At 59.3% G+C, this 60,948-nt stretch overlaps 3 protein-coding genes across 3 annotated transcripts; 2 read left to right on the forward strand and 1 right to left on the reverse strand.

Annotated features, from left to right (window-relative positions):
* The first annotated feature begins 24,243 nt into the window (after positions 1 to 24,243).
* RBBP8NL (RBBP8 N-terminal like) lies at positions 24,244 to 30,685 on the forward strand. The gene is made up of 12 exons (XM_075527677.1): positions 24,244 to 24,304; positions 25,137 to 25,179; positions 25,667 to 25,762; positions 25,934 to 26,046; positions 26,458 to 26,530; positions 26,942 to 27,090; positions 27,176 to 27,258; positions 27,412 to 27,575; positions 28,069 to 28,768; positions 29,506 to 29,601; positions 29,690 to 29,819; positions 30,594 to 30,685. Exons 1-12 carry the CDS (start codon positions 24,244 to 24,246, stop codon positions 30,683 to 30,685), a joined length of 1,800 nt encoding a protein of 599 aa, XP_075383792.1.
* A 2,137-nt stretch (positions 30,686 to 32,822) lies between these two features.
* Positions 32,823 to 41,171, forward strand: CABLES2 (Cdk5 and Abl enzyme substrate 2). The gene is made up of 10 exons (XM_075528344.1): positions 32,823 to 33,268; positions 36,669 to 36,740; positions 36,816 to 36,908; positions 37,661 to 37,738; positions 38,126 to 38,234; positions 38,390 to 38,555; positions 38,784 to 38,887; positions 39,030 to 39,136; positions 39,204 to 39,408; positions 39,489 to 41,171. The coding sequence occupies exons 1-10, from the start codon at positions 32,823 to 32,825 to the stop codon at positions 39,627 to 39,629; spliced, it is 1,521 nt and encodes a 506-aa protein (XP_075384459.1). The 3' UTR covers positions 39,630 to 41,171.
* On the reverse strand, positions 41,172 to 42,113 carry RPS21 (ribosomal protein S21). Its single transcript, XM_075528345.1, has 6 exons — positions 42,009 to 42,113; positions 41,804 to 41,866; positions 41,661 to 41,724; positions 41,501 to 41,572; positions 41,356 to 41,411; positions 41,172 to 41,270 (listed from the first exon to the last, which is right to left on the reverse strand). Exons 2-6 carry the CDS (start codon positions 41,851 to 41,853, stop codon positions 41,261 to 41,263), a joined length of 252 nt encoding a protein of 83 aa, XP_075384460.1. The 5' UTR covers positions 41,854 to 41,866; positions 42,009 to 42,113; the 3' UTR covers positions 41,172 to 41,260.
* Between the last annotated feature and the right edge of the window lie 18,835 nt (positions 42,114 to 60,948).

Below are 60,948 nucleotides of genomic sequence, written 5' to 3' on the forward strand. Positions count from 1 at the left end.
GCAAGAGCTCCAGAAGTGGAGCCAGTCATAAACCAAGGGCAGGGGTACTGGAGGTCCAGGGGAGTGGCTCTTCAGGGGGCTTGATGAAGATGGGTGGGGGGAACTCTCTGGCAGAGAGTGGGGCTCCTAGGAGAGACTGGGGCTCCCAGGAAAGACGGGCTCTCTGGCAGAGACTGGGGCTCCCAGGAAAGACTGGGGGCTCTCTGACAGAGACTGGGGTTCCTGGGAGAGACTGGGGGCTCCTGGCAGAGACTGAGACTCCCAGGAAAGACTGGGTGCTCTCTGGCAGAGACTGGGGCTCCCAGGAAAGACGGGCTCTCTGGCAGAGACTGGAGTTCCTGGGAGAGACTGTGGGCTCTCTGACAGAGACTGGGGTTCCTGGGAGAGACTGGGGGCTATCTGACAGAGACTGGGGTTCCTGGGAGAGACTGGGGGCTCCTGGCAGAGACTGAGACTCCCAGGAAAGATTGGGTGCTCTCTGGCAGAGACTGGGGCTCCCAGGAAAGACGGGCTCTCTGGCAGAGACTGGGGTTCCTGAGAGAGACTGTGGGCTCTCTGACAGAGACTGGGGTTCCTGGGAGAGACTGGGGGCTCCTGGCAGAGACTGAGACTCCCAGGAAAGACTGGGTGCTCTCTGGCAGAGACTGGGGCTCCCAGGAAAGACTGGGTGCTCTCTGGCAGAGACTGGGGCTCCCGGGAAAGACGGGCTCTCTGGCAGAGACTGGGGTTCCTGGGAGAGACTGGGGGCTCTCTGGCAGAGACTGGGGTTCCCGGGAGAGGCTGGGGGCTCTCTGGCAGAGACTGGGGTTCCTGGGAGAGACTGTGGGCTCTCTGGCAGAGACTGGGGTTCCCGGGAGAGGCTGGGGGCTCTCTGGCAGAGACTGGGGTTCCTGGGAGAGGCTGGGGGCTCTCTGGCAGAGGCTGTGGACAGCACATCCGGGTAGAGGCCCTTGCTCTCTCCAGGGGCTCAGAAAGAGGTAGACAGGCCAGCGGGTGGTGGACACGCAGGCCTGTCTGGGGGTCTCCGTGCCCCTTAGGCCAGAGGTATGTAGCCAGCATGGTGCTGAGTCTACGGGAGCCTGGATTCGGGGCCCTTGTGGTCGGGGGAGGTGCTGGCCTGTTTCTGCTTCCGGGAGATCTGTGGGTTCAGGGGAAGGGAGGTCATGGGCGTGGAGGTGGGTGGCAGCGTAGCCCACAGCCCACTCAGCCCCTCAAGTACGGAGCTAAAACTAGGTCACCAGGGTCACTCTCCCCCAGGGCTCTGGGAGGGGGGTCCTTCCAGTGCTTCCATGTCTGCGGCCCCTGGTGTCCCTGGGCTCAGGTCCCTCCTCCTGCCCAGCCTCATGTCACAGGACCTCCTGTGTCCCTGCTCCTGGTCAGTAGTTAGGACTGCCCTCTCCCTGAGGACCTGCTGTCTCACCTACCTACCCCCCAAACCCAGGATTCCCTGAGGTGAAGGGTGGTCTCAGCACTGCCGGGTTGGACAGGACTCCTAACCGAGTTGGACTGGAGGCCGCAGGGAGGCTAGGTGTGACTGGTAGCAGCTTGCTGCGACCGAGGTGCTGTGGGGTGGGGGGTGGAAGTGAGTAGCACAGGGAAAAGGAGACGCCCCACCTACCCCCAACCGTGTCCCCTCTGAAAAGCGCAACAGGGACAGTGGTCAGCCAGACCCGAGATTTGGGGCCACATTTTGGGGGACAAGGCTCCCTGAGCCAGAGCAGCAGGCCAGGACACCCCGCTGCAGTGGCAGTGGGCCAGTTTTTCCATGAGGCCACCCAACCTCTGGGTAGCACCAGCCATGCCAGCCTCAGCTGCCAGGAGAGCCGAGGTGTCCGCTGAAGCCTGGGCAGGAAGAGGCTGGGAGGAGCCAGCGGCTCCCCTCCCACAGCTCAACCCACATTTCCCACTGGGAGCAAGGCCATAGGCCCCCACCTCACAGTGCATGTGCACAGTCAACAGGGCCAGCCGGCCCGGTGCAGGTGCCCACGCCACACTGTGGCAAAGGGCGGGAGTGCAGTGCTGGCCAGCCCGTCCACGGAAAAAGCGGGACCTCTGCCAGAAAGAGTGGTGGGCCCGCAGGGGGTCCAGCGAAGCTGCTGAGTCCTGAGTCCAGTGACCAAGAGTCAGCGGAGGGATGGCTGTACCTAAGGGTGGGACTGTCCACCAGCATCGGCAGCCGGTCCCTGGCACCCACAGCCTGGGTGGGAGAGCCAGTTCCGTCCCTCCTCACAGGCTGAGGGCCCGCTGAGTGGCACTGACACGTGTCCACGTTGTACTGAGCATCCTACATCAGCCGGTGGCACAGCAGGTTACAGGCTGGGCTGCCGACCACCCAGTCCACAGTACAAACCCATCAGCTGCCGTCTGCTCCTGAGAACTTCGCAGCCTCGGAAACCCACAGACACAGTAGTACCTTCTCCCGGGGCCCGCAGGGGGGACAGTCCTTGCTCGCTGGCAGAAGGACGGGTGGCTTCTCTGGCCAGAAGAAAATCCTGGGGAAGCGTCCCTGGTCTTTTTCTCCTCGATGCAGTTTCCTGTCCTTAAAACTCCTCCCTAAGAAACAAATCTAGTTCTTGGCTTCCCAAGAAATCGTGGCCGTAACCTTCTGAGCTGACCTTTCTGTCCTGAATTTCTCTGCCCCAGCAGACTCCACGCCCCCAGCCCCCAGCCCCTGCCCCGACCCAAGAAACCATCTCTCTGAAGGCCCTTGTTTGAAGGCCTTCTATCGGTGCTTGCCCGTGAATTACGCGGCCAGACCACCCCGCAGCCCTTCGTCTCTCTGTGGTCCTGAGAGAGGGAGATGGGGTCCTGTGACCCCAGGACACACACACCCTAGAAGACCTGGTGCTGAATGAGCGCTGCCGGCCTGGCCCACGGGAACCTGCCCACACAGGCAGGTGAGCTGTCCTACAGGGCTGAAGGGGTGGGGCGGAACGGCTCGCGGGCACTGGTTTCATTCTGGGGTGCTGGAACGCTTGGGGCCAGGATCACAGTGCCCCTCCCTGGGCCCTGGGCTGAGCTCTGAGGGTCACCGCCCTGAGACAGTGGACCAGAGCGGGTCACCTCGCGTCGTCCCGGTCTCTGCAGAGCCTGCAGTGCCCGCCCGTCTTTGATCTCCCCAGAGCGTGGCTCTGCAGCCCGTCGGCCACAGCGCTGACATGTGTTTATGTGTTCTGAAAAAGCTGGAATGCATGTCAAGCACGCCACACGCTGCAGCAATGTTTATGAAGTGTTATCGGCGCTGATAGAACGCTACATGTTGGGAAAGCTTCGTGCGAGGGGACGGACCACACAGGCCTTGGCCAGAGCCCAGCGCCCCATTGCCCAGCCAGGAAGAGAGGCCAGGGCACATGGGGGCCCTGCTCCCAGGCGCCACCCCTGAGGCCTTCAGTGGCCCCCAGAGCCCAGGTGTCCACCACTTCCCAGTGCAGAAGACCCTTTCCCCCACAGGGGCCTCTCCACTGGTTGTCCAGTCTCGGGTGGGACTGGCCCTCTTCCGGGGGTAGGGGGGTGAGCAGAAGCCCTGGCCTCTTCCTGCCCTCCAGGGTGCAAGGAGAGAGACCTCCAGTCACCCTGGAGTAGCTGAGACCGGGAAGTCTGAAAGTCTTGTTCATTCACATCCAGGCTGCCTGCATGGCCGCTGGGCCGGCCAAACACAGGCGGGGCTGGGGGTGGACAGGCTGGAATCCACCCTCAAGTCAGCAACGTGTCTGCAGTCAGCACTGTCATTTCAGAATAACTATTCACACCCGAGCAGAACAGGGTTGGGGCCTGGAGACAACGCCCTAAGGAGGAAAGGAAGAGCTGGTCAGGTTCGTGCAAAGGCCCTGGGGCAGGCCAGCTCTAGCCTGGAGGCAGAGCTAGTCAGCGTGAGAGTCTAGACTTGGAGAACCAGCTGCAGCTGAGGGTGGGGTGAGCCAGGGCCCCAGAAGCCTTTGTGGTTGGCAGGCAGATGGCTGAGGAGCGGGAGGAGAGGGTCGGTCGAGGAGTGACAGCGTTGGGCATGGAGGCTTACTCTAGGGGGATTGGAATGTTCTGGAAGCAGACACACGGGTGTTGTGAGCAGCCTCAAGGCCACCGCTCAACACTGTCTGCTGTGTGGATTTCATCCGACGTAAGAGCCAAACTGAGCCATTTCTGGAAACCCCTGTCCACACAGGGGGGAGGGGGGTTCCTGTCCTCAGCCCGAGGGAGCTCCAAGCACAAGAGAGCAGGTCCAGCCAGAAGGCCACCCCCAGGGAGAGCACCCCCACCCCCAGACAGCGGTGCAGTTCCCGGGGAGCGTGGGGGCTCCAATCCTGGGTCAGCTGGCTGCTCTGCCCACACCACTGGTGTCCCAAAGGCGCACTTAGTTTACTCTGGGTGGGAGTCCACCAGGCTGACCCCAAGACTAAGGAAGCTGTGTCCCGGGGGTGCAAACCCACCCCAGGGCCCACCGGGGTTGGAGGTTCGAGTCCATGGGACACAGAGCGACAAGAGAGGCAAGGAGAACCCCTCTCTGGGACCACTGCTAGTCTAGCGCACGGGGCTCCGGAGCCAGGATGGGTAGGGCTGTGCCCTGAAGAGGCAGCGCCTGGCTGTCTTCCTGAAGGAACTAACGAGCCAGCACCCCCTCCTTCAAGACTAGGCCGGTCTCCCGGGCCAGGCCCACAGCCTCTCAACACACACCCCACCCCAAGCCCCGGGAATCTCACAACACAAATGCCCTTTCGGCTGCTCAGAATCCCCCTGCCCCCCGGGGTTCACCACAGGCTGCAGGTTGGCCAGTTCACGCAGGACGGTGTACCCTCCTCGCCTGCTCCTGGGCCAGGGACCGGCCGGGACCGGCCTCCCTGCTTCCTCGTGGATTGTCCAGCACTCTTTCCAGCCCATGAAACCCTGACTTTCGATACTGTCGACTCTCGCTTCTCATGAAGCAACAATATTAGTATTTCCTTAGAGTGGTGTGTGCCGTTAGCATATCTTTACGACGTGTGGCGGACAAGGCCTGCCTGAGTCCTGGTACGACGCGGCCCTGTGGCCGGCAGGCTGCCTATCCTCATCACATCAGACGCTGTCTCTGCGGCGGCTTTGGGAAGACGAGACTTATTCTCTGCCAGGAGCCTGCAGACAGCCCGGCCGAGTGCGGGGTCACCCCTGTCACTGACACCTCCCTCGGCCCCTCCCTGCTGAGCTATCCCAGGGGGCTGGCAGAGTCCGTGGCAGCAGTGTGGGAGTCCAGCCACCAGGCACGCCCACACGCTTCCACATGGCACTGCTCGGGTTCAGGGCCTGGCAGGCCAGGAAACTAGGCCCTGCAGCCCCGAGCGCGGCCAGGAGAATAAGGGCGCCCGTTTCCGTCTGCAGCCCCTGCCCAGGACCCTGAGAGGTCTGTCCCTCCTTGAACACTGAGCCTCCCACCGCGCCATCGGGAAAGTCTGGAGAGGCGGCGCTGCGCTCTGCGAGCTCACGTGGGCCTCCACAGCAGGCGCCCCAGACAGCGCAGGGCAGGGCCAGTACCCGGACAGGACACGCAGGCAGTGGGGGTGGGGAAGCAAGGGCAGCCCCGGTGGTTGCACCCAGACCCCTCTGTCCACACCTCCACTCTCCTGCAGCCCGCCTGGGCAGCCGGCTCGGACGCCTCCCTCAGGAGGAGCCCCCAGCCCCCCACCCTGGGGGCTCCCCACCCCTGGTCTCACACACAGGGTTTAGCCACACCCGCCTCCCAAGCTGTGCTTTATGTTACGGAAGTCTGTGCGCAGGGGGCAAAGAGCCCACAGCAGGAAGGAGGGAACAAGGCGGAAACACGACTCCAGGAGATACACTCCAGCAGGCAGCAACCTGGACGTGACCACACACCCAGGACCGTGGAAGGCGGCGGGTAGACCAGCCCACGGGGGGAGGGGTCCGTACTTGTTCCCCCCCTCCCCCGAAAGGTGATCCCGAGTTACCCAGCAGGTACCTGGCAGGACCGCTTGGCAAAAGACGCCTCAGCTCAGGCTGCAGCCGTGGCACAGACGGGCTCTCTACCCTCTTCAAGAGTGGGAGTCTCGGAAACTAGGGGGCCCTGCAGGGCCGCGGTGTGTCGCCATCGACTGGGTGGCAGTGGGTTTGGCTGCGGCCCAACACCAACCTGTGTCATAGTCGGATTGTGCGTTCCCGGCATCTGCGGTGGCGTGGCTGGGCCACCATTCCCAGGGGTGCTTTGGCAGTACGTTTTGATCTCCCGTGATGTCAGACTCCACCGGGCTGTAAGGGGATCAGGGTGGGATGCATCCCCCTTAATCAGGTCACCTCCCTGATCCCGTAGAAGAGCGAAGCAAGCACAGAGAGGGTGAGCTCAGCGTGCCAAGAAAGGGCGCCAGGAAATGAGGAGCTGGTGCCAAGGGCTCAAGTAAAAAGCAAATGTTTGAGCATGATGAGGGCAACAAATGTACACGTGTGCTCGACACATGGATGGATGGATATATAGGTTGTGGTAAGAGTTGTACGAGCCCCCAATAAAATGATTGGGAAAAAAATAAGAAAGAAAGAGGCATCAGGAACAACGTGCCCTTTGGAGTCCGGGGCCCCTGAGCTGTGAACTGCTGGGGCTCTTGGGAAGGCTGATCCAGTGTGCAGAGTCCGGCCCAGACACTGAAAGGGACCCCAGACCTTCGCCACGCTGACCGAGGGGATGCCTGCCCCCGCGGGGGCCATGCTCAGAACGGTGACTGAAAAGTGCGTGCGGGGAAATCCACCCCTTGTGGTATTTGGTACCAGAGAGAGCCTGGCACTCCCAGAGGTTCAGGAAGATTCGGAAGAGGACATGGAGCCGAGGACATCATGCTGAGGTCAGACGGAGCTGGGCTGAAGACACGGAGAACCAGGAAGAGGTGGCCTGTGTGCATGGACCATGTGAACGGCATCAGGCTGTGTGACAAGCTGTGCAGACCATGGGAACTGGGGACCGGGGAACTCCAGCGCACTTCACCGGACTCCTGAGGATCCTGGACACAGGCCACGAGGGGCTGTTCAAAGGAGCGAGGAGGGTACCCCATGGTTTAAACCGGGAAAGGGGAGCACCACGGTGAATGGAGGCAGCACATTGGCAGGGAGCTGACAGAGGTTAGGGCCAGATTCAGAGAAGGGCGTCGAACAGCGCACGTCTCCGCTGCTGTCAGATGGGTCTTGGCTGAAGCAGACAATACCCGAAAGACATTGACTTGTGTTCTACGGACTCTGCCGCGGGGCTCGAGCCGGAAGAAGAAAACGTGCCTGTGAACCCTGACCAGAAGGTCCCAAGGGAATGGAAGGCGGCACGCGGCCTGGTTCAAAACCAGGAGAGGTGTGTGCATCCGGGCTGGGTCCTGTCACCATCCTGGTTCCATCTGCAGGCTGCACACATCGCCAGAGAAAGCAGATCCTGTGAAGAAGAACGTGACACCAGGGTTGGAGGAAGGTTTCCCGACCTCTGCAGGTGACACAGCCCTGCTTGCTGAAAGGGAGGGGGCCTGGAGAACCTGCTGTTGGAGGTCCAGGACCTGAGCCTTCAGTGTGGATTTCGACTCAGTGTGAGGGATGCACTGAAGAGGAAGACTGGAGGAGAGCGGTGTACTGGAAGGGCAGTGCTGGAGAAGATACCTGATGCTCGTACATCCAGCTGCTACAGAACAAGCCTATCCTGGAAGGAGTGAGGCCAGAGTCTCCGCAGAGGCCCAGATGGCGAGATTTTGTTTTCTGGACTTTGGACACGTTGTCAGGAGAGACCAGTCCCTGGGAAAGGACATCATGCTCCGTACAGGAGATGGACGGCCGCCGTGGCTTGTGAGGAGGGCCCAGGCAACACCATGGAGTGTTTTGTCCTGCTGTGCACGGGGTCTCTGTAGCTCAGAGCTGTGGCTCCATGACACCTGATCCCCTCCACACCCTCCCTCTCCTCTACCACCTTCATCTCCACCACCTTCATCTCCACCACCTCCCTCTCCTCCACCCCCAGCTCCTCCACAACCACCAACACCACCTTCATCTCCATCTCCACACCCTCCTTCTCCTCCACCCCCAAACCCTCCACCCCCTCCACCACCTTCATCTCCACCTCCACCCCCTCCACCACCTCCAACCCCTCCACCTCCTCCACCTCCACCACCTCCTTCTCCTCTACCACCTTCATCTCCACCACCTCCACCACCTTCATCACCACCTACACCCCCTCCTTCTCCTCCACCCCCAGCCCCTCCACCGCCTCCACCACCTTCATCTCCACCTCCAACTCCTCCACCACCACCACCTCCACCTCCACGACCTCCACTTCCGCCTCCTCCACCACCACCTTTACCTCCACCTCCACCACCACCACCTCCATCTCCACCACCTCCTTCTCCTCTACCCCCAGCCTCTCCACCCCCTCCACCACCTTCATCTCCACCTCCAACCCCTCCATCCCCTCAACCACCTCCACCTCCTTCTCCTCTACCCCCAGCCCCTCCACCCACTCCACCACCTTCATCTCCACCCCCAGCCCCTCCACCCCCTCCACCTCCTCCACTTCTGCCTCCTCCACCACCACCCCCACCTCCACCTCCACCACCACCACCTCCACCTCCACCATAAACCCCTCCTAGCAAGAGCTCCAAAGGACGTGAAGAAATGAAGTCTCACCATCCTTGGTTTAAAGGCACGCCTTGACGGTACTTCTTCCAGGACTGAGTCCTTTGTTCTTCTGACCGTCCACAATACTCCCAATAGTTCAATCAGCACCGTCATCCTCAAGCAGCCTTCCTCTTCAAGGCCCACCTTCCACAGACACATGTGGCGATTGAAAAGAATGAGCCTTGGGTGGGGCACACCCTCGTCTTCAAAGCGACATCCTTGATCTTCAACAGAGAATAGACTGACCTTGTCAAGGACGTCATGCTACTTAGATCCACCATCAACGCTCATGGAAAGAGCGGTCAAAAACTAAACAATGTATTATCTCGGGCAGACACCACGCACGTCTCGGGCAGACACCACAAGGCCAAGTTTTGAGGATGTGTCTCCTTGAGAGATGTAAATCCTCCTTCTCCTGCCTGACACTTGACAAGTTTCTCTCTTAAATTAGCCACTGAAGCCTTCCCGTCTTGTCTCATAAGAAGACACACTTCTGTCGCCCCTGGGGTCTGAGAAGCTTCTGAGCAGGGACCTCAGTGACAACGACTGATTGCTCCTCAACTGGGCGAAAAGGACAAAGGAGAAAAACAAGCCCTCGAGAAGAAACAGGCTCCAGCCGGATCAGCCTGCACCCACAGTGGCCTTTCTGAGCAGAGGCCCATGGACGGAGCCTGGCGGGAGAGGAGGAAATGCAAAGCGGAACTCAAATCCTGAAGAAGTTCGGGCTCCTGCTGCATTTGAGAGCCAAGGGCCCCCTGAGGCACTCTGGGACCCCAGAACTGGAGCGACCTTCGGAGGCCACCTTACGGGAAACGAGAGGCACACAAAATTGAGGTGGTGCTCTACTCGGAAAGAATCTGCGCGAGGCCAGTGTTCCAATGACCCTAGATGAACACTCACGGCCAGGCCTTTTCCTCGAGGGTCATCTGGCTATTGATAGCATCTTCCCCAGGCCAAAAAGCGAGTCTGTCCTATTTAGTCAGCCATGTCATGACCGCCCCCCTAACGGGAGGGCCGTGACTGCTTCTCTTGGTGAGGTGTGTGATATTAGCTGGTGTTGACATTCCGAGGGCTGTGTAGCCCAGGGTCAGATGTTCCCCACCACAGCTGTGGCGGTTACAGAGTCTCCTGTCAACTTGCGAAGGGTGGAGTCTAGCCTGCCAATGGGGCCACAGCGTGATGACCTCATTTGGAGGCGTGAAGGAGATCAATAGCTCACTGGGGACCAGATGCACTCTCTGTTTTGCCTTCCTCCCTGGAGGCAGGACATACGCTCTCTTCCTGCGAGACATTCCTGTTGACAAGCCACATGGAGCCACGCTGAGACAGCCAGAGCCCTGGAACTGGAGGAACCACGTGGAGAGTCACACCCCTGGATCCACAAGACTTTCCACCCACTGGCCTGTGATCTTCCTGCATTTGGCATCATTGCATGTGTCATGTGAGTCTGAAGAGGAAATTAGAGACTGGTATAGGACTTATGGGCTAATATCAGACTTATGAACTAGATCTGCACTGGGCTGGGCTGTCCCAAGGGAGGAGGAGAACAGCATCTTGGAAGAGGCGGACATCGGGGAAGTCTTCCAACTCTCACCCCGTGGACTGGACTGGTTTCCGTGTAGCAGGAGCACCTCAGTGCTGACCCTAAAGACCGGTCTTGAGGCTGGAGATGCGGGGGCTGCCACGCCTCCACGGGTGCAGCAAGTCTGGTTTCCAAAGCAATTTAAAGTGTTGTTCCACGAGGCTCCTGCTTCTGATCAGTCCATCTGCTGGGCCCTTGATCAAAATGTTCATTAAAACGTGATCGGTGGCGTGCTGTGAGCTCGTCGGCACTGTCAGGGCGGGGTTGCTGGGGACTATGAATAATATGCTCAAAGATCCCAGATGGTTTGGGACAAATCCCTAAAAGTACAGGAGTTCTCTCTCTCTCTCTCTCTCTCTCTCTCTCTCTCTCTCTCTCTCTCTCTCTCTCTCTCTCTCTCTCTCTCTCTCTCTTTCTCAACACCATCGAGCAGATGCCGGCTCACTGCAACCCTGTCCTGCAGGGTAGAACAGGAGAACCTCCCGGTGAGCTGCTGGAACAGTAACTGCCCACGGCTGAAGGAAGAAAGTCCCGTCTTTGTCCCACAGAACGCACAGAGAAGAGGTTGCCAATGAGAAGCCGGATGGGGATAAGGCGGAGACTGGTGTTAGGGATGTGAGGACTGGCTTCGGGGGACACTGACTGAGCATGAGGTTCTGCAGGCTGGCAGGAACCGAGTCTGGCGGGAGACGGGACCCAGTGGGAACTGGAGCGCCTTTAGGGCAGCGGTTCTCAACCTGTGGGGGTCGAACGACCCTTTCACGGGGGTCGCCTAAGACCACTGGAAAACACATTACGGTTTACATGACTAGTCATCACAGCAGCAAAATGACAGCGACGAAGCAGCAACGACAATAGTGGAACGGTTGGGGTCACCACCACATGAGGAGCTGTCTCTCGGGTTCACGGCCTGGGGAAGGTCGAGCACCGCTGGTCCGGGTGCAGAGCCCCTGCCCACCCGCGGAAACGGCCAGTATGACCCTCCTGATGTCACTGTGCTGGGTCCATGGGGACAGGATGCCGGTAAAGAGTCCGATGTATGATTGAGATATACATTATTGATTAACGTATGTTATTGACGATCTCATTACAAGCTAAACATGCACTGCCTTACGACCCAGCAACTGTGCTCTGAGCATTGACACCCGGAAACGAGCCTTGTGTTCACACGTGGCCTGGTCCCCACGTGGGTCTCAGCTTCTTGGTCACAGTCCAGACCAGCACTCTTAGCAGAATTTAAAAACAACAGACAGAAACTAGCCAGTGCGGAGAGGCAGTGGAGAGACCGGAAAGCCCACCCACTGCTGGGGCTGCAGAGTTACACAGCCTCCCTTCCTTCAGCGAATCAGACACAGGCACCTCACGCCCCTGCCCTCCACCCGGCACCCCACCGAAGGAAACAAGCAGCAAAAGGCCCCTGGTGTTGGCGGCAGCCACTCCGAGCTCGCAGGGCGATGGCGAGGTCAAAGAGGCCGTCTGCAGAAGAGCAGGCAGACACACGCCGGCACCTTCCTGCGGGGGAGTCTCCCTCCGCCTCCAGGGCCCTGAGGAGTCTGCAGGCAGTCAGGACACGGGCCGACGGGAGGCTATGGTGCTCAGCAAAGGCAGTCGATGGTGGGTACGACGCCGCTGGTACCAAGGGAAAAACAAAGATGGTTTCATACGGAAGGATAAGACTTTCAAGACTATGAGGCCGGGATTGGGGAGGGAAGGGGGAAGGGAGGGTGGACAAAGAAAAGAGCAGAGGGGCACACACACACACACACACACACACACACGTGACTGGACCCTGTCCCTGTCTTGAGGAGACAGGCCAGGCAAGCACATTAACTATGTTGGGTCTTCTCTGCATGTGTTAAACGCCCAGGCGAAAGTGGGAGCACAAATAGAGTAAGAGAAAACACAATGAGTGTTCAGGAAAAATAACACTTCCATGAACCCAGAAACTGCAAGGAACAAGGAAAAGTTCCAGAATTGACTGTTGACCCTCTTCTTGATGCAACTGAGCTGGGGGCTTGCACGGATGTGGATGACAAGCCAATAACACTCAAAACAAAAATGAGTCTGAAGCCAAGGACTCAAGTAGGGATGTTCTGGAAATGACGCTGGCAACATGTGTACAAATGAGCTTGATGCGGTGGGTGTGTGCAATGTCAGAAGAGCCCCCAATAAAATGACTTTAAAAATAAAGTTCAATATTTTTTGAAAGAGAGCAAAGAGTCACAGCCTCAGAAACTCTCCAGACCCCATGCCCACCAGACCCAGAGCCCGGGTAAAGCGGACTAACTCCGACAGGCCTCCGCGGAGGAGCACCAGGTGGAGACCCGGCCCCCCACCGTCGCCGCAGGCTGCCAGGGCAGCCGGTGGGGGTCCACTCCTTTCCACTGGCCTCCAGCCCTTCTCGGGGACTGGCCCCTCTAGGTCGCAGGGCTCCAGAGCGTGCGGCGACGTGTCACGGTGCTGGTTTCCAAGCGTCCTGCCTGGGCCCCTTCGGGACAGATTCGTCTGTCCTCCACATTCGTTGCACACCGTCGTTCAAAGGCAGCAATCTGCTCCGGCTCTGGCTCTGGCTCGGCTTCGTGGTTCCGCTTTCTCGGGCCTGTGCTGCGAGCAGAAAGGCCGTGGCTTGGGTGAGGGCCACCTTTGTCTACAGAGAGGCATCTCTGGTCCTTAACCCTTAAACGAGGTCTTTGTGTCCTGACTGCTGTTTCCATGGGTGCTACCTGTGGGTCCGAGCATTACGGGACCCTTGGCGACCTGTCTTTCCTCTGTTTGTCCTGACCTCACCTGCTGGTCCCGGTGTGAGGGTTGGGGTCCGCTTTACGCCGGGTTGTTGCGGGCCGTACTCGGGGATGCTGTCGAGTGTCCCAGCTCTCCGTGCTTTCAGCCAGCAAGGTCGAGGGGGAAAGAGAGGAGCTGATACCCAGGGCTCAAGCAGAAAGAAAATGTTTTGAAAATGATGATGGCAACATATGTCCAAGTGTGTTTAATACAACTGATGTGTGGATTGTTAAAAAGCTGTAAGAGCCCCCCAATAAAATGGTTTATTAGTTTTTTAAAACTGCCTTCCCCCAATCCTGATGGCGAATTCGTCTGCATGTAACTCAGCTTCTCAGATCAATGCTCATCATGCAGATGGATGGAGAGACACAGCCTGGTGCACACATCTCCTGACTGTAAGCCACACGGCACCCCGTGTTCTCTTGGAACGCTGCCTCTTGGTCCCTGGCAAGACCCCCATGAGCACAGTGAAGTGTTCTGGGATTCTTGCTCTCCACAACATTATTTCCATCATTTGCTACGATCCACACAATCAATGACGTCAAGAAGGTGGCACAGCACAGGTAACCATCTCTCCCTGGAGTCTCTGCTTTCAGCCAAGACTCGCCTGGCAGCAGGAATGCAGTCCCTCATTCCACACCCCCCTGTGGATCCAGCTGGAAGGCCCGGCAGCTCCCTGTCCCTGTATTTCTGCGAGGGTTTCTACAGCAGTCTTCAGCAAAATGCCACATGCGTGGCCTATTCAGACTCCTGTCTGACAGCTTCTGCAGTCTGTCGGGTCGCCGGTCTGTGCGGTATGGTCTTTCCAAGGTCTTGGTCCGCACGGGCACACGCTCATCGCCGCATCGCAGCACCCATTTGTGGAAACGTCTCTGTTGGTATTCGGCCGGTCACTGGGGCTTTGTTTTCTGTCCTCTTCGGCACAACTTAGGCTTCTTTGCTGAGCACTGTGGCCGTCATCTAATCTGGTGTCCATCTGAGGATGAAGAGTGTAGGGGTGGAGTCTAGGCTGTCATCTGGAGAGAGCCAACGAGACTTCTGTGGGGGCATGGCCTTCTCCTGAGAATTCTGGGAAACCTGGGACTTCCTCCTTGGAGGCAGGAGACACTTCTCTCTCTGCTTCCTTCCCTGGGAGACGTTGCAGCTGGCAAGACCTCTGAGGCTGGAGAAGCCACGTGGAGACCCGGCCAGCGCTGAGATGCTTACAATGCCACTGCTTCCAAAGACTTTCTACCCACTGGCTTGTGGTCATCCTGCATTTGGCCTTATTGCATGTGTTTCATGAGTCTGGAGAGGACTTTATGAATTGGTGTCGGACATATGTGCTAATACCGGACTTATGACTTTGGACTGGACTGGGTTGGGATTTTTTTTCTCCATGTTCAATTGCTCTTGTATATAAATCTCTTTCTTACGCACATATGTGTGTCCATGGATTTGTTTCTCCAGTCTACCCAGACTAAGTCTACTAGTCTAGTCTAGTCTAGTAGACTAGAGAAACAAATCTACAGAAGCTCATATGTATAAGAGAGAGTTTTATACAAAGCATAAGTACACATTAAGAAAGTATCCTGACCCAGTGCTGTACAAGCCCCTAAGTTCAACAATAACCGATATGTCTGACACCAATCTACACAGTCCTCCTCAGTCTCACAAAACACATGCAATGACGCTGACTGCAGGAGGAAAGCCGAATCAGTGAATATGTAAGCATCTCAGCGCTGGCAGGGGTCTCCACATGGCTGTTTCAGCACCCAGAGCTGCATCGGGGTAGGTCCATGTGGTTTCTCCTCAGGGATCTCTCACAGGAAGTGAGCCTTGCCAGCTGAAGCAGGGAACTGGCTAAGGCAGCTGCACCCTGGTCCTACCATCACAAAGCAAGAGACCAAGGACCAAAAAGGCGAGACTCACCGAGCCATTTACCTCTCCAACCTTCAATTAAGCCACATGTGTTTATCGGCCAGGTTGGCACAATAAACCTTACCTATCTCAAGTACCATTGCTTCCTGGTCACATGCTACCTCCTGAAACGGTCGAATGTCGCCCAATTCAGGGATGGACGAGGACCCAGCAATGAAAAGAAACAAGCTTTGGAAAAGTAAACAAACCAGATGGGCCTTCAGGGAATGGTGCTGCGAGGAGAAGGAGGATGAGGACAAGGACGAGGAAAAGGAGGAGGAAGGGCAATCCCATTGATACAATGATTTTGGACAAATTTTAGAAATAAAGAAAGATTTGTCATTTCCAAGTGTTAGGGAAGGGCCAGAGGGGTTGGGAGGCAGTCTTGGACTTGGATCTTTAGAGTCAAACCAGTGATTACATATGTGTGCGTGTGTATTCTGAGTGAGAGAGATTTCAGTGGCTCACACAGTTGGGGGCAGACGAGTCCCAAATCTATGGGTCATTTACTGGGCTTACACACCCCAAGGTTTACAGAAGGGTGCTCTATGCGGACAGAAAGCTCAGTCATGTGAGTGTGTCCTTCTAGACAGGACTAAACACACATGTGCCCACACACGTGCACACCCTCACACGAGTGCACAGAGAGCTGGGGGATCAGAAGCAGGCCTGCATTTGTAGCAATCAGTGTATCCTGAGGTGCTGTCGTTACAAGGGGGCAAGATGGTTACTGCCAGGCAGGTGACAACCTGGCATAACTTATTTATGTCCTACAATGGCATGCCATCTACAATGATCTCGGATGAAAAGCCACTGAAGCAAAAAAAGACAGTCACTGTTTTTCTTGGTCATGAAGTTTTTGAGGCTCCACCTTAAGTGGTGTACCCACAGCAAGAGCCTCACTTACTCTCCCACCCCCTGACACCCGTCCCCCCCTCCCGGGCCCCAGCTGTCCCTATGGGTGGGGCTGACTCCTCCTTCCCACAGCCTGGACACCCTGGAGGCTCCTGTCAATCCCCACTCTCCGGTCTTTCCAGAAGAACCAGTGGCGGGTGCAGAGGAAGCCAGGCTGCCGCCTGTTCCACTTCTCACTTCTCCTGGGCAGAAGGGAAAGCAGCCCCCTGAGGGCGGGAAGCGAGCCCACCTCCAAGGGCGTGTGGGAGTCGGGAAAGGCAGCTGTGTCCCTCCATCCGTCCATGCTGGGGACCCGTTTGTCTCACTCTTGGTCCCCTTGAGCTACAAACACCAGAGAGGCACTGATGTGAATAGAGAGAGCTTTCCTTCCAGGAAACAGGCATGCAAGTCCCAGACCCGTGGGCTGCTGGGGGAACAGGTGGACCCAAACTCTGCAGGCCAAGGGCCAGATGGAAGGCTGCTCATTTCTCAAGAACCCAAGGTCCGAAGAGAGGGTGGGGGTGGGGGTTGCCAGAACACCCCTGCATAGTGAATGCAGGCCACACCCCCAGGAAACGCCCCTTCCCCGGATTGGCTGCTCACATCAGATCACAAAATGGAAATTGATACATAGTATCTGCCAAACCACCAGACTTCCGGCCTCAGCCAATCCTATCCATAATAGTAACATGCTCCGGCATCAGCCAATCCCACCATGATATTAACCAGCACACCATTGTTTGAGCTCTGGGGCTCCACCCACAGGTGCTACAGGTAGGTTGGGGGACTTTAACTGACAGAAGCCTATTTCCTCATCATTCAGGAGTCTGGAAGTCCAAATTCCGAGTGCCCGCTCTGGAGCGAGGCCCTTGTCTGTCAGCTGCTGTCCCTTGTTACTCTCTGTGTATCCTGGCACCTGTGCCCCGGCCCTGCCTGCCCGCCCGTCTGTGTCTGACTTGGCCCCCCTCCCCCAGGAGGGCATGCCCGACCCTGACACACCTTACTGACAGCCCATCTGCATGCACAGGAGATTTTAGTTTTTGTTTCGTGTTCGCGAGGGTGGGGCGGGGGCACCTTCAGTGAAAGAATTTGGTGGACACAGATGGACATTCAAGGCAGAAGACGGAGGAGCCCAGTCTCCATCAGCAGTCCATCCACGACACAAAGAGTGATTTGGCCACAGGGAGGGACACGCTGCGACACGGATGAACCTCTAACACATCAGAAACAAAACTTCCTGCCTTCAAGTCCAAGCCGACTCACGGCGACCCCGCAGCACAGAGCCCACCTGCCCCTGTGGGCCTCTGAGGCAGGGACCTCCAAGGGAGCAGACAGCTCTATCCCGCCCACCGCACCTTCCTCCCCCCCCCAACCCCCCCAGAGCTGCTGCTGGTTCGAACTGCTGTCCTTGAGGTGGGAAGCCCATGTGTAACCCACTGTGCCACTGGGCTCCTCCCAAACACATGGTGTTGAATGAAAGAAGCCAACCACTGTGATCCAGCAGCAAATTGGGGGGTGAGGGAAAGCGGAGATGTGGTTGCCAGGACCCGTGGGAAGGGCCCCAGGTGTCTCTGGGGGTCCATGAGAACCCTCGGGGACAGGACAGCGTGACAGTGGCACCCGGTGCTGCACGCCCAGCTGGCACTGGGTTTTATGCCTGAAGGTGGCAGAATGGGCAGGGGTGAGCCAGGTGTGCTGGTCGCCCTGGTCTGGGAGTGGCATGGGTGACTGTGTCACTATGCCTGAGGCCCCTGGTGCCTAGGGGCCACCCCTCAGAATGAACAGCAGCAAGTCCAGGCTCTGGGCCGCTCTCCAGGATGGCCGCCCAGAGGTCACCACGCTGGGTCCCCCTGCGAGGGCTGCGGCTGGCTGCCCAGGGAGGGCCTTGGCCTTCCTCCTGGGTGCTTCCGGCCCGGCTGGTGTCACAGCCAAGACACCTTCCCACCAGGCTTCTGGGGCCACTGGGCATGAGAGGGGCCCAACCTCCCTGCCACGCCCTATCTCTCCATCCAGGAACACAAACAGAGTGGACAGACAGTGGCCTTTACAACCTAGATGCCTTTGAAAGCTAATCACGCCACGCCCACCCAGCTCTGGGACTAGCGCCCAGGGCGGGAAACAGGCCAGGCCTTGGGGACCCACCTGGGGCAGCCCCCCCACCCCTGACACTGAAGGCCAGGCTATCCCAGCACCTGCTCCTGGGGGCGCTCCTCTGTCTCTTCCCCCATATGCTGCCCTGCTCCCAGCTCCGAGGGGGCTATCAGTGGGCCAGGAGCGAACTTGTGAACGCAAAGTGAGGCCAGCCTGGGGTCTGTCCCTGGGTCATGGAGGTGCCAAGCTCCCCGCTGTGAGCCCACCTTGCCAACTCACATTGGCTCTGACCTGCCAGCTCCGGCTGGACGTGTGCCCAGAGCCCCGGGGTAGGCACTCTGTGTCTCAAGGACATGGGAAACAGGCCCCCTTTATCTCAGGGGGTCTGTGTGCAGTGTGATGGTGAACAGGAGTCCCTTCCCCCCACCTCAGGGATCTCAGGGAACAGGGGCTGCGTGCTCCGGATCTGAGGGGCAGGGGCTAGTGACAGGGCCCCGGTCCATCGATGGCTGCACCCTCAGTGGTCCCTGACTAAGGAGCTTGGCTTGCTGACGGTGCCCCCTCAGGCAGGCCCATACCTGGAGGACCTGCCCCCACCTGCTCCAGCCCAGGTTTCTCTGCGACTCCTGGGCCTCGGTTTCCCAGTTTGTGGGGTCCAAGAGTCTACACCCTCGACAATCCCAAAGTCATATGGTAGGCAGGAGAGAAGTCAGACTCAGATCAGGGACCCTACCATAGCTCCCCTTCATCCGCTCCAGGCTGGGCTACTGAGACACCCTGCACACTCCCACCCCTCACCCAGCAAGCCTCCAGTGTTCCAATGTGGCCCCCGAGCCGTGTTGGGCCTCTGCTGTGTGCCTAAGCCCCAGTCCTTCCCAAACCTGGCTCTGGTCACAGGCCCGATTAGACCCTGGCCTCTGGCTCCTGAGAGGAGGGGGAGGGAAGGGGAAGGGAAGGAAAGGGGAGAAGAGAAGTTGAGGAGGGAGGAGGAGAGGGGGAGAGGAGGAGGAAGAGGAGGAGAGAGGGAGGGGAGGGAAGGTCTAGGCAAGCAAGGGGCCCAAGGGAGGAAATGGGGTGACTTCACACATAGGCCTGCCCCCCACTGAGTTCCTCCCCATCTGTCTGTTTCTCTGTGTGTCTCTTTCTTACACACACACACTCACACACGCACATGGCCTCAGGGTGTTGAGGGGCCGAGGGTCCAGACAGCTGAACTGATCCCCAGCAGAGGCTACTAAGGCTGCTATTTGCTGCCCGCCATGTCCTGGGTGGCTCTCCACTCAGTCCTAAGTTGACCCTCGGGCCCCACCCCCACCAATTTTGGCATCCCAAAAGACAGCAAGAAAGCCCTCTGACAGTCCTCCCCCGCCCCCCATGGTGGGAGAAGCCAGGCCACATGGACACCACCTACTTCCAAAATGTCCCCATCACCCCAAACAGAACCTCCGTAAGCTTTTAACAGTCACTCTGTGCCCCGACTCCTGCGCCCCAGGCCCTGGGTGGAACACATCTGCTCTGTCTGCACTCGGGCCTAGTCGAGAGGTTTCTCATCATGGTCCTTTGCGGGGTCAGCCTGAATGGCCCCCACTCACCTCGAGGCTGCTGACTGCAAGATCGGTAGTTAAGCCCACCAGAGGCCCCTCAGGAGACAGGGGCGGTCTGCTCCCAGAGAGCGAGTCCGGGGACCCTTCTCTCCGGCGGTTGTGGGTGGCAGTGAGTCTGGGTTGTACCTTGGATGTTACTCCTTTGTCCTACATTTGAGCCCCTGCCTACATCAGTCAGCCTCCCAGCTGCCAGCCTGGCTCAGAGAGGCTGAGCAACTCGGCCAGGCTGGCCCAGCTCAGCATCTAGACCTCAGTAGGGGAAGAGTCCCAGGCACCAAGCCCCGAACCCTCAGATCAGCCCAGTGGGCCCAGTTCCAGTCTCTGCCCAGCAAGGGGCAAAGGGGGGAGAAGATAAGCCATCAGCATGCACCTATGCACCTGGCTCACTCATGTAATAACCTGCCCAAGCCTGTGCACCCACAGGTGAGCACTCAGTCTGCTGAGGAACCACCTGTTGACCCAAGTTCAAGTTCACATGGGCCTGCACATTCATGCAAACACCTCTCCTTCCTACACATGCCTGCACCACCTGCGTTCCAGGCATGACCTGCACACCCATACACACACCTGGACTGATCTACACACACACACACAGACACACACCTATACACATTTGCACATAAGTATACACACCTGCACACCTATGCACACTCCTGTGTCCATGCACACATCTGTACTCCCATGCACACACCTGCACATATGCACACACTCTCACTCATGTGCACATGCTCCCTTGTCTGTGGTCATACTCGTACATACGCCAACACCACACATGTGTACCCAGCAGCAAACAGATGCCGCACCCAGGCCCCCAGGCCCAGGTCGGCGGGCCTTGGAGGGCACCGTCCACAGAAAAGACACCTGGCGTGACCCAGGCCTGGGGAGGCCCTTTGGTGGCCCCCTGTGACTGCTGACCAGGACGCCAGCCTCCCTTTGAACCCTGGGCCATGCCAAGTGCACTGAGGTCATGGGCTCTCTTCCACACCTCTGGCGTCTCCCCAACAGCGTGTGACCAAACACCCTGTCCAGAGAGCAGCACCCACTCACCAAGTCCCAGTACCCGGAGCTGCCACACCCAGAGCCCAGGGAGGGTGATGCAGCCCAGGGCCAGAGACTCCTGGGCCATCTGTCCTCTGGAGGAAAGGCGCGGAAGGTGTCCCACAGCCCTAGACTCCAGGTCTCAGCCTGTCTAAGGCTGACTGGGTCTGTGCCCAAGCCCGCAGTCAGAGAAGGCTGGAAAGAGGGCCTGAGGGTCACCCCAAGGGAGCCCTGCCCCCACCCGTCAGGCCCCACCCTGGCCTGGCTGGGGCCCCTAGCTCCTCAGGATCCGCTGCTCAGCCAACAGGGAGCTGCTGTTGATTACGGGAACAATCATGGCTCTGTGGTCCCAGGACAGACCTGTTCCGCCACTTGCGTGTGGACAGCAGAACCCGTTGGGCGGCTTTGGGAGCCCCTGCCTCCCTGCTGCTCCCAAGACAGGAAACCAGTAAAGCAGGTTTGGCCCGAACCATGTCTAGTTGCCTGTGCGGGCTGACTGTGCTCAGCCCAGCTCCATCGCTGAGGGGACAGGCGCTGCTCAGCTCACGGCTCCCGCACAGGGTCAGAGACCCCAGGGCCATGTGAGTACCGAGGGTGGGGGCACCCAGCTACCTGGCTGCCCCAAGAGAGGCCACTGGGCCGCACACCCAGGAGCTGGCCAGAGAGGAGGCCCGGGTCTGGTCCCCACGAGGGAGGGGGTGGCGGCTGGACTGTCCTGCCCTGCTGGCGCTGAGGACATGAGGGCTGTGGGGGTGGGGGGGCCTAGTCGGGGAGGGTGCAGCGTTCCGGGAGGCTGGGGTGGGGTCCAGGAGGAGGCACAGCCCAGCTAACTGCACCAGGAAGTTACGCTCTAGGGTCACAGGCGTGAGGGGACAAAAGACCCTAGGAAAGGCCGGCGGCTGAACACTAGCTGGACTTCAGGGGACAGAAGGCAGCAGGGACAAGGGGGTGGGCACTGTGGACACACAGCCACCTTCTGCTTTGCCACCTCCCCCACTGGCCTCAGCCAGGCAGCCGGCCAGGGCTGACAGCGGGCACCGGGGACAGGTGCCTCCCCTCCTGGGGCATCAGGTTGCAGGCTGCTGTTACCTGAGCCACCACGCCCAGCCAGCAGCCCATGCCTGTGTGCCCACACAGTGTGGTGTGTGTGTGTGTGTGTGTGTGCGTGTGTGTACGCGCGCGCATGCAGACATGAGCTGTGTGAACTAGCCCAGATCCTGAGGGTGGGGGCACATGTGTGCAGAGTTGTCCAATGGGCTGTGGTTCTGTGTGTGTGCGGTGTCGTATCACATGTGCACATGTGTGTCATGGGGACCTGCCGTAGCAGGGACGCCTCTCTGTATACTGCCCGGAGGTCATCAGAGGAGCCTAAGTCCTACTGGACAGGTAACATTTCTCTAAGCCTCAGTTGCCTCACCTGCAGAGGGAGCCCCCATGGACAGCCTCTCAGAGGGCCACACGGAACCCTGCCCCTGGGAGGCTGGAGGCAGCAGGGGGGCCTAGCAGCCACGGACGCAGCCCAGGGGCAGGGTGCCTCCCCCGCCAAGGGCCAGGGGCTGGTCAGTTTTACAGACAGGTCAACTGAGGCAGGGCCAGGCACTGTGCAGAGGGACCCCACAGAGGGTGGGTGAGACACTGGAGCCAGCCAGACCCAGGTTCAAACCCTGCCTGCCCCACCATCAGAGTGAGCAGACCGGCATGCACAGTCCTCCAGGAGCTGTGGCTCCACCCTCTCCCAGAGCCCCGCCTCCTCACCTCCCAGCGGGCGTTGGTCTCCCAGGAGCTGGGCTAGCCAGACAGACCCAGTGTTGCTCAGCGCTCGGAGGAGGAGGGGGAGGGGGAGGGGGCACACTCAGCAAGCTCAGGGTGCCTCCAGGCTGACACAGGGTAGGCCTGGGCCTGGGTCAATGCCGGCCCCAATCTGACCAGGACAGGAGAGGGCTGTGAGGGAGGGGACCCTGGACTCCCTGGACTAGGGGTGTGCCCCCTCTCAGAAGTGCCCTTGGCAATGGTTTCTGAGGGCTTCCCAAAGACGAGGGGCCCTGTAAATCAACTGCCTGTTTCCTGGGGGCCATGCGGGGATAGGACTTGGGGTTAGGGAGAGGCTCTGATGGAGGCTGCACCCTGGGGTGCCAGCAGCATCTCGCCTGCCACTCCTCCCAACATCCTGTCTGCCTGGCTCTGAGCCAAGCACCTGCCTTACCTGGGTCACCTGGCTGGAGCTGCCATGGTGACGGACGGCTCAGAGGGAGCTCATCCAGGCCGCGGCCCCTCAGCCCAGGCTCGCTCTGAAGGGCCAGCAGTCCTGAGGGTCCTGCTCCGCAGCCAGGCCTGCCCAACCAACTCACCCTGGCCCTGTGCAGAGATGCAGACCCCAGACACCTGCAGGCTGCCCACACCCACCCCACCTCCACCCCTGGCAGTCCAGGCCTTGCACTGGTGACACCTCTGAGCCCAACAGCTGATTGGAGTGTCTGGGGCTGGGGCCCCACCCCCACCCCCACCCCCACCCCCACCCGGCAGTCAGAGTCCCCCCACCAGACAAACCCCAGGCCAGACCTCCTGGGGGTCATGGCCCATACTCAGAGTCGTCCCCCCCACCCACTACCACCACCCTGGCCCTGTGGTCAGAGGCCACCAGGCTTGCTTGACTGGTGTCTCCTGAGTCCCCAGAGCCACAGTGCCAGCCTCTCCCATGCAGCCTTGCCCACGTGGGCTGCCTACCTCTGTGCCCCTTTCCCCAGGAGTTGGTAGTGCCCAGGATCCCCAAAGAGCAGCCCTCCAGCACAGGTACAGGAGCTCTTGAGCCCAGTCCAGGACCTGCCTCGGGCCCTGGTGGTGTAGGACGAGCGGCTCCCCTGCCTGTCACCCGGGTGCACCCTCCTGGGCCCACCCTTCTCCTGGGGCCCACGCACCCCAGCCCTTCGCACAGTGCCGGGCTGAGCAGGACTGTGGCGGTGGGCGATGGACGCCAGGGTTCTGTCACCGTGTGGTGGGGGAGGCAGGAAGGGCGGCAGTGTAAGAAGAGGCCCCACTGCACAAGGGCGCCTGGCCTCAGTTTTCCTCCTGTGAAATGAGCACCTGCCACCTGTGGGCACTGAGCGCTGAAGGCAGAGGTTATCTGTGAGGTTGTGTGCTCAGGGGGAGCTGGTGGATACTGAGAGGACCCCCCTCCACTCCCCCCGCATACACACAGACTACACAGGCAGGGGTCCGCCCAAACCCCAGGCAGATCTGCAGAACAGGTTTGGGGAGTCCCACCCCCCAGGGAGCTTTATCCTGACTGTGGCTGCCCCTGCTCAGTCACCTCCCTTCTTCTGGGCCTGGTCCACGAGGGTGGGGGTGTCATAGGGCCTGTGAGTAGCCGGCAGGCACTGGGGGCCGGGCCAAGCTGCCACTCAGAGCATTCACTGCTGGGAATAGACTTTAGAGCAGGATTGGAACCTGGACGGCTGAGCATTGGGGGTGGGCACGAAGGCCAGGCCAGGCTGAGACCATCAGGCCTGGATGTGCAGGGGCAACAGCTAGTTGTGAGGTGATGAGGACGGGGGTCTTGAACCCCAGGGGATAGAGTGAGCTCGGGACCCAGGAGACTGAGTCTCAGGGAGTTCTGGTTGGGTGGGCCAGGTCCTCTAGCCCCCACCCTCCCCGTCAGGCACATAGTCCTAAGCTGCAGCGTACGTGCCCCCCTCTCCGGCAGGCTGGCTGCTATGGGGCAGTAGGGCGCGGCAGGCGCAGGGGGCCATGGCCAGCTTCATGGAGTCGCTGAACCGGCTGAAGGACGCCCACGACAAGGAGCTCCTGGGTGAGTGGGTGGGCCCACAGCCCTCGGACTCTGGCCGCAGAATGGCCACGTGGCCGGGCACCATGGGAGTGCTGGCCAGAGGCCTGGAGCCGCCCTTGGATGCATAGATCATCTGCCTCCAGCCGCATCCAGCCAGCCTGCCCCCGGGTGCTGGCTGCGGGGCAGACAGGGCAGGACAGTGACTCCTCTCTCTGGGAGGGGGTTGGATGCCTTACACCGAGGTCGCCACTGCACTGACCCCCGTGCTGGACCCAGCCCCACCCAGCTCCCCACTCCATGCCCACATGGATCCCCCACTTCAGGCCCTGCCCAAGCTGCCCCCACTCCCAAGTCTCCAGAGAGGCAGGGCTGCTAGCTGGGACTACAGCCTGACCCACCCTGACCCCTGGATCCTGAGCACCCTCTCCGGGTCACACAGCACAGAGAAGAGGAAGTGTATGGGAACTTCCCCCCAAGCCACTTCATCTTGGCCCTTGCTGTACCCCAGACTACCCTGTGGACTCCCACTGTCCATCCCAGGAGTGGCCAAAATGGCACGTAACTCCCAGGACCGCAGGCCCCATCCCTGCAGCTTCCTAACAGATGTCACAGAGACTGGGACCCCGAGGGAAGGGGCGCTCAGCCCAGACCCGAGGCCCAGATCACAGTGGCAAGCAGAGTTGAGGCTGGGGTGGCCAGCGCTGGCCAGGAGGGACCCAATGAGCAGGGCTGGGAGAGGCCATGGCAGCAGATGGCCAGGGGTCTGTAGGCACCACAGGTGGAGGGGGGCTGAAGGGGGCAGGGGGCATGGGAGGGTGGGCCATCTGACCCTCAGCCTCACCCTCTCCGCTAGGCCTGCGGAACAAGCTTGTGGAGCTGAACTCAGAGAGGAGCCGGTGAGTCCACAGCAGCCCAGGGCCAGCCAGGCACAGGTGGGGCGCCAGTGGTCTCTGGAGGAGATCAGGCCACCAAGCCCCCAAGGTGCCACAACCCCAGGATGCAAGTAGAGAAACTGAGGCTGGGAGGGGTGGTGTCCGGGTCACACAGCAAAGCAACAGCCCCAAGCCCACCACTGAGCAGAGACCCTTGGGGGACAGCCCTCCCCAGGGCATCTTCCTGCCCCAGGATGATCACTTGGCCCAGAGGACAACCTCCCACTCACAGAGGGACTGCCTGCCCAGCTGCCCTGGGAGCAGCCTGCCCACCCGCCTGTGTTGAGCCCCCTTGAGCAGGGTGTCAGGGCTGCACTTCAGAAGTGAGGAAACGAAGGAAGTGTGGTGCCCACCAGGGGGCAGCCGGAGCAGGACCCTGGGGACAGCGGGGAGCAGTGGGGCGGAGTCCTGGGGGCCCCAGCAGAGGGGACCTCTCGTTCCACGGCCACAGGGACACCCAGCGGGTGGAGGAGCTCTTTACCAAGAACCAGCAGCTCCGGGAGCAGCAGAAGGCGCTAAAGGAGACCGTACGGGTCCTGGAGAACCGGTCAGTGTCTGCCCGCCGGGAGCCCTTCCGGACAGAGTCCCCGGGAGCACAGCGTGGGAAAGGAGCAGGCATGCCTGGAGCAGGGAGCATGAGGGCGCACCCTTTGTGCTTGTGGGATACCTGGCTGCCCAGTTGAGCTCGGTCTCTTGCCCCACCCCCACCCGCCCCCAGGCTACGGGCTGGCCTATGTGACCGCTGCATGGTGACCCAGGAGCTGTCCCGCAGGAGGCAGCAGGAGTTCCACAGCTCACACCTTCAGAGCCTGCAGCACATCTTCCTGCTGAGTGAGCCCCCTGTAGTACCCCCCACCTCAGTGTTCTGTCTGGGCCCAGGGCTGCTGGGTGTGCTGTGCCCACCACCCTCACCCCCCACTAGGGAAAAGGAAGTAGGAGCCCTCTGCCCCATTTGATGGACAAGGACCCCCATGCCCAGGGCCCCCGCCGGGTCCCATGTCAGCCCTGGGAGGGTCCCCACCCCCGCTGGGCCTCGGCTTCCTCTTTCATAAAGGAGGGGTCACCAGCCCACGGAGGACTAAGGCCAAGCTGGACAGACTTCAGGCCTCGGTGGAAGTTCATGGGCCTGTGCCAGACCCTGGACCAAGCACTGGGGGCAGAGCTGGGAGCCAGATCTGGAGGAGGTGTCACCAGGTGGTGAGGGGGGCCCCTTCCCCCATCACTGACTGGTCACTCCCACAGCCAATGAGATGGCCAGTCTGAAGGAGGAGAACAAGAGTCTGAGGGAAGAGGTGAAGAGGCTTCGGGGCCTGGAGTGAGTGGAGCAGGGGCCGAGCCAGCTCACCCACCAGGGTGCACGGCGGAGGGGGGAGGGGGGAGCCCCGACCACCATCCAAGGGGAGACTCCTAAGAAAATGAATGGCTGCCCCTAAACAGAGCAAGTCCCCACTCACCAGAGAAGTCCCCATCCCCCCACAAACAGAGTGAGTCCACACTCCCCCAAACAGAGCAAGTCTCCATCTGCCCTAAAGCAGCCTGACCCCGAGGCTACCCTGGGGGCTGTGGGTCATGGCTAGGGGCCAAACTAAGCCCTGCCGGTGGCAGAAGGTGGACTACAGGTGGAGAGCTAGCGCTCCCTTCTCCTGGCCCCTCGAGAGTCCATGGCCTTTTCCTTCATCTGGGGGATCAGTCTTCCCTCACCTCCCCAACCTTGCCTCCCTTCCAGAGACAGATCCACGGCCCTGAGCAGGGAGGGCCCCTCGGACCTGCCCTCACCCCTGCCACTGTCCTCACTGGACGGTGGGAAGGCCAGCACTGAGCAGTCACCTACAGGCCACCAGGAGCCCGAGGCCCAGAGTCCCAGTGCAGAAACTGGTATGTGCTGGCGAGGTGGGGCCCCGCTGGGGTAGAGAGTTCCCTGGGCTGGCACCCAGCCTCTCCTGCTCCGTCTCCCCTGCAGAACAGCTGCCAGGAAGCCGGATCTCGCCCCTCACCAAAATCTCCGCGGGCTCCAGCCTGCCCTCACCGAAGGCCCCGGACACAGTGAGGGCCAGTCCCCAGCAGGGCTCCTGGGATTGGGACGGAAGGGAGGCAGTTCCCTCCCCCACTTGCTGGTCCACCCTGCTCAAGGCCTAGCTGGGATCAAGGGGCAAAGAGTGGACGGTCTTCACATAGCTGACCCACTGCCCTTCTCAGAGTCCCCAGTGCATCTCCAACCAGCTACACGGGACCATCGCGGTGGTCCGGCCCGGGACCCAGGTGTACCCCTCGGACCAGGGCACCCTCAACGGGACACCCCCTCCACCTGCCAGGAGCAGCCCTCCCAGCCCCCCATATGAGCCCAGCCTACCCCTGGACAGGTGAGGGTCCCACCCACTGGTGTCACCTGGAGAGGCCTCTCCTGAGATCCCATCTCAGAATCTCCCCAGAGGGGCTAGGAATTCTGTCTGGTTATCGCCCCAGAAGCCCCCTCCTTACTCTGGCTTAGCTTTTTCTGGGCACCTACCTGGTGCAAAGTCCCCATGCAACACCACCACCACCACCACCCCCCCGCCCCAGTGACCTGGATCTAAGGTCCAGACTGCCTGTGTCCAGGAGATGAGAATGCAGATTGAGCCGGAGGAGGGGGTAAGGCAGGAAGGTACAGGCACCGCTCTCATGCGGGGAAGGAGAGGAGGAAGAGGAGGAGGAGGCAGCAGCTGGCCCAGGGCTGCCCACATGGGGCTACGCTCCACTCCCTGGAGCTCAGTTCCCCACCTGTGCAAAGGGTGTCTGTCGCCTCTCCCTACGTCTGCTCAGCCACCACTGGCCCCCTGCAGGCTGCAGGCCTCACGTGGTTCCCCCCCCCTGCAGCCTCCTGCGGGCCCCCCAGGCCTCCGTCACAGCCTTCGAAGCTCTGACCCCTGACCGCCTTGTCCTCCTGAGCCGCCAGCTGGTCCTGCACCCCTGCAACCCCCGAAGCAGCCCCCTGACCACCACGGCCCCCAGTGGCCCTGGGCCACGGAACCAGAAGGTCACAGAAGCCAAGGGCTGGGAGGAGCCCAGCAGCCTGCTGGGCCTGCCAGGGTCCCTGGTGGACGGCCGGAGCCCACGGCTGGAGAGCACGCTGCACCTGCTCCTGGCCCAGCAGCAGCTCCGGGCGTGGGTGAGCAGTGCCAGGCCACGGAGCACGCCGCCCTCCCCACCCACCGGCTCAGACTCCGAGGGCCCAGAGGACCTGGAGGCAGGTGGGGCCCTGCTGACCAGAGCATCCCAGCATGGAGGACACCCCCTGCGGCCCCCAGCCCCCCGCAGCCCCCCGGGGATGGCGGCTGCACAGGAGCATGCTCCCGACAAGGCCCTGGACCTCTCAGGGTGGGGCCGGGGCCGAGATGCCCCCGAGCCCCCCTGTTGCCCTGCCTCGCTCTGCCCCTCAGGCACTCCCTACCCAGAGTCACCCAAGGGGGCCGAGCCCCCAGCCCAGTCGGGAGCCCTGGCCTCCAGTCCCTGGGCACTCAGGAACGGCGTCAAGGGGGCCGGGGTACCAGACCTGGAAGAGGCCCCTGCCCCTGTGGTAAGGGCCTCCCCTCCCCCGGTTTGGGCTCCGTCCTTGTGGCCCGAGGCTGGCATCCATCTGGGGTCTCCAGGCACAGACTGCTTCTCCCCAACCCTCAAAGCCCACTCCCCGGGGGTCGAATCCCCACCCAGGAGGACTGGGTCCTGCTGACTGGGCTGGGCTGGGGCAGGGGGGCAGTCCCCCAAGGGAACCCAAACCATATACTTGGCCATCCTAGGGCTGCCTCCCCTCTCCAGCGGGAACTGGGAATGAGCCCGGAGGGAGGCCCAGGGCACCTGCTCACCTGACAGGACCTGACACCTATGACCACCCAGGTGAGTGGAGCCCCACCACAGCCACCAGGGTCCGGTCAGAGGGGGATAGTGCTGGGAGGGGGGCCATGTTGGGAGGGGTGCCATGTTGGGAGAGGGGCACCCTGATGGTTGGGGACCCAGCTCAGTTCTTCAGTTTGACCAGCTGAAACCTGGACCTGGGTCCCCCACCTGTAGGCCCCAAGAGGGAGTTGGGGGCCCAGTTAGGAACCCTTCCTACCTGGTCAAAGGAAATGCCTCCGGGTAGGTGGGGCTGAGAGCAGGGTGAGACTGTCCAGCGAGACGCCCACTGACAAGAAGCAGCCCTGCTGGCCCCTAGCCCGCCGTGGGCTAGGACATTGCAGCAACCTACAGAGTGCCCTCAGCACTGTCACCTGCTCTGTGGGCAGCAGACTGGCCTGGGTACTGTGACCAGACCCCCAGCCTGGCCTGACCCACACCCTGTGTCCCAAAGTGTCCAGCAAGGAGGCACAGAGATCTGAGTCCGATGAAGAGGCCCAGCCAGACACCTCAGACGAGGTGGGTCCTGGTCCAGCTCCACAGGGCCAGCACCAGGGTTCTGGGGTGGGGTGGGGGTCCTCATTCTCACCAGACCCCTTCTGCCCAGAAGTTCCCAAGTGCCAAGGCCAGCGCCAAGATCAGCTCGCCAGGTGAGGGGTGCCAGGACTTCTGCACCAAAGAACAGGGTCAGGGTCTGCAGGGCAAGCGGAAGCGGACATCCGACTCACGGGGCAAAGGTACCTTTGGGCGGGGACAAGGAGGGCCAGTGGGTGGGGTCTGGGCGGGGCCCACTTGAAAAGCGAATTTAGGCCCTAGCCAGGGCACCGACTGGACCGCAGGGCTTGCAAGGCAGAAAGGGGGACTGGTCAGGACCAGTGTGAGAAAGAGCAGGGACAGGGCCCAATGGCCCGGGGAGAGGCCTGGGCTGGGTGCAAGGAAGAGTTAGGAACCTGGGCAGGTAGGTACCATTTAAGTCTGGCCATTTGGGTTGTGGGTTTGCTCAGACAACTGGACCCTCTAGTGAGAGAGGAGAGACAAGCCAGGTGTGGGAGCAGAGCCTGGCCCAGTCTGCCACCTCTCACCTGTCAGAAGGGCTGGCTCTAGAGCCTCTGGGACGTTTACTGGGTTCACAGGCAACCATCATTACTATCTGCGGCACCACCAGCACTGTCCTGCCCACAGGTGGACCCTGGCCCCTCTGCTGTTCACCCTCAAAGGGCAGCGCATCAGAGGGCAGGCCTGGGACACTGTGGTCACTCATAGTGGTGGACCACTTCATATATTTGCTGATGGTGGTGCTTTGGACTCCTGCTCCCCAGATGTGGCAGCAGGGGACTCAGGACTCCCCAACCTTCACACTTCCCGTGCTCCGGCTCCAGGGCAGGAGTATCCTCAGTCCCTGATGCTCAGCTGTGAACCTGAGCTCATAACCTGGGAGTGGCCTGAGGGGCAGGCCGCCACTGCTGTTCAGGGCTGAGGGGCTGCCACCCCTGTCTTTTCCACTGCCCCAGGGGTCCTGGATGGGGCCAAGGGTGGCGGGCAAGTCGGGGAGGGTCAGCCTCCAGGTCTTCCCGTGGAGGCTGAAGCTGAGGAGGCATCTTAGTTGGGATGGCAGCCCCCACCCAGTCAGGTCAGGGATCAGTGGTCAGACGGGTCCCGTGGGCGCCCCTGCCCTTCCCACCAGCCCCCCAGGCCTCCATGACTTCGGCTCCACCATCCCACAGCCTCCAAGAAATCATCCCGAGGAAGGAGATGGCGGGAGCCCCTGGCAGTGGCTGAAGGGCCAGGGAGTTCACTGGACACTGAGGACAGCAGTCCCTCAGACTGGGAGGAGAGCTAGGCAGCCTTTCCCCACCTGCCTGGCACCAGCACCAAATCAGGCCAGCCACCACGCCTTGGTCGGCCAGGCGCACAGGAGCCAGGCCAGGAACACAAAGCAGCCTTTGGTGGGACTGTGGTCCGTCTGTATGCAGGGCTGCAAGCCCATTCACCTCGGAAGTGCCCCTGGCCCCGCTGCCTCGCCCTCTCCCTAAGTTTGCCCTTTTGGAGAATGGGAGCAGGGACTATACATCACCCCCTCCCCCGCAGGATGCTTGGACCATTCCAGGCCAGCCCCCCACCACACCTGCCATCCACCTCTCCATCACTAGTGGCCCCAGCTAACTTGGGGCGGTCTCGGGCGCCCCCTGGTGGGGCCCCAGATAACAGGTGCCGGGCAGCTGAAACGGTCAGCGCGGCCAGCTTGGCTTCCACTGCTGCCTGGAGGAGCCACTGGAACCACGGACCACACCCCACCCAAGAGGCACTTGAATGTGCCTGGGAGGCTGGGAAAGGACAAAGCCTGCTCTAACGGCCAGTCTGTGGCAAGATCCAGGATCCCCTCTGCTGTCCCACCCACCTACCCCTGCACACCACCCCCTCCCCGACAGCAGGCCCCCAGTCACTGGTCCAGCGTTTGCTGCTCCACTCGCTGCATGTCCATTCTCTGCGGGCAGCTCACCCACAGGGACAGAGTGTGTGCTTCCTCCAGAGCCTAAAGTCCAGATGCGTGTGCATGTGTGTGTGCGTGTGGGGGGGGGTGTCACATTGATTTTTTTCCCCCAGAATGAAATAAAACCAGATCTGCATGCTATACACACACCTGTCTTCCCGGCCAGCCACCCACACACTGCCTACACCTTAGACCAGCAGTTCTCAACCTGTGGGTCTCGACCCCTTTGGGGGTTGCACGACCCTTTCACAGGGGTCTCCCAATTCATAACAGTAGCAAAATGACAGTGATGAAGTAGCAATGAAAATAATGTTAAGGTTGGGGGTCACCACCACATGAGGAACTGCATTAAAGGGTGGCGGCATTAGGAAAGTGAGAGCCACTGCCTTAGACACAAGGCTTCCGTGGAAAGATGGGACTGAATGCCCGTCCTTGTGAGGCCCCTAACCCACCATGAAGAGGGCCTGGCCACGACCCCAATAAAGGGGCAGGGGTCCAGCTGCCACCCAGGAAAGGAGGGCTTCTGAAAGGGCTGGGAAGTAGATCTGATATGTTCATAGTCCAGGTGATGGCACATGGGATGGCCAGGGGTCCATCTTGGGGCCCCTGTGCAAAGACTCCCCCGCCCCCTGTGTCTGCTGACTACTGCTCACTGCTGAGCCCTCTCTAGCAAGGCACTGTGACTGTGCCCTGGGTCATACCGGTAAATCACCAAGTTCCATTGTAAGGGGTGAGCTCGGGGCTTGAACCTGGGTTCGGTGAGGGGAATTCATCGATGCCTGGGCCCCTACTGGTGGCACCCGACTTGCACGCCCCCTGGAGAGTTGGGGTGAGTAAGCCTTGTTTCTCCCACCCACCCCACCCACTGCATAAATAAAGCTAAGTGAATAAAGCTAAGAAAGGCTCCCCGGAAGCTGATCACGAATCAGACGCCACTCAGAAATGGGACCAAGGCGCCAGCGGCTGCAGCTTCGGCAGCAGGGACTTGAACTTGCGGCGCAGCCGGGCGCTCGGTCTCAGAGCAGGGCCCGCGAGGCAGCGAGGCACGCGACTCCCGCTCTCTCGGGACGCGGCCGGAACTGTCTTTAGGACCCAGGGGAGCCGCCCCCTCGAGCAGGCCGACCCGCCCTCGGCGCAGGGCCAGCCAATGGGCGGGCGGGACGGCGGGTCATTTGCATGTGGGCGCGCCGCGGCCAATGGGCGGCAGGCGTGCGCGCGCTCGCGCGGGCGGCGGCGGCTCAGTCGGAGGATGGCCGCGGCGGCGGCGGGTGGAGCCCCCGGCCTGGCCTCGGCCGCCCCCGCCTCCGCCTCCCCCGTCGAGGCCGCGACCCCCAGCCCGGCCGCCCGGGCCCCGCCGGCGGCGCTACGGAAGCGCGGGGACTCGCGGCGCCGCCAGGCTGCGCTCTTCTTCCTCAACAACATCTCGCTGGACGGGCGGCCGCCGAGCCTGGGCCCCGGCGGGGAGAAGCCGCCGCCGCCCGCCGAGGCCCGCGAGCCGCCCGCCGCGCCGCCCGAGCCCGAGCCCGGCGCCCGCACGCTCCCGCCGCCCCCGCCGCCGCCGCCGCCGCCCGGCCCGCCCGCGCCGCCCCCCGCGCCGCCCGCGCCCCCCGGAGCCCCGGCCAGGGCCGCCCCCCAGGGCCTGCTCAGCCCCACGCAGGTGGCCGCCGGCCTGGCCCTGGACGTGCAGCGCCAGCGGTGAGTGGGGCGACACGGCTTCGGGGAGGCGGGGGTCACCCCCGGGCGGACAGCCTGTCTGGGGGGTCGCCTGGGGCTGGACTGCCCAGGACTTTGGTCACCCAGGGCCCCATCAGACTGGTAGGGCAGGGTCATTCAGGGTCAGACCGCCCAGGACTCCCGGGTCCCAGTCACCCGGGGTTCCATCAGACTCATAAGGCTGGTCATCAGCCCAGGACTGGGGGTGGGGGGAGGTGGGGGGCGTCAAGGTGCTTGGTGGGTGCTTCATCAGCCCAGGGCCGACAGCCAGGACTTGGGCAGGCTGACCTGGGGCTCTGTCAGCCGTGCTTCCACTCAGGAGTCAGAGTGGCCTGGGGCCCATCGGCCCCCTGGATATGGGTAGCAGGGATACCCACCCGGTCCGCCCACTGCCATCAGTCCGCGCTCACTCAGAGGTTCCGGGGCCATCAGCCTTTCCCGGAGTAGAAATCCTCTCTCCTCTGGAGCAGCTGTGGTTTCAGACGTCTAACCTTGAGGTTCTCAGCCCAGGAACTGGGAACCCCTCATCCCTTTCCTACTGTTCCTCGGGTTGTGGTGACCCCCCCCCCCACCAACAACATGACATTATTTTCGTTGCTACTTCGTAACTAATTTTGCCACTGGGATGAGTTGGGTGACCCCTGTGAAAGGGTCCTTTGACACACACCCTCCCCAAAGGGGTCATGACCCACAGGTTGAGAAACACTGCACTACTCCACGTTAACCGAAAAACCAAACTATTCTGATTCACACCCACCCTCTCCAAGACTAACACTCCATTATGGGAGTAGAAACCCCATCTTTCTCTAGAGGTTCAGCTGGTGATGCTCAACCCTGCAAGGAACCACACGTAACCACTGAGCCACCAGGACCTCTGATGAATCCACATGGCGCCCAAACGAAGAGGTCAGGGTTTCCTCCCCCGGAGCCAGGGTTCCAGTGCCCCCCAGCCCTGTCAGCCTGGGCACTGGGCACTACCCTTCTCGGCCAGCGCAGGTTGCTGGCCCAGGTCTGGGCTTCATAGCCCAGTGTGGATAAGTGAGGGGACACAGCCTTTGACGCCCCAGGACCACGTCGTGTGACTCAGGCTCTAGAGATAGGCCAGGTTGTGGCTGGGTGACTTCAGCATCCTCTGTGATGGGGGTGTGGCGTTGGGTATGGCCCACGTGAGGCCTGGTGTGGGGTGGTGTATGCCAAGATGGCCAAGGCCATGTCACAGCGGTGGCCCCAGAGAACCCGAATCCAGGCCCCTGCTGGCCCCTCAGGACATGACTGTGGTGACAGCATGCAGTAGCAGGCTGGCTGGGCGAGGGTGCCCTCAGCATATCAGGGGGCCCCGGAGAATGCAGTGGGGACACCCCCCCTCAGGGAACTGAGGCAAACCTGGGGCTATGGAGCAAGGTTACCCTTGGCCTGCCCACGCCCAGAGGTGCACTCACTCTGCCTGGGGCATCTGAGCCTGCCGGCAGCCCGGTGCAGAATAATGCCCAGACACGGGCTACACAGGCCCCTGCCCACCAGGCTTAGGCACAGATGCTGTGCCCCAAGAGCAAATGGTCATTTCACTGAGGCTGCGTATCCAGTCCCTTTGAAAGGCCATGCCAGCCAACCGTGCTCCCCAGAGCCTCTGCTCCAGCCGGCGGTGGGCAGACCTCCCAGCAGCCTTCTGCTCTGGGGTGACCCTGCTCAGGGTGCAGTCAATCAGTAGTGGGGCTCCCTCTGGGTCCCAGGCAGGGTGTTTCCAGCTGGAGACAGTCCCTCCCTCCCCCACACTGGGGTGGACACACCTTGCCCTCAGCCACCTGGGAGGGTCGCTTCACGGCGAGTGGTCTCTTGTCTCTGTGACTTGAATGTGGAGAGGACTTGCTGTGACTCAGAGGCGCCCTAACAGCGTCCAGGACTGGGGGGACACTCTGTCCATGTGTCGGTCCAGACGTTACCCAGATAGCAGGGCTTTCCGTGTTCTAAAGTTGTGTATGGAGTCTGAGAGTTGGTATGGGTGTACCCCATGTCGTCACAGCCCAGCAAGTAAGACCCTGCCCCCCAGATCCTGGGAGTGGTCCCAGTGCTAGGTCAAGCACACCTTTCCATTTGGCCTTTGGACCTCTGTCAGTGTCCAAGCAGCCAGCACAGCTGGCCCATGATGGTGGTAGCTGTCCTTGGTGCCCCAGCCCCCTGGCGGGGACAGCCCTACCTCGCAGGGAGTCCAGCCACGTGCCTACACAGAGGAGAGGGACCCTCACCACCCTCCTTACCCTCAGCCGAGGCTGCCCTGGGCAGCCAAGACCACAGGGGTCCTGGCAGGGTCCACGCGGGGTTCTCTCACTCACTGCATCTGGTCACTGCCGCATTGAGGAAGGCAGGGAACCCCTTGTGGACTTTCCTGCTTCTAGAAGGCCCCACACCCACCAACACAGGATCATGGCCACGCATTCCAGGTCTCAGGCTCCCCGTTGGGGCCAGACTGCTGGTGTAACTGTACTTTCCCCCCCTCCTCCAACTCCTCTCCTCCCCCTCTCTCCTCCCCCTCCCTCTCTCTCCCAGCTCCCTCACTCCCCTTCTCCTTTCCCTGTCTCTCTGTCTCCCTGCCTCCTCTGTAGCCCCTCCCATCCCCAACTTCTCTTTCTCTGGGCCCTCTGACTGCCACCTAGGAGGACAGGGGGAGGGACTCCGGGGCCGAGGTAGTCCAGGTTCAGCCCGGAGTGCTTCCCCTACAAACACCGGTTCCCACAGGATGGGGGCACAGAGGGGGGCCGCCAGTGATGGGATCCCTGTCCCCCACAGTCAGAGGGGTCCTGCGTATCTGGGGTGAGTCTCCCTTTAAGGTGTTAACGGAAGGGAGAGCCTCGGCCTGACCTGCATGCTCTCTGTGAGGGGCCCCCACAGTGAGGGGACCTTGGGCCATGGGCGGACTGGCTGCAGCAGGACAGGCCTGGGGCGCTGTGCCTGGCCAGCGCTGTACCTTCTCAGGGACCTCCTCGGGCCTCCCCTGGGTCATTAGAGGTAATGAACCTCCCAGGCTGTTCCCTGCTCAGACTCCCGAGAGGGCCTGTCTTTGCTCCTGCTCCGCACTCCACAGGGCCTGCCTGCTGCCCTCTGCTCTGCCCTCCTCACAGACACTGCTGCCCCCCCGCCCCAGCTCCCCTGATGCCCCAAGGCCTCTGCCCTCCTCGAAGGCCTCCCTTGGAGGGTGTCCTTTCCTTATCCCTGTCTGAGGCTAGTGACAGACGCGGCATGTGGCTGCAGCGGCCTCTAATCAAGAAGCTGTGTTAATCCGACCCAGGGGCTGCCCCTCAGTGAGCTCCCCCCACCTCACCCAACCCCCAATAATAGTGTGACCCCTTGCTCGTGGCCCCGACTCAGCCCCTCCCGGTCTCCACAGACGGCGTGTCACCTCCCAGCGCTGCTCCCTGGAGTTCCTAGAGGACGTGATGGGCTGTACCTCCTCCCAAAGGTGCCTGCAACCCCACCCCACCCCCTGCCAGGGCCAGGGGCGCCTGCGGTAGCGCTAATGGGTTTGACCTTGCAGAAGCAAGCATGTGTCCGGCTCCCCGAGACACAAAGGGCTGAAGAAGACGCATTTCATCAAGAACATGAGGCAGTACGACACCAGGAGCAGCAGGTGGCGCTACCACGAGGCTCCCGCCCACCCCGGCCCTGGGGGATGAGGCAGCACCTCCTCACGGACACCCTGTAGACCCCCAACCCCCCGCTGCAGCCTGGTTCCCAGAGTGGAATCGTGGGTGCCGGCCTCCACTGGATCCCACAGTGGGCTCAGGGGCTGTGACTGCCCAGGGGAGGGAGGGCTGGGTCCTGTGTGGTCAGAGCAGGTTAGCTAGCCTGAAGCCTGGCTGCCCAGGTGGGGAAGAGCCTGTGAACATCCACCCCACCCGAGCCCACCCTGCAGGCTGATGAGAGGCCAGCCCAGATGCAGCTCTCCCGGCTCTAGACTCTGCGTTGCTGCCCCTGCTGAGACTGTGGGTGGGGGTAGGAATGGACAAGGTGGGACCTCTTCCCAGCTCCCCCCAAAAAGGCAAACAGACCCTCACCCTGTCTGCCACGTGGGCCAAGGGAGTGCCTCTTGTAGGCCGGGCCCTTCCATGCACACACAGCCAGGCTTGGCATGCTCCACCCAAGGGCCCTGCCCAGCTCTCTCACGGGCTGCCTATTTCCAGGGCCAGCCCCCAGGCACACTCCCCACCGCCCCACGCCCAGGGCTGCCCCCCCCCACATGCTAACCCCAAGCACAGTCCGTGTTGACCCCCCCTCCCCAGTGTAGTTTCAGAGTGAGGCTGCTCACCTGTCCCCTCTGAAGTGCCCTTACCCACCCCTTCCTTGCCCTCTCCACGCCCATTCCTGCCCCTGCCCCCTCAGGATTGTGCTGATCTGTGCCAAGCGGTCCCTGTGTGCAGCCTTTTCCGTCCTGCCCTACGGAGAGGGCCTGCGGGTCAGGTGAGTGTCCTCTCTGTCCACCCTTCAGGGCAGCACCCAGGCATCAGTGGCCAGGTCTGCACCTTCAGGGACCAGTGGCCATGGGGGCTCTGGCCTTCCTGTCACACGGCTTACAGAGAAAGAAGCACTGCTCGGGGGTGGGGATGGCACTGCATGACCCGGAAGACCCCCGCCCTTCTGAGTGGGAGAATACTGGTCCCAGGGCCTGCCCAGTGGCGCTGGCCAGAGGAGGATCTGCTCCTGCCCTGGGGGCTGTGTCCTTGCTGGTGTCGTGACAGGAGGGCAAGGAGGACACCTCTGGGTGCTTTGAGTGAGGGGCTCACTGGGCCGCGGGGCCAGGGCTGCTCACTCAGTGCTCCTGCAGCTGACCCACCTCATGCCTCACAGTGACCTGAGGGTGGATGGGCAGAAGCAGCGGCACCCATCCGGCGGTGTCTCCGTGGCCTCTGAAATGGTCTTTGAGCTAGAAGGTGTCGAGCTGGGTGCGGATGGAAAGGCAAGCTTCACGGCAGGGCTGGCGCACCAGGGATGGTGGGCGAGGAGAGGTACTGGTGGGAGGCCAAGGGCCCCAGGGAGCTGCTGCCCGCCCCCTTCCAAGGAAGGGCAGAGGTCTCAGCAGCTCCTTGGCCCGCCACATGCTTCCCTGCCCAGGTTGTGTCCTATGCCAAGTTCCTGTACCCCACCAACGCCCTGGTGGCAGCCAAGGGTGACAGCCACGGCCCTACAGCCCAGCCTCGACCCAGCATCCCCCGGTCTCTGCCGGGCTCCAGATACAAGCCCGGCCCCACCAAGTCAACTCCAGCAGGCACAGAGCTAGGTACGCGGTAGGCTTGGGCCACAGCCTGCCGAATGTGGGGCAGGGACCAGTCAGCCAGGGCCGAGGCCATCCCTACATTGGAACCCCCGCCCGAGTCCAGACGGGGCCCTCCACCTGCCCTCAGCCTCTCATGGCCCCAAGGAGCTCTGCTCCCAACTGTCCCCGGTGCCTTGTCCCTGGCAAGCTAGGCAGAGCCCAGTCTCTAGACTCAGGCTGTCCCACCTCCAGGGAGCGACCCCAGCGATGCTGTTGAGTACAACCCCAATCTCCTGGATGACCCGCAGTGGCCCTGCGGCAAGCACAAGAGGGTCCTCATCTTCGCCTCCTACATGGTGAGTGAGCCCCGGTACTGCGCCACTGCCCCAGGGTGTCCAACGGGGCCAGGGCAGGGGGTGCTGCAGACAGCCTGGCATGCCCCTCGCCTTGGCCCCTGGAGGCCAGTTGGAGGGCAGCCACTGCACGCCGCTATTATAGACCACGGTGATCGAGTACGTGAAGCCTTCAGACCTCAAGAAGGACATGAACGAGACCTTCAGGGAGAAGTTTCCGCACATCAAGCTCACCCTGAGCAAAATCCGTAGGTGAGGCAGCGGGGGCAGGGGAGGCACGGGCCTGCCCGGGAGCTCGGCCTGACGTGTGTGTGCACAGCCTGAAGCGGGAGATGCACAGCCTGTCGGAGGAGTGCAGCCTGGAGCCCGTGACTGTGTCCATGGCTTATGTGTACTTCGAGAAGCTCGTGCTGCAGGGCAAGCTCAACAAGCAGAACCGCAAGCTGTGCGCGGGCGCCTGCGTGCTGCTGGCCGCCAAGATCAGCAGTGACCTGCGCAAGAGCGAGGTCAAGCAGCTCCTGGATGTGAGTGCGGCCCGGGACATCGGGGCTCCCCTCTGCCAGCCGGTGCATGTGCAGGGCTGATGTGTCTGTTCTTCCCACAGAAGTTGGAAGAGCGGTTTCGGTTCAACCGGCGGGACCTGATTGGGTTTGAGTTCACGGTGCTGGTGGCGCTGGAGCTGGCCCTGTACCTGCCCGAGAGTCAAGTGTTACCTCACTACCGGCGCCTGACCCAGCAGTTCTAGTTGCTGTGGCCGGAGCCTACCCTGCCCCTCAACACCCTCTGCTTTCCCTCCTAAGCCACACCTCCTGTCCATGTTTGGATGTTATCCTGTTTGTCTCCTACAGGTGGGCTTCAGTTAGGTTCTCTGAGCACTGTGGGGTCACGCCAGCACATAGGCCAGAGTGGGAGCATTAGAGCAGGGATGTGGCCATGAACCCCCAAAGGCTGACCCCTCCCACCCAGCCCCACCCCAGCTGCAGGCCATGGCAAACCTGCCTGAGTCTGATTTTTACTCCTGGACTTCCGTTCTTCCAAGCATCGTGTCACTGTGAAACCCACATGCTGCATCCCACCCCAGGACTTGGAGCAGATCCCTCACACCTTATGCAAGGCCGCCCACAGCCCCCACCCTGAAAACCTGGCCACCCCAACTGGGGAAGACCTGCTGCTTCTGGCTCATCTCCCTGAGCAAGGCTGGGCCTGAGAACTCAAACTGGATTGATTTATAACCCAGGTTGGGTTTTCTGCATCTATTTCAAGAGGAGGAAAACCGGTGAAGTCTGCTGTGTTGACTCAACTCTCAATAGTGACCCAGAACTGAGAAGGGGCTCCCCTAGCTTGTCAGCTGCCCACAGCAGCAGGCTGAGAGACCCTCCGAGCAACAAGGATTATTTACCTCCTTCGTGGGCCAGCTGCTCTCAAAAGGCAAACTGTCATCCCAGCCAGACCATACCACCACAGCTGTGCTGATCCTGTCTCCAGTGCCCCCACCCCAGCATGTCTTGACTAAGGCTTCTGCCAACTGTCACCAGCAGCAGCTGAGCAAAGTCCCAGCAGAAGTGGCAGTTGGCCTCTCCACAGGTCATGTCAGCTGGCTGACAACACACGCCAGCACCACCCAAGTCAGCACACAGGGAGATGCAGGGGACCAGGTGCCAGTGTCCCAACCTTATTTATTGCCAACATTTCTTCTTCAGGGGCAAACAGCCCCCTATGGAGCCAAGGACCATCCTTCAAACCTGGTTCGCCCTCATGAGCAGGGATTGGCCCAGGAACGCTGCTAAAATGCCATTTGTCAGGGCCCCACAGAATTCCCTACTGAAAAGCCACTGGTGGCAACCCGTCACGCCATCTCAATCAGGCCTCTGTGCAAGGCCTCAGAGGGCGTGGCTGACAGTCACATAGGTTTGTGTGCTGAAAGTTAACCTTCTACAGCCCCATGTGTTTTTTCATAATGCCCAAAGCTGCCACTGTGTGGTCCCCAAGGCTTGCTGTATAGGACAGTCTAGACCGCAAAGGCCAAGAGCTCCATCAAGTCCAGCATGACCAGTCTGCAGTGTTTGCTGGGCCCCAGCACTTCTGGGAGGCTGTCTGCCAGCATGGGTGACTAGGACTGGAAATGGGATTGTCAGTCATGGGTCTGTTTTCTAAAAAAGGGATAACTTGTTTTGCAATAAATCTTGGTTTTGCTACACCAGTCCCAAAGGTCTGCCTTCCAAACTGCTGTGGGTAGTGGAAAGGAGTGCCCTGGTAGTACTATTAAAAAAACAAACCAACACAGGAAGGGGATTCACGGTTTATTTCTGACACCCAGGACCCTCCTGAGCCAGCACGGGTAGCGCCACATCTTTCCTCTGTCCAGGATTCACCCCATCAGAAGTTCCTGGAAAGGGGAGATGGCAGACAGGCAGTGTTAGGGCAGGGAACTGGAGACGCCCGGCCGCTCTGCCTGTGGGCACCCCTCTTACTTGGAGACGATGCTGTCCGCCTTGGCCAGCCGAAGGATGGAGTCGTCGGACTCGCCCTGTAAAACAAGGGCCGGCGTCAGACCCTCTGGGAGGGAGGACTCCCGCGGCGCGGCGCGCCTCCGCCCTGACCCGTCGCCACACTCACCATCCTGCGGATGGCCCCGCAGATAGCGTAGGTCTTAAACTGGCCGTTGAACCTGCCGGTAACCTTGTCAACCTACAGACAGACAGACGGCGGGGTCACCCAAGGCTGGCCACCCGGGGCCCGTGGGCGGCGCGCCGCGACCCGCCCGGCGCCGGCTCACCTCGGCCACGTTCATCTGGATGGACGCGTGGTCCTTGGCGCCGATGATGCGGTTGCTGGCGGAGCTGTGGGGACACGGCGGTCAGGGGGGCTCCGGGGACGCAGGGTTGGGGGACCGAGGGCGGGGCGGGTGGGCGAGCTCACCATTTCCGCGGCACGTACAGGTCCACGAACTCGCCGGCGTCGTTCTGCATGTTGGGGCCGGGCCTGCGGAGCCACCGCGTGGGCCGTGAGGACCAGGACCTCTCCCCCCCCCCCCCGTCCGCCGGCCCCCGAGCCCGCCTCGGCCGCTCTACCCCAGCCCGCGCCCCGAGCCCGCCGGCCGCCCGCGCCCCGCCGCGCGGCCCACCTTGAAGACACCACGCCGAGCGCGAGCAGAGAAAGGAAGCCGCCCGGGCCCCGGCAGCAGTATTGGCGCGCGGGGCGGGGCCGCGGCGAGCACTTCCGGGTCAGTGCGCGCCGCAGGGAGTCTGCGCGGAGGGGGCACTCCGCGCTGCGCTTCCGGGTGTCGGCCCCGCCCCCGACTGCGCCCGCCGGCCCGAATGCGCTTGCGCGCGCAACCTCGCGGCCCGCGTGCCCCCCCATTTAACACCTGTCCAGTCCCTCCCGGCGGGAAAACCACCTGGGCCCGCCTGCAGATTTGCCGACCCCGATCTCAAAGCAGGGTTTTCACGACCCTCAGAACCGGCACTGGCCCGGGGTATGCGCATCCCTCCCTCTCTGCCGTGACGAAGGGCCCCGTCCGGAATCCCGTACCCCGGGCTCAGCGGGAGGGCCGCCGCACTGCCCGGCGCCCACGGCCGAAGCCCCCTCGGCCCCAGGGCCGACCCGTCGCAGGGCCTGAGTGGCGACGCCGGCTGTCGGGGGAGGGAGGGTGGCGGGCAGGAGGGAGGCAGGGCCGGGGTACCCTGGGCTGTGTTACCCTCTGAACCCACAAACTCGCCCTGGGAAGTCCTCTGGAAGAGACAGTGGACTGAGCCCTCTGGGCCCATCTATGGGCCTGAGCTTGTCCGAGCATGGCAGAGCAGGACCGCTACGAGACCCCTTGCTGTCCCAGCCCTGCCCAGTGCCCCTCACCCTTTTCCCAGCGCTGCTTTGCCCGAGAAAGCCCAATGCCAGGCCCACTCCCGAGGCCAAGGGGGGAAATAGGGAAACCCACCTTGTGAGCCAACACCTAGAGTCCCTCAGCCAACAGGGGTCTCAGCTGCCCCAGGTGAGACTCAGGGCACCCTGCCCATCAGGCCTCTCCCACAGGGACAGGGATGCCACCAGGCCCCTCCCTATCCGACCAATCTTGGTAGTGGGTGGCTTCCCAGACACACGTCCTAGCCAGGTCATTCTGCCATGGGCCCTTGAGAACAGGCAGCCTCTTCCACATGCCCACCGCCCTCCCTGGACACTGCTTTGTGTTGCATCCCAGGTAAATGGAGTTCCTGCGTCAGGGACCAGGATTGTGCCCCTCCTGCGCCTCCCCCATAGCACAGTGCCCAGTAGTCACCCAAGGCACACGTGCCATCCCCGCCGGCCACGGTGGCATGTGAGTCACAGCCTAGGCCACAACTGTGGGTGGATGTAACATCTGGGCCCAGCTGCCGCCTGGTTGCCGGGACACCAGGTGTTTGTGGGCAGAACTGCTGTGGCGTCCACTGCGACCAGGCGGCAGGAGTGAGGTCATCCCCGGAGATGAGTGTGCTGTCCAGATGTCTTGTTGATGTTGGCCGTTACACCACAGGCCTCCCCCAGGGGGTCTGCATCTACGTGGGGTCCTGGAGTCCAGGGAGACTGAGGCAGCTGGAGAAGGCAGGACAGACAGGTAGGAGGATAGGCCCTGGGATCTGCAGAGGAGCTACCAGGACTCTCAGCAGGATTGGATTATAGTGTTTCCCCAAGACTGGGAAGGAGCCACCCTAAAGGCATACAGGGAACAGGATGGTGCTTGCACAGGACCGGAATGTACCTGTCCCTCAACCCCTGACCCGGATGAGAACAAGCTAACAGAAGCAGTGTCCTGCAGCTGGCCCTGAGCTGGGTCTCTTCTCCCAGCAGAGAGGTGCAGTGATGCCGGAAGGAGATGCTACCTGGGCTCCATTCAGCAAATCATAAAGATAAGACCTGAAAGGATCAAACTATATCCCAGGACCAACAACAACAAGATTTAAGAATATGGATATGAACCGAGACCTACTACCGTGGAGTTGATTGGGCTCATCCTAGTGAGCCTGCGGGCAGAAGAGACGTGTCCGCGGGGCTTCCAAGGCTGTCACAGGCTAAACAAGCAGAAGGACACCGTCTCACCCATGGAGGGGCTGGTGGGCTTGGACGGCCAGCCTCGTGCCTAGCAGCTGAGTGGCTTAGGCGCCCCCCCCCCGAACCCCCTAAGAGCATATATAGAACCAAAAGAAAGACTTGGTTGCCGTTGAACTGACTCCGACCCAAAGCCTCCCTGTGTAGGGTGCGCAAGGCTGCCCGGAAATCACTACGGGAGCGGTGGGTTTTAAGTGCTGACCTTAGGAGTGGACACCCCCCCCCAAAAAAAATGCATTTTTCCCCTAAGCTATGCATTTAAATTTTTTAACAAAACAACCTTATCGCCTTCAAAGTACTCTCCATGACACTTCATACATATGTCCAATCTGTGATTCTATTCTTGGAAACATTTTTTCAAATTCATCTGGATGGCTGACAGCACCTCTGGCATTTCCTTCTTCACCTGATCTATGTCCCCAGATTGCTGTCCCTTCATGTCCCTCTTCCTTCGCGGAAACCAAGAGAAGCTGCAGGGAGCAAGGCCAGGTGAGTAAAGCACATGGAACAAGAGAGGCATGGTGCCACACGGAGATGGCTGCATGAGCTGGTGCGCTGGCGTGGTGGCAGAACCAGTCCCCCGCCTGCCACAAATCACGCCTAATTATTTTTTAATCGGGGGTCCTTCAACTCTTATCACCATCCATCCATCCAGTCTGTCAAGCACATTTGTTGCCATCATCGTTCTCAAAACATTTGCTTTCTCTTTGAGCCCTTGGTATCAGCTGCTCGTTTTTTCCCCTCAAGTCACGCCTTTTTAGTCGCACATTTAAGCAATCTCTTCAGAGCCTCTAGAAAGCTTGGCTAACAGTCTGACCTGGTGGAATAAACTCCAAATGCACTATAGGTAGGCATTTTTGCCCGTTTGGGAAGTTGGTGGAGGTCCCCACGAGGTTTGTCATCAATTGACATTTCACGTTTTTGGGGGGGGAGGTGCATGGGGTGCCAAAACCTGGAATCAAATTCACCTTTTTTGAAATGAGAAAACCATTTGTACACTAGTTTTTCCATAGCGCTGTCGTTGTAAGTTGTGTTCAACGTCATTTTTCCCGAATAGGAAACAAAATCTCACAGTCTCACGCTCTTCTCTTAAATCAGCCATCACAAAAAATGAGGTTCTCGTGAAATTGCTTTTATGAAAAAATTCACTGTGAGCAGAGAGAACCTTCCCAGCCGACACCACTGGGTGCACTAACTTAGCAAGTTGCTAGATGCTCCTCTAGCGGGTGATGAGTACAAAAGCTCCGCCCAGCAGAGCGTTGTTCCATTTGGTGGGGGTTACCCCCTCGTACATGTTGGCTTAAACTCTTTTTTAACTGTCGATGCAGGGAAAGTATTTGACAACATCCAGCACCCAGTGAACACTTGGCTTGCAGAAGGCTGTGGGTGACAGTAGAAGCCCCAAAACCCACTTGCAGGCCCATACAGGGACTAAGCCTCCCGTGGACCCCGCTGAGCAGAGTTGAGGGTGTGCATAGCCCTGCTGGCAGCATTGAAAAGTAGATTATGGCAGACATAGGTCAAGTTGTCATATCATTCGTCATTTTATCTCCCTTTTGACTCGCTTAAAAACTTTGTTAGGAAAGCAGTGAAGGGGACCACACATGAACTAAGCCCGGGGCTCTCCTCTGCCGTGGGCCAAAAGAGCCTCCACGGCTGTCGGGCAGGGGCCGTGGGAAGTGGATGGCTGCAGACGCAGTCAGGCTAGACTCCAGCGAGCACCCTATCGTTTGGTCTCCCTCGTGAGCTATTTGTTTTGGTTTTTATGTTTTCTGCTTTCTTTTCCATTGATGTACTTTGTTGAGGTTGTTAGCTTCATTTTTTTAATGCTTTTACATGTTTGAAGTCCAGGTAGGCAATTCTACAGAGCCAGTCACTGAATCCGTGCCCCTTTGGGGGCGGGAGGGGAGGTGGTCTCCCTGCTTTTAAACCATGTGGCAAGGTAACGTTGCTGGCAGATGGGTCTTGGCCAAATGCAGAGCGTGTCAGAAAGATGTTACTTGTATTTCATTAACGATGCAAAAGCATTCTACTGTGTGGATGATAAACTGTGGATGGCATTGGGGGTGGGGTGCGGATGGGAATCCCAGAGCATGCGGTGCCGTGTTCATAAAGGAACCTGCCCCGCCTTGTGCTACATGAACCCTCGTTTCAGCCACAGGGTCAGTCCAATCCTGCGGGGGTCCTCCTCTGTCGCTGACCTACTCCACCCAGCACGAGGTCCTCTACTGAGGACTGGCGTCTCTTGGCATATGTCCAAAGTACAGGGGACAAAGCCTCGTCCAGCCTTCTAAGGGCCATTCTGGTCATGTTTCCTCCGGACCGGTTTGCCCCTGACTGGCCACCTCAGCACTGTCAGTCTTCGCCCCAACGCCGTGATTCAAACGCACGCTCCTCTGCAGTTGTCCTCACTCCCTGCTGGCCCAACGCTGTGGGTGGGGAAGGGAGCACTAGGACTGAGGGTGACTGATTTAACCGTGGGGGGCGGGGGGAAAGGACATGTCCTAAAACTGATGGTGGTGATGATTACACAACTCTTCTCGATAGGACTGAACTATGGAATTTGTGATGTGTGGATTAAGTGCTAATAAAACTTTAAAAATAACAGAAGTCGCTCGCACACTTGTGGACTTGGCTTATCCGGTCTGGTTCAAGCCTGGGGTCAGACTTCAGCTGGAGGGTCCTCCTGACCCCTCTGGCTGCAGGGGCTGATGAGCAGGCAGGAAACAGGCAGACCACCCTCAGGTGGGGTGGGTGCAGCGCCGAGTGACTCCCAGATCAGCAGTTCGTTGATGGCTCCTGCGATTGGCAGGCTGGCACAAGAGGTCGGTGGACCAGTTGCAGGAAGCAGAACAGGAGGAGACAGAGCTGGCTTCCACACACTGTTAGTCTGTACCAACAGTCAGCCTGCCCCGAAGGACACCTCCCTCCATTGTGTCCAGACAGTGACTAGATTGAGCAGGGGCACTCCGCCCTCTTCCTTCCACAAATGGTTGGGCTGCTTCACCGAAGCTCTGGTCTTAGCACTGACCACACCACGCTACATCGATCGTGGAAGAATCCTGGCCCAGCCAAGCTGCCACAGAAGCTAACAATCACACCCAACAAGACAACTGGCCAATTCTGCCATCCTGCTAGGCTTCAGAGAGCCAACCTCATGGAGTGGTGAAGGACCTCGTTACCATCAAGAAAAAGAACATGTCTTTCAGACCTGGGGCCCCTGCACTGGAACCTCCTAGACCCAGGAGACCCTGAGGATGCGTGGAGATGGCACCAAGAGGTGCAGCGTCACTGGGGATGGTGGTCTGAGATGAGACAGGTGCGTGGCCTCAGGACTAGAGAAAAACTCAGTAAGTCGCCCATGAGGGTGGCACGACCTCGCTTTCTGGAAGAGAAGAGAACTCGGGGCAAATTGCTGATGGCGGTCCGTCTAGATTACATCTCACCTTAAAAAAACAAAACGGCCAATCAACAACATCGTGATACACGGAAAAAATACTAAAGGTATCAAGGGTTTCATGTTACTTAGATCCACAGTCAATGCCCACACAGAAGCAGCAGTCCAGATATTAAATGACTTCTTGCCCTGTGCAGATGTACTGCCAAAGACAGTACATCTAATGTGTTGTGTCAGTCCAGGTGGACTAAAGAAACAAAAGTCATAGGTTCTCATGCGTGTATAAGAAAGCGGTTTATATACAAGAGCAATCGAATATTGAGAAAATATCCCAGCCCAGTCCAGATCAAGTCCATAAGCCTTTATGTCCGAAACCAATCTAGAGATCCCTCTCCAGACTCACGAAACACATGCAATGACGCCAAGTGCAGGAAGATCACTGTCCAGTGGGTGGAAAGTCTTGTGGATCCAGTGGCAGCGGAAGCATCTCAGTGCTAATGGAGGTCTCCACGTCGCTCCTCCAGCTCAGGGCACTAGTGTAGCTCCATGTGTCTTGTCAGCTGCAATATCTCCCAGGGAGTGGGTCTGTGCCCCGCCTCCAGTGAGCTGTTTATCTCCTTAGCGCCTCCAAATGAGGTCATCAAGCTGAGACCTGATGGACAGGCCAAGCTCCACCCCTTCACTCCTAAGTCTCAGATCGACAACAGATGATGTAAGGACCACATGCATTAAATCCCGTTGTAGACTGCCAGTACATAACACGGATGTGTGCTCAGTCCGTCTCCTCAGAGACAGAGCTGATCAAAGCAGCAGAGATGGGGGAGAAGAGAGAGGCCATACCGCGTGGATGGAGTGGCAAGGTCCCCAGGGAATGCTGAAAGTGGACTTTGGGGCCAGGGCGTGGTGCCCCAACAGACTTGACTGGAAAACGCTCCTAAGGGCCAGCAAATGATCCTTGAACGAACTACAAGCTTTTCTTTTGTGAAGTGTTTTTTTTTGTTCTTTGTCAGTGGTTTCTTTTTGTTGTTTTGTTGTCTGGTTGTATACCCTTGCTTTGTTTTCCTCTGTCTTGTTTTTGTGCATATTAGTGTCTCCACAGGACTGTCTGAATAGGACAGGCTGGATGAATTATCTGGAGGAAAAACAACGGGACCAACAGTTTTTGGGGACTTGGGGTGGGGGAGGACTTGGGGTGGGGTAGGGGTAGAGGGGTAAGGAAGTGGTGTTAACAAACACAGGGACAAGGGAACAACATGGGACCCAAAATGGTAGTGAGGGGGGAGTGGCAGGCCTGGTGGGGAATGATCAAGGGTAAGGTTGCATAGAGAAGAGGTATAGCTGTAGCCCAGGTGGGGACGGAGCATGGTGGTGGGGCAGGAGTAAAGTCAAGGGAGATGGAGGAAGGAGCTGGTAGTCAAGGGGCATTTATGGAGGTCTAGACAAAGACATGTACATGCAAATATATATATGAGGATGGGGAAATAGATCTATGTGTCTATATTTATAGGTGTAGTATTAAGGTGGCGGAAGGACCTTGGGCCTCTACTCAAGCACTCCCTCAATGCATGAATACTTTCTTTTATTAAATTTGCACTCTATGATGCTCAGTCTCCCAAAACAACTGCTGAAGCCAAAGCGGGTGAACAAGTAAATGTGGTGAAGAAAGCTGATGGTGCCCGGCTATCAAAAGAGATAGTGACTGGGGTGTTAAAGGCTTGAAGATAAACAAGCGGCCATCTAGCTCAGAAGCAACAAAGCCCACATGGAAGAACACACCAACCTGTGTGATCGCATGGTCCCGAAGGGATCAGTTATCAGGCATCAAAGAACAAAAAATTTTAAAAAAAAGAACAAAAAATCATATCATTGGTGCACACCTCCATGATAGGATCGCTGAAGACAAACGGGTGCATAAGCAAATGTGGCAAAGAAAGCTGATGGTGCCTGGCTATCAAAAGAGATAGTGTCTGGGGTCTTAAAGGCTTGAAGGTGAACAAGTGGCCATCTAGCTCAGAAGCAATAAAGCCCACATGGAAGAAGCACATGAGGTGCCAAAGGGACCAGGTATAAGGCATCATGCAAAAAAAAAAAAAAAAGAATATATGTGTGTGTGTGTGTGTGTGTGTGTGTGTGTGTGTATACCATAGTGAATGAAGGGGGAAGTGCAGAGTGGAGACCCGAGGCCCAAGTGTCGACCACTGGAGATCCCCTCACAGAGGGGTTTAGGAGAGGAGACGGGTCAGTCAGGGTGCGATGTAGTACCGATGAAGAACACAGCTTTCCCCCAGATCCTGGATGCTTCCTCCCCCCAACTACCATGATCCGAATTCTACCTTGCAGGACTGGATAGGGCAGAGGTTGTACACTGGTGCATATGCGAGCTGGAGGCACAGGGAATCCAGGGTGGACGATACCTTCAGGACCAGGGGTGTGAAGGGCGATGCTGGGTGAGTGGGTTGGAAAGGGGGAACTGATGACAAGGATCCACATGTGACCTCCTCCCTGGGAGAGGGACAGCAGAGAAGGGGGGGGGGGGAGACTCCAGATAGGGCAAGATATGACAAAATAACAATCTGTGGATTATCAGGGGCTCATGAGGGAAGGGGGAGCGGGGAGGGAGGGGGAAAAAAACAGAGGACTTGATGCAGAGGGCTTAAGTGGAGAGCAAATGCTTTGAGAGTGATTAGGGCAAAGAATGTATGGATGTGCTTTATACAATTGATGTATGTATATGCATGGATTGTGATGAGTTGTATGAGCCCCTAATAAAATGTTTTTTTTTAAAGTTACACGCAAACCTCCCGTGTGACAGTCAGTCCTCTCCTAGGTGTTTACACGGAAGAAGGGACACATGTGTCCACTCAAGGGCTCGTGCGCAAATGCTCCTGGGATAGTTGTTAGCAATGACCCCAAAATGTAAACAGCCCCAGTGACCACCGACGGGCGACTGGATGGACAGACTGTGGCAAGCCCGTTGTATGAATGGTGTGCGTGACCTGAGACCCGCTCCTCCGCATGCAGAAGAGCGAAAGCACTGGGAGGCCCAGGTCAGATATGTCTCACCCCACCAACCTTCTCCCCGAGTCTGGAAGCAGCCAGTGACCTCAAATCCCAACCGTTTAGTTTGCAGCCACTGTCTTCGCTGAGGTGTGTGTGTGGGGGGGGGGAGGGTTCTGACACCGGCAGGAAACACCGCTTAGGCCCTGCACTGCCTTACAGCTGTGCCCGTGCCGGAGCCCGTGCTGGTGACATCATCTGGTGTCAGTGTGGCATTTGAGAGGATTAAGAGTGAAGTTGGTGGAGTCAATCGGATCATAGCCAATGAGGCTGCTGTGTAGGCGTGGCCTCCCTGAGACTTCTGGGGAATCCGGTATTTCCTCCTTGGAGGCAGGAGACGGTCTCTCTGCCCACTCCCTGGGAGACATTGCAACTGACAAGACACACGGAACTACACTGGTGCCCAGAGCTGGAGAAGCCACATGGACCTACCCTGATGCAACCAGACCTCTGAACCCGGAGAAGCCATGTAGAGACCCTGCCAGCGCTGAGATGCTTCCACAACCACTGGATCCAACGACTTTCTACCCAGTGGCCTGTGATCGTCTTGCATTTGGCGTCATTGCAGGACTTTATAGACTGGTATCAGACATAAGGGCTATGCTATAGTTTATTGTGCCAGCCTGGCCGATAAACACAAGTAGGATTAACTGAAGGGCAGAGGGATAAATGGCTCGGTGAGCCTCACCTAGGTTGTTCTGTGCCTCAGTTTAAAGGGGTACACTACCTGTGGGATGCCTAGCCTGTGGACTGTGTCGCTGTAAGTTGAGGTCCCTTTAAGCCCACACGATTGAAATATTCATCTCTGGAGCTGAGGACTGACAGTTGGGGACCTGCCTTGCTGTTTGCTACCTGGGTATATATAGCCCAGCTCTCTCTACAGAGGGGGACTGGCAACTGGCAGCTCTCAAGCCTTGAAGGACTGCTAGTGTCTCACTGCTTTATAATTTAACTGTTAATTTCTTGTATTATCTATCTGTATATAATTTAATGGTTTACTTCTTGAATTATGTATCTATCTTTATAAATATATCTATATATAATTACTAGCAATCTGGTTTGTCTCTCTAGAGAACCCTGTCCAATACAGGGCTACTATTGGACTTGTGGGCTTTCTCAATGTACAATCACCCTTTATATAAACTCTCTTACACACCTCAGTGTGTCCAGGGACTTGTTTCTCTCAGCCACCTGGGCTCACACACAGCTGCCGTGTCCACCCAGCTCCCTGAGGTCTCCTTTCTAACTGACCCTCTCTGTTCCTGAGGGTCATGGTCCTCTGGAGAGCACGCTCAGGGCACACGAGGGGAAGCCGCATCCTCCTCCCTGTGGACCACTGCCTCCAAAACAGAGTCGCTTGTTCTCCGTGGGGCCTGCACCAGGCTCCACGCGCACCCCTGCTGCTCCCGCCCCACTTGCTCATCATCCTGCTTCACGTGCATGGGAGGCGACGGGAAATGCCACGTTGGGGTCCCCAGAGTGAGGTCTCTGCGTGCCCACCTTACAGAGGTCTTGTGTAGCAGGCTTCCTCAGTGCGAGGTGTCCTCAGATCTCATGAGTATTTTTAAAAATTATTTTATTGGGGATTCATAAAACTCTTATCACAATCCATATATCCATCCATTGTGTCAAGCACATTTGTACATTCATTGCCATCATCATTCTCAAAATATTTGCTCTCCATTGAATCCCCTGGTATCAGCTCCTCATTTCCCCCCTCCCTCCCTGCCCCCTCCCTCTTGAACCCTTGATAATTTATAAATTATTATTTTGTCATATCTTACACTGTCTGACATCTCCCTTCACCCACTTTTCTGTTGTCCATCCCCCAGGGAGGAGGTTATATGTAGATCCTTGTAATCGGTTCCCCCATTTCTACCCCACCTTCACTCCACCCTCCCAGTATCACCACTCTCACCACTGGTCCTGAAGGTGTCATCTGTCCTGGATTCCCTGTGTTTCCAGTTCCTATCTGTACCAGTGTACATCCTCTGGTCTAGCGGGATTTGTAAGGTAGAATTGAGATCATGATAGTGGGGTGAGGAAGCATTTAGGAACTAGAGAAAAGTTGTGTTTCATCATTGCTACACTGCACCCTGGCTGACTCGTCTCCTCCCCGTGACCCTTCTATAAGGGGATGTCCCGTTACCTACAGATGGGATTTGGGTCCCCACTCCGCACCACCCCCTCATTCACAATGATATGATTTTTTGTTCTGATGATGCCTGATACCAGATCCCTTTGGCACCTCGTGATCGCACAGACTAGTGTGCTTCTTCCATGCGGGCTTTGATGCTTCTGAGCTAGATGGACGCTTCTTTACCTTCAAGCCTTTAAGACCCCAGATGCTATATCTTTTGATAGTCGGGCACCATCAGCTTTCTTCACCACATCTGCTTACGCACCCGCTCTGTCTTCAGCGATCTGTCGGGAAGGTGAGGGCCCACGGATAGGATCTGGTGAGGACGGATGTGCATCCAAGCGAGGTGGAGCCCCAGATGATTTCCATCTTGTACCTGTTACCATATGAACTACTGGACAGTTTTGAGAATGCCTCTCCTTCCCCCTGTGTTTTTGTGCTGCTCATGTTTTATCGACGATGCCGAGCATTTGGCGGCATGGATCATAACGAGCGTGGGAGACCTTGAGGAGAGCCTCGCAGAGCGCGTTCCTGTGCTCGCCTGAAGCTCGTACGAGAGGCAGCTGTCCACATCGCACGAGGGAACCCCACGCGGTTTGCGGTCAGGAGAGGTCTGGGGTTGGGGCTTCCCTAGATGGAGCTGTGCTTCCTGCTCCAGGCTGCCGTCCTTGCCCGCTCGTCTTCAGCGGGGGCTTCAAGGCCTCCTCCCTTCCAGCGAGCCAGGCTAGGTCGTCTGCATACGGAAAGTTGTTAATACTCAATCCGCCATCTGGACCCGGTCGCGCGCTTCTTCACGAGGTCCCGCTTCTTGGGTGGTGGCTGAGCAGAGACTGAGTAAGTATGGTAAAGGCTGCACCCCTGACACACGCCTTTCCCAGTTTGAAGCCACACAGCCCCTTGTCCGGTTAGTCCTTGTGCCACTTCTGCCTGGGCACGGTGATGTGCTCTGGAGTACCCATCACTGGCACATGTGGCCGGATGCCCTGAATAGTGACGAAGACATGGGTAACAGCTCCTGGTGCACTGCATGGTGTGTCTGGTCAACTTCCGCCACCAGGACAAAGGAGCCAGACCAGAGGGCTGTGTGCTGGTGAGTGCGTTCATAGAAAACACTAAAAATGACAGCCCACCTGCAGTGACTGACACCAGACGAGCTGAGGAGAGTAGGTGCAGGGCGGGGCTGACAGGTGTGCTCCCTGTTGTGCCACCTGAAGCCCACTGCCATCGAGGTGACCCCGCTCAGCAACCGGATAGATAGGACAGAGGGAAACTGCCCCTGTGCGTTTCCCAGACTACAATCATGGGCCACACATTTGCCGCAAGGTATGAAATGGTATGAATAGATGCTTCTGACTGCGTGCCAATTACACCTCAGTTGAACAGTAAGGCTGTACTAGGTGGTCTGTAAGACTGCACACGTACACATGCTCACTCACACACACGCACACATACATGTACACATGCTCGCATGCATGCACACACGTGCACACGCATTGCACCAAAGTCTCTTCCTGGCCTCCGGCCTCACCTCCTGCACTTCAAAAGGACCCCTCTTTATGAGCACCTGATGTGGGGAATCGCAGGCTGAAACAGATGGTGGTTGCCCCCCCAGGGGGCCCAAGAAGGTCCCTTCGTTTTAGGGGGTCTTCTGGAGTTAGCAGGAGGGTGGGAGTCACCCTGGAGGAGGCAGGGTGTCAGCTGTCACGAGTTAGGGGTGACATGTACATCTGGCTGCTTCATCCCCAGCAGTGGGCACTGTAGACCTGTCCTGGCCCGGTACAGACCCAAGGTCAGGGGCTCCTGGTCCTGTCTACACCCTTCCCTGCCTCCCTTCAGCCTGTACAAGTGGCATTGTTTACTGCACCTCCTGTGGGGTTTCCGGTGGGGTGGGGGTGGAGGAAGGGCAGGGCCCTCAGTGTGCAGGCTGGAGCTCAGCTCTGCTTGGAGAGTCCCCAGGCTGCACCTCCAGAGACTCCGGACAGCAGTGCCAGCAGGCGGGTCCCCAAGTGCCCAGTGTCCACCCCACAATCCATGGTTGCTCCCGACAGCAGTCCCTGAGGGTCTCCCGCCTGCCCCCTCCCCATCGCCCCAGGGCTTCAGATGGCCTTCCTGACCATTCCCAGGCTCGGGGTGGCCACTATTGGGCCACCTGGGGTGGTCTGGGCCAGCAGGCTCACACTCTGGCACCACTGGGACCCTGAGCCACTCGCCATGACCCACTATCTCCTGGCTCAGTGTGAGCCCTGGGCTGCCTGGCAGATGAACATGGCCTGCAGTGGGGGTCACCTCCCAGGCAAGCAAGCTGAGCCTCTCAACCTTGGAGGGAACCCAGCCCAGGCGAAGCCTGCAGGAGGCCTGGCCCAGGACAAGGAAATCCTCTGGCTAACCTTCCGGGGCGGGTCTCCTGGTGGCAAGTCAGGGCCAAGGGACGGGTCACCTCCCCTCCTGCCGGCCCCCAGCAAAGCCCCAGGGAGGAGCTGAGGCCAGCCTCCGGAGTTTGCCTGTAAAGGGGGGCTCCTGGGGACCGGGGACCTTGAAGATTAGCCTGGGCTGCCAGCTGAGCTGGTGGCCACCATTGCCCCAGCCCTGATCCCGGGAGATGCCGCATCAGCAGCCTCCCCCAGTCCCACGAAGTCACCCAGCAGGCGGGGCCCGAAGGGCTGGACACTGGGCCAGCTGCTCTGAACGTGCCACGTCCTTGGAGTCCTTCGCGTTCTTGTCCTGTTGCTTTGCTTTGTCTCACAGGGTCAGCATCTTACTGAGGGCGAGGGGCCGCGACAGGTCACACATGCTGTGAGCTCACTCGCTGCCCGGACCTCTCTGGACACCCAGGAGGTGGATACCCGGCCACCACACTCCCTCGCGGCCCTGCCAAGTCTAGGGAAGGGTGCTGAGGCCAGCTGCTGTGGGGCCTGGTTCACAGATGTCTTCAGCAAGAAGCTAGTCTGTCTGTCCTTCTGTGCCCCTGCCCACCCCCCACTCCCAGCCACAGACACAGAAAGGAGGGGCTTCTTCCCTGGGTTGGATGCACCAAGGGCTCACTGGCCGGCTCCCCTGCTGCCCAGCCAGGACAACCGACCTTCATGTTCAGAGGGGACACTGTGGGGCTGGGGTCAGGTCAGCCTGCCCTCACTGCTCCCTCCAGCACTCACACGGGGACCTGTGGGCTGAGCCCTGACCTGGCTACAGGCTGACTTCAGGCCCCTCGGAGGAAGCAGGCAGTAGTGTGGTCAGGGTGATGATCCGGGACTGGACACCCTCAGCCTATGGTAGGGGTCCTCAAACTACGGCCCACGGGCCACATGTGGCCCACTGAGGACATTTATCTGGCCTGCCTGGTGTTTTTGCCCCATTTGGTTTTTTACTTCAAAATAAGATATGTGCAGTGTGCATAGGAATTTGTTCATAGTTTTCTTTTTTAACTATAGTCCGGCCCTCCAGCGAGTCTGAGGGACAGTGAACTGGCCCCCTGTTTAAAAAGTTTGAGGACCGCTGGTCTATGGGGGTCATCGAGGGGCCTGTCTGAACCGGAGCAGGCTCGGGGCGAGACACATGACCCCTGTGTCCATGTGCCTGTGACTTTTCCCGCCGACCCATTCAGTCTGCGTGTTTGTCCCTCCATCAGTTGGCCAATCTCGGGCCTGCTGCTCTTCCTGTGGTGGAGAAAGCACAGATCATCTGAGCCTGTGAGTGACCACCAGCCCTGGGGGGCAGTGGAGGCCAAGGGCATCCCAGCACTGACCATAGCCTTGGCTCCTTGTGCACAGGCATCGTGCCTGGGCACTGGGAGCCAAGGAGCCTCCAGGCACCTTCCCAGACCCCAAGACAGTAGCAGCCTTTGCCCACCTTACAGGAAACCCAGGGTGGGAGGACCAGGCCCAGGAAGGGCGGGACTGCCCTGAGGCAGCTGCTGGTGGCTGATAGTCACCAGCAGACCCCATTGCTTGGGAAGCTGCATTCTATGCTTCTGGTTGTGCCCTCTGGGGTGGGGTAGAGGAGGGCAAGAGAATGAGGCTCCCCCCGACCAGCACCCACCTCCAGGGTGGGAGTGGGCCAGGCCTGCTTGCTGCCCAGCTTGGCCTTGGCCTCCTCTGAGCTCCAGCCAGCAGCTGTTGCCACGCCCAAAGGTACAGTTTCCCTGCCCAAAAGCCAGGTGGGAGGGGTGGCATCCACATTCCTGCCCCAGGGGTAGGGTGGGGCACCCGCCAGCCTGGCACAGCTCCACAGGCCACTCCCCTCCCTGCCCAGATCCTGGGTGTCCCCGACCAGAACAAGGGCTGGCTGGCAGGAGGCTCTGGGGATGTGAACCAAGACTTGAGGGTCAGCCAGCCGCTGACCAGATGACCCTTGTTCCCAACCTGGACAGCAGGGCCAGCCAGGGATCTGGGGGTGCAGCTGAGCTGTACCCCCAGATCTCCGAGTCACTCCAGCCTGCCTATAAGGAGACCCCCTGGCCAACAGGGCCCACCCGGCATAGCCATCGGCTCCTGATGTCTTGCCATCCAATTCACAACCTAGAAGCTTCCGCAGAGGCCAGCAGGTGGGGCCCCAGACTGGGTCCTTTGAGTCCTCAGGGGCCTCAGAGGCCCCTCCACTGTCCTCACTGTCCTGAAGGTCCAGACTCCTTCCAGCTCAGCACAGCCCCGCTCCTCCAAGCCTCTTCAGGCACCCATTCCAGGCCTGCGTGCCCAGGCCTGTGAGGGCACCATCCACTCACTTACATACTCATCCCTTCACTTACACACTCACCCATTCACTTACACACTCACTCATTCACTCATCCATTCACTCACACACTCACTTATCCATTCACTTACACGCTCACTCACTCAGCCACTCACACACTCATCCCTTCACTTACACACTCATCCACTCACACACTCACCCATTCACTTACACACTCACCCATTCACTTACTCGTCCATCCACTCACACACTCACTCACCCATTCACTTACTCACCCATTCACTTACACACGCACTCACCCATTCACTTACACACTCATCCATTCACTTACACACCCACTCACTCATCCATCCATTCACTCACTCATTCATTCACTTACACACTCATCCATTCACTTGAACACTCACTCACTCATCAATTCACTTACACGCACCCACTCATTCATTCACATACTCATTCACTCACTCACTCATCCATTCGCTTACACACTTACTCATCCATTCGCTTACACACTCACTCATCCATTCACGTACACACTCACTCATTCATTTACTCACCCACTCATTCATTTACACACTCACCCACTCATTCATTCACATACTCATTCACTCACCCAATCATTCATTCACTTATGCACTCATTCATTCACCTACACAATCACGCACTCATTAATTCATTTATGTACTCATTCATTCACTCATACCCACTCAATCATTCATTCACAGTCATTCCCTCAACACTCACTTATCACTTACGTACTAATTCATTCATACCCACTCATTCATTCTCTCACTCACTCATCACTTATGTACTTATCCATTCACACACTCATTCACTCATTCATTCACACACCCACTCATTCATTCATTCATGTATGTACCCATTCACTCACTCACTCTTATACTCATTCATTCACATACAGACTAATCATTCATCTACTCACTGAATCATTCACTTACAAATGTACTCATTCATTCATTCATTAGCATACATACGCATCCATTCATTCACACTCCTGTGCATTCATTCATCTGCACATTCATTTATTCACACTTATCCACCACATACACTCATCCATTCATGTACAAACCTACTCATTCGTTCAGGCCCACATTCACTCACTCAGTCATTTATCCACATAAGCACTCACCCATCCATTTACTCACACGGTCACGCATTCATTCATTCTCATGCACACTTATTCATTCCACACACACCTGCCAGCACCTGCTATACACTGGGCCCTGTGGAGGTGTGCAGGGAGCCACAGTCCAAGGCAGGCACCTTGGGATGGCCTGGGGCTGTGGGTCTCACCCCAGGTATACCTGGAGGTACTTGAGGACAGCATGGAGGGGTGCTGCCAGGATCTAGTGGGCACACCCAACAATGCCAAGGGCAGAGCCCCGGCCCCGTGTCCACCCTGCAGTCACTGAGAAGTCTGGATAGCCCAGGGGCTACCTCCACCAGGAACTGGCATATTGCTAAGAGGGGCCTGGTGGGGCCATGCCTGGTGCCTGGGCCAGGGAATTCCAGGAGCAGAGAGGTCTGGTACCACCCTCCTGAGGCCCCCAGCTCCAGGCAGCCTGGGCCACATTCCTCCACCTGGGTGGGCAGGGGTGGGGGCTCGGCACATTCCTGGCATAGATAGGAGAGGCCCTGAAGAAGTTTGCACCAGCCTCCTCCTCTAGGCTTGCAGGGGGCTGTCCATGGGCACGCGTCCAGTCGCAGGAGGGCCTCCGTCAGAGAATGAGGGCACCCTGCACATTGTCAACTGACTCCCAGGACAGAGCAGAGCCGTACCTGCCGGCATGCTGGCCAGCCCTCCCTGAGGCCGCCCTGCAGCTGAGCAGTCTTTCCCAGTGTACCTCCAACTCCCAGAGGACAGCCCCTGGCCCACAGCCCGGTGCGCACAGTCATCGAGCCTAACGGTGGGCCAGGAACCCCACTCGCTCAGAGCTGGTCTAGACAGGGCCCTACAATGACCCCTGCCCAGTGGCTGGGTCCGTAAGTCCCGCTGTGGCTCAGGTTGGCTGCGAAGCCTCCCAGTCTCCTCCCTCTTTGGGACTCCAGCCTGAGCCGAGCCCAGCTGCTCCCAGTGGATGACTTTCTGGTCTTAGATCCCAGGCCTTTCTCACGGAGACTCAAACCATCACCCTCAGTCTTCCAGCCAGCTGCGCCCCTCAGGGCCTGAGTCTGGCAGGTGAGACGTGCCCTCAGGGCTGTGGGCTGGGTGCTGCCGGGTCAGTAGTTCAAGTCTATATGTCCCTCCATGGCGATAGAGGAAGTGGTTTGTTTAGAGAAAGAGCCACCGCCCTGAAGCCCTGTATAGGTTGCTGCGAGTTAGGTCCCGTGTGTTTTGGGGTTGCATCAGCCCAACGGGGTGGGGGGGTCCTCCTGACCAGCAGCGGGGAGGTATCCCGCAGCCTTCCAGTCCCACACAGGTGGCTTAGGCACTCGGCCCTCAGCCTACCCCTCTGTGAATGGGGAGATGGGAAAGGCCCCTCATGGAGGACCTGGGTGGAGAGTCCATAGGATCACCTCCATTTCCCCGGGGGTCCCAGAGGGACGGGCTCTGCCCTCCAGCCACACAGCTGGGAGAGGTGGGCTGTGGTGCTGGGCCGGCAACCAGGACTCTCCCTCACTACTGCACCCTCATCCATGAGGGAGCCTCCTGGGGGAGGCGCCTGAGTTCCCGGTGGACCCCACCACCACCCATCGCCGGCCAAACCTTCCAAGTCTCTGCATGTTTACATTCCGCAAGGAGACATTTTTCCAGAGGAGCTAGCTGCAGGACAAATATTTTGTTAATGTCAAAACCTGGGCCAAACAGAGGCCTGGAGGGAGGGAGGGAGGGAGGGAGGGAGGGAGAGAGAGAGGGAAGGAGGGAGGGGAACCTACCCAGCCGCTCCCTGTTCCGGGCAGAGGGGGGCACCTCCAGGCTCCTGGGGCCTCCTCACCTGGTTCACTCCCTTTCCATCCAAATGCCTAAGACTCCTGGGCTGTGGCAAGGCCTCCAGAGACAGACTGCCAGTCTAGGTCCAGGTGGACTCAGGCCCGCTGCCTCCAGGAGGGAGCGAGGGAGGAGAGATAAGTGGTGGGTGCCCGGGAAGCAGGGAGCCCCGCTGGCCCTGTGGTAGGGGACAGGAATAGTCTGCCCCAGACAGGAGGGGCAGGTGTCTTGGTGAGAGGCGGGCAGAGGCTGTGTGGGGCCTCCTTGTGGACTCCTCCAAGGTCCCCAGTTCTCAGGCTGAGCCTCATGTTCTTGGATAAATTTCACCCTTCAGCGCCCAGCTCTGCCTGGCACCCACCGCAGACATGGGGTGGCAGCTGAGGCCTAGGAAGAGAGGGTGGCTCTGGGTCTGCCTCACTCCCCGCCCCGCCCCCCACCAAGTTACCCTACTTCTTCCACACCCTCCACTCAACCTCTGAACCCGGGCTGTGGGGATAGGCCATGGTCGAGGTGCAGGAGCCCAGGGGGTCTCCTCAGAGCTGGCCTCTCCACCACCAATGCCCTGGAGTCTCCGCACTGAATCCCACCAGGCCCCGTGGTCACCCTTAGGGTCCATGGGCTCAGAAGGGACAAAAGGAACCCTGAGTGTGGACGCCTGAGCCAGACTGGCCCTTCCCTCGGGGCAGCGAGGAGGGCAGGCCTCCTGTCATCTGGCCACCAGGTGCCCAGGAGTGGCCGGAGCCAAGATAACACCT

The sequence above is a fragment of the Tenrec ecaudatus genome, chromosome 12 (assembly GCF_050624435.1).
Source record: "Tenrec ecaudatus isolate mTenEca1 chromosome 12, mTenEca1.hap1, whole genome shotgun sequence".
Classification (NCBI taxonomy): Eukaryota; Metazoa; Chordata; class Mammalia; order Afrosoricida; family Tenrecidae; genus Tenrec; species Tenrec ecaudatus.

What these genes read in the sequence shown, in the direction of transcription:
- RBBP8NL (XM_075527677.1), top strand. Translation starts at nt 24,244, where the DNA reads ATGGCCAGCTTCATGGAGTCGCTGAACCGGCTGAAGGACGCCCACGAC. An exon ending in AGCCAGACACCTCAGACGAG is followed by an intron (nt 29,602 to 29,689) that starts GTGGGTCCTGGT and finishes CCTTCTGCCCAG; the next exon opens with AAGTTCCCAAGTGCCAAGGC. An exon ending in ATCCGACTCACGGGGCAAAG is followed by an intron (nt 29,820 to 30,593) that starts GTACCTTTGGGC and finishes CCACTGCCCCAG; the next exon opens with GGGTCCTGGATGGGGCCAAG.
- CABLES2 (XM_075528344.1), top strand. Translation starts at nt 32,823, where the DNA reads ATGGCCGCGGCGGCGGCGGGTGGAGCCCCCGGCCTGGCCTCGGCCGCC. An exon ending in GGCTGTACCTCCTCCCAAAG is followed by an intron (nt 36,741 to 36,815) that starts GTGCCTGCAACC and finishes TTGACCTTGCAG; the next exon opens with AAGCAAGCATGTGTCCGGCT. An exon ending in AGGTCAAGCAGCTCCTGGAT is followed by an intron (nt 39,409 to 39,488) that starts GTGAGTGCGGCC and finishes TTCTTCCCACAG; the next exon opens with AAGTTGGAAGAGCGGTTTCG.
- RPS21 (XM_075528345.1), bottom strand. Translation starts at nt 41,853, where the DNA reads ATGCAGAACGACGCCGGCGAGTTCGTGGACCTGTACGTGCCGCGGAAA. An exon ending in TCCAGATGAACGTGGCCGAG is followed by an intron (nt 41,573 to 41,660) that starts GTGAGCCGGCGC and finishes GTCTGTCTGTAG; the next exon opens with GTTGACAAGGTTACCGGCAG. An exon ending in GCGGGGCCATCCGCAGGATG is followed by an intron (nt 41,412 to 41,500) that starts GTGAGTGTGGCG and finishes CTTGTTTTACAG; the next exon opens with GGCGAGTCCGACGACTCCAT.